General features: G+C 26.0%; 2 protein-coding genes across 2 annotated transcripts; both read right to left on the bottom strand.

The window, feature by feature from the left end:
- Positions 1–29,370: 29,370 nt before the first annotated feature.
- On the bottom strand, positions 29,371–30,515 carry LOC112602827 (cylicin-2-like). The gene has a single exon (XM_025351148.1). The coding sequence runs from the start codon at positions 30,513–30,515 to the stop codon at positions 29,583–29,585; it is 933 nt and encodes a 310-aa protein (XP_025206933.1). The 3' UTR covers positions 29,371–29,582.
- A 12,467-nt stretch (positions 30,516–42,982) lies between these two features.
- On the bottom strand, positions 42,983–44,252 carry LOC112602889 (histidine-rich glycoprotein-like). The gene has a single exon (XM_025351235.1). It carries the CDS (start codon positions 44,058–44,060, stop codon positions 43,083–43,085), a length of 978 nt encoding a protein of 325 aa, XP_025207020.1. The 5' UTR covers positions 44,061–44,252; the 3' UTR covers positions 42,983–43,082.
- Between the last annotated feature and the right edge of the window lie 27,837 nt (positions 44,253–72,089).

The raw sequence follows: 72,089 nt of genomic DNA, 5'->3' as shown, positions 1-72,089 counted from the left end.
AATAGCTAACAAATATATCAACGATGTTGCTATTGTAACGTAATTATAGTTATCATTGGTTGATTGAGACAACTAGGCAGGTACTATTAAGGTAAATTATAACGTTATAATATTAATTTCATCTTAGTTATTGTTTAGTTGCCATGGCGCCTGTAGCAGTCAGCAAGAATACGGTCAAAACAAAAAAAAAATGGTTAAAAATAAATTCAGATTTTATAGGTTTTATTTATTTATTTGTTTTGGTTACTCAGGTAACATAATTATACATTATTTATTTTTTGCTTGGGATAACTTAGGTATATAGGCACTTTAATGCGAAATTATAACATTTTATGAAATTAAATTCATCTTTGTTATTGTTCGGCTGGCATAGTACCGTAACTGTTAGAAAAAAATTCCATCAGAAAGTAAATGTATCCAACTATAAATGTAAAAATGTTTGACAAAATTTATAGTATAAATGATTAGAAAAATCATGAAGTTTGAACCATAAACGATTTTTTTTATTAATTACTTTAAATTATCCATATTTTTATGAGTTATGTTACATTGTATAGAACGTTGCTTTAAATTTAAGTAGTTTATTCTAGGAAATAATATTTATTACATTCCCCAAATCTCGATTGTTCATTACATCAGTGTTTTTCAACCTTTTATTACTGTTGCATCTTTCAAGTGAATATTTAATTTTTAGCAACTTATAAATATATATATATATATATACCATAGAGATATACGTATAGACAAATATTAAAAATAAGTACTAATAATACGATAATAAAATTATGAAATAAAAGTACAAATATTGCAGTTTTTAATAGTTGAACCTCGTTTATTTGTTTTACCTATGAGTAAAAAATTTTCAAATATTAATAATTATTCTTAAGCTAACATTCTTAATGGATAAGTTGTTATTACAATTGATGATTTGGAATGATTTAATCTATACATGTTAAATACATTTTGCTTAACTAGTTCTCATATAGTTGTTGAATTTAGATATATAATATATATAAGATTGTTATGATATATTTATTTATTATTGAGGTTTATTATTTTTTTTATTTATTTAAATGGTTAGTTGATGACTTTCAGGCTTAGAAAAATTAGCTAGATAATTTGTTATATAGGTATACATTTTTCGAAAATAATTGTGTCGTTTGTAAATTAAATAATAGTTAAGATTTATCTTATTCAAGTATTAAGTTTATAAATCATATTATGATATGAATTTATTTTAAATGTCGTATGGCTTCTTTAATTGGACAGACTCGATAAATATATTGGAAGGATAAATTAAAATTATTTAATACGTAGTAATAATTTCATAATAAACGGTTACTAATGAACATTAAAAGTTTTTATACATAACGTAATTTATTATATTAGTAATTATTTAAAATTAATGTTATTTGTTTAATACGTCACTTTCGATTTGTCTTTTGAAATTGAAGTTTATGAAATTTTTTATTTAGTCAAAAAAAAATTTAAAAAAAAAAGAAAAAGTTATTGTTTTAAATCCAATAAACGATTCTTAATTAATATTATATTGTATATTAATATCAGAATACTAGTTTAATTTTCAAACTAATTGGTAAAATTGAACATTATTTTTGAAAAAATATTAAATTTTAAGTTCATGCTGATAGTATTTTATATATTATGATTATCCGCATTTGCATTTTTTTTATAACAAGGACACTTATATATAGTAATAAGAGTCAAAAGCTCGGAACTAACGAGACAAGATAATATTTAATAAGCACATTTTAAAGTGGAACACTAACCTTTCCATTTAATTTTAAAATTAATTTAATGTATGAGCACCTCTATTTATAATTTATCAATGTGATGGTTTTTTGTTTGTTATTGTGATATGACTAAGGCCCGGATTTTTATGCAAATGCATATTCTTCTACATTTGACTTAAATTAATTCTGATTAAATATTTTGAAGTTTTGTATACGTTCTGCTAATAATTTTTTTTGCATATTTTTGCATATTTGCATCAAAATGCATAATCATTCCATATTCCTGTATAATTACATAAAATGTGCATATTTTATAAATACTAAATGAAATATTATTTTACTTAAAGTTCGATATATTCGTACCTGTCAATATTTCTGACAAATAAAATTCGATCGAATAAAACAAAATATTTTACTATTGGGAATTCCGCTGACACATGTATTACATTGAATAATAATAAGAGCGTTATATTATAGATATAAGTAAATACCTATATAATATATATAATTTGATTTCTGGGACATAATAATATGGTAAGCATTTTTATTTTTTATACTACGTAGTTAGGTACTGTCTATTGTTCGTCGGTGTAGTGTGTTCACGGCTTTTTTTTTTAATTTAAAAATTTAAAAAAATACCAAAAGCATTATAAATAAAGCACATTATTACGTATCCTCAAATATCCATGTAATTTTAGAACGGACGGAGATGTAATATTTTGTATTATTTTGTATTTGTTTTTTTTTTTTAGAAGTACAAGGATATAGGTACTATGTGACAATTGTAGAAGTTTACAATTTGATAATTTATTTAAAAGTACGTTACATCATGTTGGTACTCATTCAATAATAAAATTAATATAAATTGTTATGCTATAAATACATTTCAATATTAATTTTTTTTTAAATGTTTGGTTTTTTAGCACATAATATAAAATTTTTTTGAATTTTTTTAGTCTATTTTTGAATTTTTGAGTGCATAAATACATGCATATTTAACAATAATTTTTACATAAAAATCCGGGCTCTAGTTATGATAAAAAACATATTTTATGTATCGGTAGTCTTAAACAATGTTTAATTTATTAAAATAAACTAATATTTGAAAAAATACAATTAAAAATAACTTTGTAGCAGAGTTTGATGACACAAGTTTAATTGTGCTTTAAAATATAATGATTATAAAATGTAAATAGGGAATCTACAGAATTTAATTAAATCATTATTATAAAGCTTATTCATCAAACAAATTTAAACGTTTTTTAATTAATATTATGCAAGTATCATCTATAAGGTTATGAAAAAAATAAAATCTTTAGTATATAAGTGTATTATCTGAATATCCTGCGGAAATCATAAAAATTAATAACTATATGTTCATATAATACTGAACTTAGTCATGGCGTGAAATTGAGAGGTTAAATTATAAATAAATAATAGATAATTGAAAATAAGGAGTTGGGATGTAAAAATAAATTTTGTATAGTACTTAAAATAATTAAATGTAAATGTGAAGAAAATATATTAAAGATAAAATCATTAACCGAAGGAAATGATAATGAGTTAGGCGATGCATAAAATTTGGCTCGCATAGTGTCGTTGAAATTTTTACTCTTCTCCAGTATTATTATTTAACGCACACATACACACCTCGTTGTTCGTTGGCCACAGGTTTTTTTAAAAATTCAATTGATGATTTAACTGGCCTTGAGCCAGGATTCTATGTAACGTTAAAATGTGGATCTTAAGTTTTCTGGAAATCGTCATCTGGATTTCAAAACCAAGAGATAGTACATAGCATTTTTGGTGTGTAGGTTAAAATGTAAGGGGAGAACAGAAAAATAGCATAAATGTAACATGCTACTATACTTGTATTATGTATTCGGGTAATGCTGGTATAATAGAAGTAGTCAAATAAAGTGGATATGTTACATAGGTACACCATTTACAATGGTAAAAACGATTGGCTAAGGGTTTGTGTGTTTTGATAAAGTATAAAAGAATTATTATTACCTCAAGGTTTTAGGATGAAAACATAGTTTGAATTTTAAGTTGTTATTTAAGGCGTCCCATTATACACGGTTCATATGTCGTTAAACGGTACACGTTGACAAAAGAGTATTCTAGATATTCCGTTATTATTATACATACCTACTATATTAGTCGTCCTTCCAACGTAAATAGATCCTTGGTGTTTATTTATATGATATGATATTTTTTTCAGTTTATTTGTGAACAATTGAAATTTGATACACATTTTAGAAAACATGCGTATATCTGAAATAAAAATTGATAATAACCTGTTGCAGACCTTCCTCTTTGAAAGAATTAGCACATGGGCATTAGATTGTTTTCAAAAATTCGTTCAATGGATTCATTCCCACGGTACACTCAATTCAAATCGTTAAGTGATTCATATATGTACAGTAATATTATTGATAACATATTAAAAAAAACCTTGTACGCCGTTATAAAATTAAGATCCAAAAAAAGGTAACACATTTTTACCTTATTGCTAAGCGATTAGTGAATAATAAAACACTCGTAAAAAGTTTACTTTATTAATCGCTTTTATTTACAGAATTAAACCAAATTACATTTCGATATTACACGTTATTGCCGTAGCAGATGCTTTTTAGATTATTTCTTTTTTCGTAAATAATAATAGCATACAGGGTTATTATTCAAGAATGTTTGTTGCTCATCTATTTTGAATTTAAAATGTAGTTATTTAAAATCTGATTTTTAGAATTTTAAAATAAACATAAAAACCATTTTTTAATGGTTTTGTGTACTATAGGTACTAAAAGAAGTGTCCTATGTAGTTATTATAACTTTTTGTTTTTAAAACGATCCTATTTTCTCGATAATTTTTTTGAAAACATTGATATATTAAAATTTAAATTTGAACGGGTATTTTTTCAGTCATTTAATTTTGGCTCATATGATTTAGATGATATAGTGAATTGAAAATCTTAGTAATTATTAATTTATTAATATTTAGAATTTGTAAAAAATAGACTAAACATAATTGTAGTACAACATAACATCTAATTTTTATTTTTGTAAAACTATTTTAAAAAATATTAGTCTTGTTACATACATTTTAATTACTGAAAAAATACTCATTCAAATTGTAAACTATGAACATTAAAATTTTAAAAACATCATCTACGAAATAGTTTATAGAAAAAATCGTTGGAATCAACACTGTTTACTCTTTAAGCGATTTAAAATATCTAAATAATTATATACTATTTATATGAAACTCGTCATCGTGAAATTTTTATTTTTAGTACACAAAGTTAAATAATTCAAAAATTACTAATTTGAATTTCGATTTTGATACGTTAAAGTTATCAAAAGTATTATTTAATAAAATATAATTTACAGTAACAAATAGGGTTCTAATTTGAAAAACAGAAGTTTGTATCGTCATAGGCCACTCCTAAAGATAACCAAAATCGAAAAATGTAAAAATATTGTACTTAAGTGTATTTAAAATCTTAAAAAATCGGAATTTAAATCAATTCATTATTAAAAGAAATATTTGAAGTGAGCTGCTTAGTGACCACTTTGTATTATATGTAGTTAATTAACATAATTTTTCTGAATATCGTTAAAGGTGTTAGAACTATCGTACAGTATTTATTGTCAAATATTTTACGTAAAGATTATTTTAAAATATGTACCTAGTTAACTAGCAACTATTTAATTTTAAGCTTTAAAAACTACTTGCATTATAGTTTATACTAAATGTTTACATATTTTATCTAGTTAAAGTTTTGAACTGATCAATATTTATTTAAACTTTGTATTAAACACCATTAATCAGTTATGATTTTCATTGCTTATGGATTTTCTTATATACAAACTATATTTTAATGCATATTTATTATGTTAAATACATACATAATCATATGAAATTATGTTTATTTAATTATACATTTTTGTAGTGACTCTTTACCAAGTATTCATGAAATTTAAATGAAAATAATTGAGATTTATGGACATGAATCTAAGTACTTGAAAAAGCTTGTAAATGATCGCTATAGTAGTAAGTAACCTTTCCAATTAAATCTAGTCCAACAAAAGTTTAAAATATAGTGTTAACCGTAGCCTACAGTTCTATACGAAATAGTTACCTGTTTGCAAACATAATGAGTAGTAATCCAAATCTAAATATCTACAAGTTTGCAAAATAAATACTTAAATATATTTTAGTTTTAAAGCATTTTACAGTCATTAACATTATATATTACTCATCACAGTTAAATACCCAATAACATATCCTTAAAATGTAGACAGTTAACTATTAGTGACTTGGAGACTTAAAAAATGTAGGTATAAATCTAACTTGTAAGGTAAAAGACACAATTAACGTAAAGTTGAAATTTAATTTGTCTACTTATAAGTAAGCCGAGATCTAACTATATTTAAGCTTCAACTAAAGAACCTCTTAATTATTATAATAAAGATTTGTAAATGTATATTATTTTATTGATTGGTAGTTTTGAATATTCTTATTATAATGTAGGTTATATGTATACAAGAATACATCTAAGAAAATATTTATTTTTTTCACCATTAACTTAATTATATTGAACGATGTTTACAAATAAGTAGATACCTTATATATTAAATATTAATTTTAGCATGATATATATTTATAAAAAGAAACTGAACTAAAATATTAAAATGTATTATACTTACTTATTAAGAATTTGTTTCAATCAATTTACTTGAAAGATGAAACGTTTATTTAAAATGATTGATTTTGTACATTGTGAAATAAATTACCTACTAAGTAACAAACAGATTTGTATTATATGAAATAGGTATGTATCAAAATAAAAACTAATTTTATCAGTTTATAGAATTTGAAATTAAATGTTTGGATATTAATAAGAATTAATAGTAAAAAAAAAAATAAAAATAAAAATAAAAATAAATGTATTGAAATATATTACATATGAAACATACATGCAATAGTTTCGAAATATTCTAAACAATTTCACGTTAAAAGTACCTTTACGCAATTCAACATAATGAATTAATTCAGATGTACAAATATAATATATGAGATTCAAACAACTTTTTTGTTCAATGCATTTTAACTTTCTCTACTAATATAATATATACATTTTATAGTACGCACAGGACGGCGTGTATACACATCACAGTAAATTTTAATTTTATCCCTCCGGTCTACACAAAACGTTCCGCCGGAACGACAGCCGTATTCACGCATCTTCAAGTTGCCCGCCTCAGTGCAAAGTCGTCGACTTCAACGGAAACGTTTCTTAGCAAACGAATTATATGCGACGGAGGTGGATAATACCCTGCACCGCGTCCAGGACATCCGAACAAACTAGAGTTTTATGTTCATGTGAGTGAATAACATCGACTAATTTAAACATTTACTACTCTCTTTACAGCCAAAAGCTGAAATGGCAATGTGTCTTTTAGTAATTCTCCAGAAATTCATGAATGTATAACTCCTCTGAAATAAGTCATAAATGAATAAATAAATAAAAAAACTGTTTTGCGTCTGCGCTGTGCGAAATATTTGAATTCAAAGTTATTTTTTTCAAAACTGTTAAAAACCATAATCATCAAGTTTAAAACTGTGTTTATATAAAAATAAAGAAAAATATTAATGTTAAGTTTAATTTAACTATACTGATGTACAATTTTATATACATATCATATTCAACCAAACATTAGAAATATTTAACGTTATAATAAGTACCAAAAATAAAATTTTCTAACTGTTGTCTTAAATATACAGTATTACAATATTAATAGTTTATTTATTCTAGAATATAATTTTACTTACAATAAATTCGGGACACAATTTTCAATTATTCCTGTTGCACAACTCTTTAAACAAAATACGCTATGCGACGTTAAAAGCTTTAAACAAACTAACATTGTTAACATTGTGTCGAATGGCGAGGTCTGATGATATATTTTTAATTTCGCTCATACAATAATAGGATGTCAAAATATTTTTGAAACAAAGTTAACTATAACTAGCATAATAATGTGAAACATAAACGTTACGTTTTACTTTGACGGTTTACGTAAAAGTTGTACTTCAAAATAATATAGTATACCATGTATAGATATGGTATACGCGCCATGTTATTAGCATAATTATTTGCATTTTTAAAATCTATTATAATATGAGCTTAGAAAATATAAATAAAAATAAAACGATTCTATAGCCATTGTACATATTAGTTTATTTATTTAATCGAATAATAAAATATTATATTATAAGTACTGTACTTTATTATTTGTATAAAACAAGTATGATTCAATGCCCAATGATAGTATTAGAAATAATATTGACTGTTCAAGTAAACCACTGTCATTGGTTTATTTTTCCGGTAAATTATAAATAGACAACTATTGATTATTTTTTATTAAAATTCATTAATGTATGATAAAAGTAAATTAAACGTAGTTTATCTATAACGACTCGATGCTTTATTTAACTGATTATTTAGTAATAGCTATTGTGTTCTATTACAAAATTGTTACAATTCATAAATAAAAAATTTTAATTTTGAAGAATAATTAAAAAAAGATAATAAGTTCGGTTTTATTCTTAAAAATAAATTGTGAAATATTTTATAGCATATAGGTCTCTCCATTAAATTAGTCACACTATTTTAATATTATATTTAATTTAAAAAGAATATCCCCCTATAATAAGCGTTTATGAATTTAGTTAATTTTACAAGCACATACGTATTAGTGAACTTATAAAATTCAAATATTATGTTAGTCTTTGCAGTTTGCAGTGTACTTGATTTATAAATTTCTCTGTTTGTTTAACGTATTAAACACGGTTATTAGCATTCATGTAAAATATATCAATTAAAGGATTTCTTGTCTTCACTAGATTAAAATTTATTATATATATATTTATTTATTGGTTATTTAAAAGTTTTAAGTGTTGGCAAATATATTTTAACAATATAATATGAACGTCATTAAGTTTGATTTTTGTTGAATATTTTATTTTTATAAAATTTATTTATTATATATTTCCCTCTATTCTTTTGTATAAATATCAGTCTTAACAAATAAGGTTTTCTACGTTCTTATTAATAAAAATCTGTTTATTTTATAATAGCCTTGAATGTTCAAACAGACGTACCAAGCGAAATGGAAGAAAAGCTGCTGCGATAGAAAAAAAAAATAAAAATATTAATAAACCGTACAAAGATTTATAGATATTAAAATTTTTACGGTACTAAGAGCAAAATATATTTAATATAATATAAAGTGAAAAGCGTTTTAGGTCTTGAGAAATTGTTTCATTGTGTTCGTTAATCAAATTTTTGAAGACGTGTTGACTTCCTTTATCTAATACCTATTTTTGAATAATACAGTTAAAATATAAAAGTTTAATATTTGAATATGCATTGTGTAAAGTTGTAATTAGTATGATATTAATAAGTATGTTGAAGTGGGAACGGTCAAATATCCATCTGATGTTAACAAATGTTATGGAAAGAAATTAAAAATTCCAATACATGTTTTGGTACTTTAAGTACATGCTGATATTTATTAAATTTTCATCTCTAAAAACATAAAAAAAATATTGTATACAAAATGTGTTTTAAAAACAATTTTGGAGGAAGTAACTACTGTGGTAAAACCTAGGTTTAAATTCATTGAAGTAATTAATATTGGCTATGTGACTAATTATTGAAGAATGCTACTAATAAATTATTTATAAACTTAAATTTTAACCAAATATTAAAAAAATGTAATAATGATTGTTGTTAAAATAATTAAAACTAAAAAGGAGTTTGTTTATCCAGTAGTTAACTGTCTCCGATTAGTCATTTTATTATACAACGAAACATTAACAGTAATTCAAAACACCTCAGTTTATCAAAAATCGACAATACTACAGTTATCGACTGAAAAAAAAAAACAAAAAATATAAATTGCGATTGATGTTTGAATAAAAAACAAGTTTTTTCATCTTAATTTTTTTGTTTTTATTATTTTTTAAATTTAACTTGTTATAAATTCGTATGGTGTTTTTCGTATCTCTGTTATTCATTAATAACATTAAGTAGTGTTTACCTACACTCTACGGTATATATATATTTATATACATAGTTTATAGTGTTTGTACTAATCAATTTATAAAAAGTGCGATCAAGAATTATTTAAAAAAAAAAAAACATTTAATGTTTATCTAATACCAGTAATAAAATATGGTTTTTAATTTATTAAATAGTTTTTTTAGGAAGAAAATTTGAAAAAACATTTCAAAGAGAAAAGATAAAATTTATTATATTGATACATCAAATAACTTTATTAATTTATTAAAATCAATAAAATTCACTTTCATTGACCTATATATTCTTCAGTTATTCTTCACTTTTATTGTGCATATCAAATTATTTACTGTAAATTGTAATAATAAATATCGTAACAGAATAAAGTAAACAGGGTATATTATGTAAAAAAAACAGTTAAACAAATTATTGAAAAAAAAAAAATATAATATAAAAAATGAACGAAATGTTTATATTATCAATGAGTATACCTAATTTTTACCCGTGTTTTTAAATAACATATTAGTATATAATTTCTAATTAATACCTAGTAGCTAAAAAAATAATCTATTTATTAATAAAACGCTCACCACTCGATATTTCGGTAAATTGTATAGCATCGTGAGAAAATCGTTTTATCTAGTTTAGGTGTACCTCTACCGAATGTGAATCAACATCAAAGGGTTAATTTCCGGGCTAAAAATTACCCTATTACTCATTGCAAAAGTTCTCTACCTCTTCGTGAAAATCTAATCAAAATAAATTCAGCTGAAGATTATCTCACAAAAACGGACAGATACTTCAATTTTAGATTTCACGAGTTCACACTCGTTGATCTGTAGTTATTGGTATGTTGCGTCCCTTATGTCGATTCATATATCAACGTAGAAAACGAAATACTAGTGTTTTTAAGTTAAATGAATAACGTCTTTATTTTAATACAATTAATTCGTACAAGAATATAATTTTATAAGCATAAGATGGATGAGCGGTGTTACGACCTGCCTCTGAGAGTCTCGAATATCCCTAACCGTCTGCTCAGCTCTTGTCGTGGTCTCCCTTATAAATGGTTAACTGACAAGAGTGGTGACTTCCGATAACCTAAAAGAGCTCTCTAAGTTATACTTATTATTCAGTTCGGCTCCTTTCCTGCGATTTCATCTATTCCGAGAAATCTAGGACGTGTGATCAAGTCTTAATTGTTTTATTAAATAATACGATGTTCACACTATCGTCTATTCATCTATTCCGAGAAGTCCAGGACGTGTGATCAAGTCTTAATTGTTTTATTAAATAACACGATGTTCACCCTATCCGTCCGGTATTACATTGTTTGAATATATTAACTTAATCGGTATAAGCGTCACTTCTCCGTATAATATGTGTTGAAATAATATAATATAACACGGTACGTAACAGGTACATGGTTTGAAATTTGAATTGATTAGGTATTTTGTGATCAAGACCATAGATTTGTTGTTATTTAAACATTAAACGTAATAATAATAACAATAGTAACGGGGTTTTAAAATGGTGCTTGTTTTAAATATAGTTAGACGAGTAGCTGACCAATTGGTGTCTGTGTAGCCTTTTTTCGGTGCTATTAAATTTAATCGCGAACGGTATGCGATTAAACTTAATATTTATATTTTAATAATTTTAATGCTGACAACGAATTTATTTTTAATTCGCTTATAACGAGATCGTAAGGAAATAATTTGTTTATCGGTGTTTTCACCGCAGAATTTAACTACAAAGTTTTTGTTAATATTTAAAATAAGTATTATTATCATTGTATTCATATTATTATATTATTGTAAAGAGAGGCAGCGAGTGATTGTTTCCACACCATCACCACCCACCACCACATTCGTCGACTGGTCGGTAACATGCACGCACATCATTATTGTCTTTGTGAATTACAAATACGATATGTACATTTTATCCGCAATATCGCCGTCGCTTGTTTGCGTGCGAGCCATAATATCATATCACATAACTATGTAAGATTATTAAATTGTGCGTATGTGTCGTACATTGTACAGGGAACACTCATTGAGTGGGTCTGTTCCATTTCGACCGTTGTCGGATTAGTATCGCCATGGAATATTTAGTTGTTTTTTTTTTTTTTAATTGTTTGTTGCCTCGCTGCGTTTATTATATTATAAGGGCGCAAATCGTCCTTACTTTTTTGTTTTTTATACGGTTATTACATTGTGTGCACCGATCTCCATTGTTTTTTTTCTCATTCATTAACCGTGTGCGCGAATCGCCGTGGCATTCTTCATGTTATATAAATATTTCATGTTTTACGTACAAAAATCGTCGCCGTTTTATCACACGTTTATCGCCAAGTTCATATTATACATATTGTTATTAACTACGTTGCAAGTCGTCGTTCTTTTTTTTTTTACTGTTCATAACTGTGCGATAATCGACAACATTTCAAATATATATATACTAAAAAATGTCTAAATATTATGGTAGTGAATCACTGTTATAATTTCTAATTTATTGTTGTGTGTAATTTTTCTGTAGTATGTAGGTTTCCGAACTCCGAAGTAGCTGGCCAGCAGTGCATCGACAACATTTTGAGTTGTTTTTTGTACATTATTATTTCTTATGATTTTTACACTCTAAATAATTATTTGTTTTTACCTTGTTGGGTCAAGAAGGCCGTATATTGTATTTTTACTACTTCTAATTCATAACTTGTGTTATTTATTTTATTGCAAAACATTGAATTATATTTATTGGTTTAATCATGAGAATCATTTCTTAATAAAATTATTGTTATCATTATTGTATAGGTATAGTAGGTACATTGGTCGTGTAAGGTGGGTAGTTCATTATAATTTTTATATTGTTAAGCCAAAATGGGCTATATTATTATTTTTATATATTTTTGTTACTGTGATTTTTTTTATGTTGCGTATTATTTAAAATTGTTTTATTATACACAGCCTTTAAATTTATAAAGAACTCGTGTTACCATTTTTCATAGTTTTTAGACACACACACACACACACACACACACACATGTACGTACATAAGTTCATACACTTCATATCACCAGATAGCTTGACAGTAATTGTGAATGACCTCAACCACTGCTGTCCAAGCTATAAGCTATACCTACACATTACCCGCATACCTATATATATATACCTCACATACCCCATATTGCGGGTCGCTCGTAACTCGGCGCGACAAAATATTATTATTGTTATTATTACTATATGCTTCCGGTTTGTACTATTGATATTAATATTTAATAGTATATTATTGGACTAATAATATACGAAAGAAAAATTATAGGATACAGAGTTAGAAAAAATAAAATAAAATTACTATGAAAAGAAATGATACTAAAATACGTCCGGACGGAAGAAAAAAACGAAAAAACTAATTATTGTCACGGCAATAACATGAAAACAAAAAAAACATTAAATTTTTAGAAGTATATTTATACATATATGACATAACTACATAAGTAATATACTTGGTTATCAATTCGTTCTTTTAAAATTATAGTTAATTGTTTAAGATCTATTTAAAAACTGAGAATTTAGCACACTCGTAGCACGAGGCGCATTTTCAACTTGTTATTTATTTGTATAGATAATAATTGATTGTGTATTTATGCATAAAGTACCTACTATTTTACAAAATTATAAATTAAACTAGTTCAAAGTATTTGTATATTATAAATTTCTATTTAACAAAAAAAAAAAAAAAAAAAATTGAGTTCAATATATTATTAAATAAAATAACGTTACCAAATAGTTTTAATTAAAACTATATTTATGGTTATTATTTTTTAATTAATTAACTATTACAACATACTTACCTACCAAATGTTTTACAAATTTATACATTTAAATTAAATTTTAAAATATTTACTTAAGCTATCTAATTTTATTTACACGTTGTTGAAGAATACAAAAATGTAAAATATGCACTTATATGAATATTTTATTTACATGTTAGGAAAATTTTCAGTATGCAGTCGACGTTGTTTTTCTCTAATTGAGCAAACTTGGTTTCTGAGTATAATAACGTGATGGTATTATGATGCTATATACTGACTGTATTGCAGTAAACCATACACGGACCGAGAGATCGTTGTTTGAAAACTTTATATATATTTTAACTAATGTGTGGATGATTAATTAACAGAATAGTAAAAGCACATAATATGCGTTCATAGTAATAATGATGAATATTATAATTCAAACATCAGTTGCATACCTATACGGCATTTCCTCTAAACTGAAATAACCGGCAAAACAACGACCGGCGATGGTTATATGTTTGCTTGCGTATCACGCAGCGTGGCGCAGCACGTCAAAATAGTGGCAAATGAAAACAATAAAATAACGAAAACACATGCGAAAAGTCTATAGATTAATTAAAGCTATAAATATATAGTACGAATCAGTCATAAAATAAATGTGTATAAACCTCAGGTTAGTCGATGTAAAGCACTCATTCTCTAATTTACATTATAATTATTATATAAGAAAATAAATAAACGATAATTAACATTACAATAAATAAATATGACCCACGGCGTATGCAGCTATAAATAATATTTTAATTTTTACTTATTTTCGAACAGTTATTTACATATTTTGTACACTGAAAAAATTATTTTTCTATACATCGAATAGTGTATTATTTTAAAGTCTTTATATTAATACAGATTAAGTGGAGTTTAAGAAACGTTGATACAGAAATAGTATTTCACTATATACTTCTGTTCATTATATTTATTAAAAACAACTTGTTTAAAAAATAAAAAATAAATTTACTCCATGTTATAAAATTAAATTTTTGTTTTGGGTTGCCTTTTAAACGTGAAATAAATAACCGAATATTTCAATATTCACATCAAAAAATAGTTAATAATTTTCTTATTTTTTGTAAAACTGTATAGTTTTAAATTATAATAGGACGTAGATATTTAAATAACATAATTGTTTAATTATAAATTATAACATAGTTTTTTTATCATAATGTTTGACCGAGAAATGAGTGTTTCACGTTAAAAAAAAGCCATCTCGTTATACTATTACTATACCCGTACAAAATATTAAACTTTCAAAACTTTTTGAACAAATGAAATTTTTTTTCATTGAGCGGGTCATATTTATATGATTATGTTTTTCAATATGTTATAATTGTTTCCATAGATATACTGTGTGATTAGTCAAATAATGATTACTCGATATTCTTAAGTATATAATAAAATATTATGTGATATCCTACATATATTATCTAAGCATTGTAATATTACTTAGCAATATACTTATAGTTATAACTAAAAATTGGATTTTCATGCATTAAAAAAAGTCAAAATATGCAAAAAAAAAAAAAATGCATAACATGCAACATTTTTATTAAATTTTATATTTGATTTTAATTTTGCAGTGATAATATTTTATTATTTTTATTTAAATTTTCATTAACAAAAAGTATAAGATGTATAATATAAAGCAAATATGTAATAAAAAAAATGTAATTTAATTAAAAATAATTTAATTTAATTTTGTTAAATCTTAATTTAATATTTAATCATTAGGTAATATATTATAAAAAATATTTCATTGAAATTAAATAGTAGACACATTGGTGATATAAATAGAAAAAAATACGGTTTAATGTAGTATGTTAATTGGAAAAACAATAAGTTATCAACGGTTATTTTTTGAGACATAAAATATTTGATAATATATATAAACGTACCTATAATTTTTTTTTTTTTTGCTTAACACCTTTTTGGACCGTTTGGTGTTTATTTGACGGTTTTTTTTTGTTAAAATATGCAAAAATATGTAGAATATGCACTAACATCAGAATATGTGAAAATATGCAGTGTAAAATTTTGATACTTAATCAATCAATTAATGATTTGTGGACACTTATTGACTGCGTGTATATAATGTTGAAAATAGAAACATACATTTTACGCGAAATTTGGTCTTTACTTATAACGATAATATTTATTTATTGATTTACTTATTCATCTAGTGAAATGCGGTCAACATAATCTGCAGATTACATGTATAGTGTTTTATCTCAGAAGTGATATTCAAAAAACTATAACGGGATTATAGGAATAATAACCGGAAAATTGAGAGTGGACGTCCTTTTATAAATTATTATATAGGTGTACGTGTATCCCGTCACCAGGATAGAACCGTAGGATTAGTTCAGTGGAAATGATAATAAAAACCACTGACGACAAAGAATAATGAATTATGAACTTTTTTCGGATGCGCGTTTGTACGTTATTCTACCCGCAGTGTACGCGGTGTATTTGATGACCAACGCTGAAGCATATCCGGATGACGATTTGTCATAGTATTAGGCAAATGTGTAATATATTTATTAATTTATTATCATTCCTTTAATTTATTTTATATTCATATGAATATAGCAGCGTAAGTGCATAATAAATATAGATAATAATATGTAGTACCCGCGGTTGTTTGTCGTCCGAGTTAAATAATAAAAATGTGCACTTACATGAATACGTGTGTACATATTATTATAATTTTTAATATCAACCACAAATCACGCTTTTATGCCGACGTCGAAGTCATAGTAATTATTGTTATGTTTTCGTGGAGTATTGTGCCCGGGAACGTGTGCATTTTAAATCAATATGAGAAGGTATTTTCGTAAATAATATATGGATAACAGTAGTTATTTGGTATATAGAAAACCTTTTAAAAAATAATTACAATTTTGAATATTTTGTAGCTTGAGTGAGCAGAATAAGGTATTTTTTTTTCATTTAATGTATAAATAAAATATATACTTTAAACTATTTATATTATAATTACTTTTATGTAAATGAAATAATAATAACATTTTTTATTTTATGTTTGATCAAATACTGTTTACAAAAGTTTTATAATTTTTCCTTTTTTCTTCTAAATATAAATTCAAAAATTAATTGCATTTCAAATTATTATAAAATTAATTTCGCGGTGCACAAAAACACATCGTAATAGAGATCCTTAAATGTAATCCTTAATCTGAAACATCCTTTAAAATCATTTTCAGAAACAAAATTAACAAATTCAATTAATAAATCATTTACTGTTTAAATCTGTATGCTACGTAATAGATCCTATGATCGTTTTTGTTTATAAATTGGTTTTTTCAAAATATATTCATGTTTCAAAAGTAATTTCATGTAGTATTCCTCCAGAAATTGTGTTTTTAGTCTACTATAATCATTATTTATAACTTTGAAGTTTTTGAATCAAATAATCAATCTCGTTTTAAACAATATAGTTTAACTAGTTGAAGTGAACATTTTTACCTGCTTTCGAACACAAAATCATTCTGAAATGAGTTATCGAATACTTAAAATTACAATACCATTGATTTCTAATGGATGTGAACTATTTATTAAAGGATTAAATATTACTATTATAATATTATTTATAGTATAATAGTGTGCATAGATAGGGAATTAACTGAAAAAAATGTAGACGGACATTAATACGACGTACGTAAAATGTAGTATAATATAATAAAGTATTACATAAAGATGTTATACGTACAGTAGTTACACAAACACAAATATGATATTATATACCATAATTATTATATATATGTATATTGTATAACATAATGTACATGGTAGATACATTCTGTTCATTAATAGTTCTTATATGCTAGATGATATAAATAAGCTTTAAATGGGTAGGATTAACCAACTGAAACTAAGCTTAGATCATTGGCCATCAAGTACCTATAAATATAAATTTAACGTTTACATTTTAAATTCTCGATTTAACTCTAAGATGTACGCATATTAAAGTTATATCTCAAAACAGTCAAAACCAAGCAAAAAATATTTATAACATTTATAAATTTATAATAGCAGAATGTGTGATAATGAATAATATGCCATTTAATTAAAAGTTGTATATAACATAAAAATGAAATGAAACTTATAGTTTTTTTTTTTTTTTATGACGAGATACCATTGAATCAATTATTATTATGAATATATATATTTTTTTTTAAATAAAATTCAACAATAAATATGACGTATTATATCCATATTATACATTATGTATGTGTATTAAAGACATTTTTTGTATTAGTATTTAACTTCTAAAAAGGCTTTGATATAATTAATTTGGAGAGTAAAAATGTTCTATAACACTTTAGATAAATGAAAATAATATTACATTGTATATGGGTGGTTTTTCGCTTGTTGTTCATTCATATTTTTTTACATTTGATTGTTTGCTGATTGTTCAAATTATAAGTTATATTGTGCTCGTAATAATAACAATAATTGGATAGTGGTGTTTTATACTTGTGTATTAATTGTTTGTTTTTTTTGTGAGATTGTTAAAACTTTTGCGAGTTCTGCTGACACTTATGCTAATTTCAAACATCTTATTTTGTATATAAATATGAATAATAACCGTCATAATTATGAGTGAATTAAAATTGATACGGGAAGAAATTTATAGGTACACTGGAAAAACGGATCTACAATCCTATCTTGGAATATATACAAAAAGATTCACTAAGCATGCTTATTCAGCTACCACTATTTATTTCATGAATAATTAATTTATTAAAATTTTGGAGTTTTTTGTAAATTTACGTTTTATATACAAGTATTTTTATTTTATTTTTTTATACCATTTAAAGAGTGTCCTGTAGCAATTCTCAAACTTATTTTTTTCAAATGAGAACTTATATTTATTTTTGTGAATTATTTAGAAGATGATTTTTTTTAAACATTTTGATGTATCTAAATTAAAATTTAAACCAATTCTTTTTAAGTTATTAATATATATTTATATGAAATAAGATAATCCTTCAACATTTTTTTTCCAAAAACATAACATAGATATAATGTTTGATCAAGTATTTATTATACTTAAGAGCTTTTTCTAAATAAAGATATTGATAGATTATAATTCATTACTAAAGATAAGCCTCTATATTTTCAATCTCTTTATCGTGGATTTATATTATTCTTAGTATATGTAGCTTAATAATTCAAAAGCTCTTATAAGATTTTCTATTTAGATATTTCAACACTTAATTGACATTGGTAAGAAAAAAAGGAAGTTTTAATTTGAAATGAAAGAAAAAACAAGTATTCAGTACTTTAAATTCCTACTATTGCAGAGTAAAAATATAAACTGATATATAAATACTTATTCAGTAAATAGCATTTACTAAATATTATTTACTAATAATTAAAATAAATAATATTGACTTTAAATTAGTCGTACATTATTAACAGTAATTTAATGGCCAAAATATATTATTTTAATTAATACGCTAGTCAACTTGAAAGAAACTCGTTTGACTATATTTAACACTTATTATACATGACAAGTGTCGTGGATAATAAAAATTGAATTAAATCAAAAACATAACCAAATCAAATTCTTACAAAATTTAGAATTAGAAGGAAAAAATTACCAGTTGTTTAAAAATTGATATAATTATTTTTATTTTAAATTAGTTTTTTATTATTTGAAGTATAAATTATATAACTTGAGTACTTAATATTTTATAGAAAAATAATTGTTGGTTGAACAAATTTATACACGTAGGCTATTATTATTGTGTTTCATTGCGGAAAAATAAAAATTGAATAAAGTAACGTTGTTTTAAAATTTTTAACTACGTTAAATCGTTTTATTCATAATTTCGTAATAACACAATTACCAATAATGTTTAGGAAATGGTTTTATAAAAAATAACTGTAATATCATCCATAAGAATTTTACTGTAATTTATATTGATGTAGATTAGAATAATATTATTAATTTTAACCAAAATTCTCCGGCAGAGTAAGTAACTATTCAAAATGTTGGTAATGAAACATTGAAACATTTTGAAAAAGTTAAAAAAATAATCATACTTAATCAAGTGAACAATGGCAGTATGGCATACACATGAATCGTGTGTCGCGATCACAATTACCTAACGGTCTTAATGTATCCGTTCATACGCAGTAGCACAAAAAGACCCAAAAACTCGTGGATAGCATGTGTAAGCAGAAAACGAAACATTTGAACGTTGGTGACAGATCGGACTAAGTGCTTTACTGGAACATAAATACTGAAATGATTTAAAGATTACAGACTTGTTTATAACAAATTCAGTGTATTTGCTTAATTAAACGAAACGCAGGAACGTTAAGTGCGACCATACATTACATTATTTGTATAACCTATTTTTCACTATTATTTTTGAAGTTTTCTAAAAAAATCATATTTTCACAACCAGAAGTCCAGTATTGAATTGTGAATTTGTTTCTATATTTAACAATTTTTAACATAATATTTTAATGTTATTTCCTATAGATATTAATAATTTTTTTTAAATCATGATAATCAAATTTTTAATTTGTACTTTTCTATTTCTGTGATTTTTAATATACTACCTTTGATAACATGGTTACTTAAGTGATAGTATATTACTGTATAATAATACTATCACTATAATCAAACATGAAATCAATTTTTGTATATGTTACTATATCTGATATGTCAAATGATAAAGTTTATCGTATTTGGTTGTATTAATGTATGAAGTTTTCAGGACCAGTAAAATATAACTAAAAAATTTTATTTGTATATTGATCTAATAACCCGGTTCTCAAGATTGGTTCGTGTAGTAGGAGTAACTGTCGAATAACTTTTTAACTGGTTAGTTATATAAATTTCGAAAGAAAGAAGTGTGTTGAAATACTATGCAATGCCATGTCACAGACTAAAACCGATGAAAACAACAACTCATTAACAGATAAACAATTTACGGTTGTATCAAATCATTGAATGTGTGATACCTTCCATAAAATAAATACAATTAGTCATTATGATGTCTTAAAACATGAAAATAATTATATAAATGAAATAAATCAGTCGGTTTATTAAAGAAAAATATTGTACCTAGTTTGAAAGTATTTGGAATTATCAATAAATACTTTTTGAAAGTTCTTAAATTTTATCGGGTTTTTATATTAATACAAAATTGCGTTCGGGACACTAAAAAAATGCGCGGCTGACTCACAAACGATGGTTGGAATATGTGTTCAAACAGGACAACAACGACAAATGGTGATTAAACTACAAGCGACTCAAACGGAGAAGTCACATAGAAGCGTTGAACGGATGTGACAGGTGCATACAAAAATAATTGAGACATGTGATGACAATGGGCCAGAAAAGACAGGGAAAAACAGGCCGTGTAATAAAATTAGCTCTAAAGTGCTTCCCTCATGGGTGGAATAGAGGTGGTAGAAAAGTTGTCTATCCTATGCGCTCTTATGCATATCGGTTTATTTGAAAGCATGATTAATAATAAAAGAAAGTAGCTTACAGAGCAGTGCGGTATTTATATGTTATTATGTTGTTTTATAATAATATATAATCTTGGTATTGTAGATTGAATCATAATTGGGTCGTGGAGCGAATTCAAACCACGCGCCGAGGACATATTAATCTAACCACGGTTCACAAAATTAAAAAAAAAAATAATAACGTTTAAAATTGTCCATAACATTTAGGTACTAAATTCAGGTTATTACATTTTTTTATTTAGTGTACACATGCATAAAATATACGAGTAATCCAGTCCCCTAGCTAATAATTAATACCGCCTGCACCGTGGTTTTTACGACACTGTAATATACGGATACAGAGATCCTGGTTTGAATTTTAACTTATGTACGGATGATTTAAACATAATGGCGAAAACACACAATACGCGTCTACAGTAGGTAATAGTAATGACAATAATAATAATAATATGATTACAAATAATATTTTATTTTGTACTTTCATAACCATTACGAGATACCGGAAAATTTAAGTCACGACAGTGGTGTAGCTAAATTGCCTATACAGAACGCCACGTTACTGCCATTATATTATCAGAATGACGTTTAAGAATGATTTAAAATAAAACATAACCAAAAATAGAAAAACTGCGTTAAAAGCTTTTATTGAACAATATATTTCATTAAATAGGTTGTCGTTTAGTTAATCAACACGTTAATTATAAAACCAATGCACATTTAGCACATTATAGCATGCCATATTATGCATATATATGCACGTCGTATGTGCCAGCGTATATAAAATAATGGTTAATTAATTTATAGTACTATACTTATGTAAAAAAAAAAAAATATATATAATTACATTTTTAAACTGCGTACAATAGATGTACAGCGAACGGCATACTAACTGTATAGGAAATATTTGAATCCAAACCATTTCCTCCGTCTCAGTAATGTCTCAGTTACGAGAAAATACGTATAATATTAAAATTGCCGAACTAAGGCCGACAGTCGGTTCACGTCTCCCCAGTGTTTTCGACAAACGTAAATACAAATCTATTCGCTGAACTTCGTATTTGTACGAGTAAGTAGATAATATTATACGCATAAGGATTAGTATTGGAATTTGGAATAGAGCTTACAAGTTTCGTTATGGTGTACAATGTACCTTGTACATGATATTGCACTTTAATTTGATCTATCGTATATATAATAACGAAGATCACCTATTAGAGTTCTATATTTTACTAAAACTAAATCAATTGTATTGAGCTCATTCGAATCGTTTTCTTGAATAGTTTTTAAACAATTATTGTTTATCTATACATTTAATATACCTAATTCTTAATATAACCTATATATTATATTAATATAATCATGATCTTACACAAATGATATCTTATCTAATCCTTCTAAATCTAGTTTCTGGATACGAATCAGTTAATAATAAGAATTCCATTTTTAAATTAACACGACACCATCGATGTTCCTTATCTATTAAATTGTGAACTGTTTATTTTAAAATCCTTGCTTAGAATATTCCATTTCTTATATATCGTAATACACAGTATACATTATTTTCAAAACTACTATTCAATTCCGAGAGCTATGACGTTATCGTTATGTAATAGAAAATAATAACATTTTTATTATTGACCATTTTATTGATTTAAACAAATTATTATTATTACCTATTATTAATATTATATAATAAAATACGAAGTTTGATGTCGTGTATGTTTAAAATGTCTTTAACAATATGATTGACAGTAAAATCATCGTAAACACGTGATATTTATGTCCGTAAGTAACATTGTGCATAAGAAATATTTATTTTACATGTGTGTAGACTTATTAAGAGCTACCAAGAGCGTAATAGATATAAATAAAATAGTTTGTTACCTGGGGATTTAAAATAAACTCCTCCGTCGGTGCAATTACAAGACTCCGAATTCCGATTCGCCGGCTACTAATGCACGGATAATTTATGCAAATTGTTTGCAATAGACAATTTATTGGTATGGTCCTGGTATGATAGATACGTGATATCACGTACGAAACTAAAATCTGTATGTAGGTACTCTGATAAAACCTATATATATATATATAAATTAAACAACACACATGCACATTCATGGATATTGACGTATATTATGCGTACGTGTGTGTAATGTGTATGAGTGCCTGCGTGTAAATTGTTCACGGAAAATCGACAGTGCTCTGAATAAAAATGTACCAATTTAAAATTTTTGAAAATTGTTTTGATCGCATAAACTCGTGTATTTGGATAAAGATCCCAATATAGGGGACGGTTAAAAAAAAAAAAAAAAAATAACCAAGTTATACTTTACGGTACACGCTATCATTTTTCGTTACAATGCAAGAATATGAAAAATAGTATACTCGTATTTCACAAAACAAAGTTTTGGTCGATATAAACATTTTTATGACATATTATTTGAGGTTTTTTTTTACTTGCTATAAATAAATTTTGTAAATGTTACGTATAAAATGAATAAAACTATGGACGTATTTTATTAATTGTTATTACTGTATAATACCTACATATATTCCGATTTTCTAATGTAACTCATACGGGTGAAAGAAGACTGAAAAATTATTAATAATTTAATATTAGTTTATTTTAAACAACGCTAATAAAATATGAGCCAATTTATAAATTATTTATCGGTAAACATAAATTTGTTAGTCTATTAGAATATTATACTAAATTGCAAGACCTTACGTCAAAACCTATGTCTATAATTTATCGGTTGTGAAAATAGACAGAACGATTTTCGAATAATATATATATATATTTAGTAAAAGATGAAATTAATTTATATCTTGTCAGAAACATATTTTATCTTACTTATATGTAAAGAATTTTTTTTATTTTCTGTGGTTGGATGATGATGTGATCATTTTATTTTTTATCATTAATTATACTAGATATAAAATATTTTAAAGAAAAACACATAAGAAAATCTTTTAATATTGATTTCTCTTCTTAAAAAAATAAAAAAAAAATGAAAAAATGTTGATCTATGATTATTTATAGTTTAGATTTTAGATAATGAAATCTTGATAGCATGCTTATTGAAATACTTTCTTTTCAAAAATAATTAATTGTGATAGGTGTGACATGAGTGATATGGCCTACTTCTAAATTTCCTTAAAAATATTATGTAAAAATGTTTGTATTTTCAATTTTATTTCAGTATTTAAATTCATCGTTACTAAATGGTACAAAAATAAACTGTTTTAATTTCTATTTAGATTTTATTTAAACATTAAATGTATTTAACATTAGTTTAGAATAGACTAACAAGTATAAATATTAATTTTAATTTGAAACTTTATTGTTATGTTTATCAATTATATATTTTTACTGAATACTGTCTAAATGTTATATGGTGTAATAAATTTTAATTGTATTTTACTATTATAATTGTGGTGAAGACTAAACATTGTTTTTTTGGATTTTTATCTAAAACATTTTGTTAAATTTATTTTACCAACTGTGTATACATGTAATTTTTAATCACAGAACTTTCACCCTTCCTATATGTACTAAAAAAAAAAAAAACAAAAAAATTAATGAAACTTTCATAAAATGACCGTTTTTTGAATATGCATAAAATATGTCTATTCAAATTTCATAGCTGTCATTCTGAATACGGTTATCTGCATTGAGATTCCTTCGTATACAAAATTATAACTATATATACACTCAATACACGCAATAAAATTTATTTTGAAGAGAACGGTCAAAATGTTTTCGTTTAAAATATCGTTTAAATCCTTTGCAGAGATATTTTTTAATTTTTGTTTTATATTTTTAGTTTCTATTTATGAAGTGTTGGCATATCTCGAATTCCCATCATGACCGTTGGAATTTTGGCTGTTCTGATAACCAATACCGGAGTACTGTTGTTCTTATACATATATACGTATGCATAAACATATAAAATATTCAACGCATACTTTAACATAAAGTCTATAAATATATATTTTTTGTCTTAGACATCTGTAATTAAAACTATGACAGATGTTACAATGAATTAATCAAATGATTTATTATTTTTGTTTGATATCTTGAAATGTATTGTCATGTACAATTTATTATATAGTACGCATAGAATTCAAAGTCCATTAAAATTATGATAGAACAAATTTCTGACTAATAAATATTAAAAATTGGAAATCCATTTATTTCAATTTACATTTGAAATTAATTATTACTTATGAAATATAACACAACAATATTATTATAGTATGTCAGAAAAATATATTTTTTTGAATTTCCGCCACGAAAGTAAAATTTTATTCTATGAAAAGAGCTGAATTAAGTAATAAGAAATCGCATTGTAGTTGTATCAATGCCTTATTGTTCAATGTACTCGGAAAAAAAAATGTTGGCGTGAATCTTAAAGTTTTAAATCATTTTTGACTAAATAAATTCACTGAAATATTTTTGAAATAATTTTTCTTTTTTCATTTGTTTTTTTCTCGTACTTACTTTATTAGTTAACTTTAATTAGAATTTATACAATGCGTAGTATATTAAACGATATTAATTGAATTTTAGTGCCTAAATGAAATAGTACCTTAAGAGCAACAAAGTATAGTTAGTTTGGAGAAATGTATAAACGCGTTTTCGTGTTTTGTATAACTCAAACTTTTACGGCCTGTCTGCACATTAAGTGTGGGTAATAACTAATATCATATTCTAAAATAATATGAAACTTAAAAAACGGTCGCTAAATCACTTTGTACATACTATTTATTATTTTTATATGCCATATATAACGGTAGAATAGAATGTAATATTATTAATTTTTATGACTCTTTAATGCAACATTGATACAAGTGAATTATATTATAGAATTTTTATCATATTGTTCATATTAATACCATAAGGGTCTGGCTATTATTTAATTATTTCAACCACATTACTCATACAAATCGATGTTCATTGTGAAATTTCAATACAGAATTATGAGAATGCTTCTAAATATACCTATAAACTACTAATGGAGTATTTATTAAATATTTTATAAATACACAGAATATAATTATGTATTTTCAATCATTAATGTGAGGAAAAAAGTATCAAACAACAGTTACTAATTTAAACTCTATAAATATTTGATTGAAAATTACAGCGTATTGTTTATTTTGTATATTTTTGTTCACAGTTTAAAAATTATACAACTCCACACGAGTGTATACTGTATAGCATGATTAATTTGAACGCTAACCGAAGAATAGTTCACCCGACTATGACGATATAGTAATACTATGAAAATATTGTTGTGTGTATTCAAATTTACACACTAATATACTGTACGTATTATATATATTTACATATTCGTTTTCAATGAATTTTTATATATATCGCATTCATTTTAAATATAAAGACCCTTACAGATAAACATTTTTTTTTTTACAATAAACGTATAACCGATATGATGTGGATTACATGAGATAAAATTTAAGCTTAATACTACAATTATAAGTATTTGATAATATACAAGTATAAAAAGTAAAAGGTTTTATTAAGGTACTAGCTTATGTTACCCATTTTTTTTTTTTTTTTTTTTACTAGGATCACGATTTAATACATTGGTATACTAATGTGGTTTTTATAAATATAAATTTCAACGTAATGATAAAATAATGCAAATAAGACAAGTATACTATCTTTTGAGTTGGAAAAAATAAAAATAATTATAATACCTATACGTTCATCAGCCAAGTCATGTGACAAGTGTATAAGTACATTTCGCTATGAATTTTATGTTGTGATAAATGTAATTGACGATTGATTTTAATTAAATCGGTTAAATCGGTATTTGTATGCATTTACCGACTGTCAAATATAATATAGTATAATATGCTATATAATATTCAATGTTTGAATTCACATCAAACTGTAATCTTGTCGACCATTTAAAGGCACTTAGTATATTATGTATACCTATTTTAATCAAGTATTGGAATATTATGCCAAACATTATTGTAAACACATAAACATATACATTCAGACAATTATAACAATAACGTTCACCATTGCACTGAAAACGATGTTTTAGTACATCAAACTATATCTATTTTATTTGGTTACACAATCCAGTATTGTTTTAAATAACACGCCGTTGCATAACAGTAAAAAATAAATAAAAATATTCGCAGAGGAAACCTATAAACGTTTTACGGTCTTATGGATCTACTATTTAAATATGTATGTATATATCTATATTGTATATATATATATATTAACCTAACCTAACCTAACATAAGAACCCATATATGTTTAATGTATTATATACAATTAACGCACATATTATTTATAGTATATCATTTAATTATTATTATTATGATTATAATATATGTGTTTTATTTTTATAATTATGTTGATTTATATGTACAAAGTACATACTTGTAAAGCGAATTGTGACATTTATACTTTCAAAATCAATTTTTATACATATATTTAATGTGTATTATACCTTACTTGTTGAGTAATTTATTATGCACATACTACTACAGATATTAATACAAGTGTTTCATAAAATGTATAGTATTATATTTCTAATAATATTATAGACAGCGATTCCAACGAATTGATTAAATATTATACCTTGCATCATAAACATTTTTTATTTTATAAAATGTTTATATCCTTTTTTGTTGACCTTAAGATATTTTTATTTATTTATTTATTTATTTATTTTTTTTTTTTTTTGATATTGCGATATTCAAAAATGGTATAAAATCCAATAATACCATTGCTAGTGTTAAAAGTACGGATTTGTGTACTGCAAACACGCATATACCTTTTAATTCATATATGCTACACCTTGTTATTACTATTATCATTACTTTTGTATATTTTTCATGAAACTGAGAGGACAGTAATAATATAATAAAAAGCTATCGTCGACTGTTTAATACGAAAATAAAACCATTGCAAACATTGCGCAATGTTTAAATGTAAATTATGCGTTTTAATTGTGCGCGCATGCACACAATGACTCGCGTCTGACCTAAAGAGACGCGATCTGTCACGGTATTTCGATTCACCGATTAACCGTCGATTTTAGGCTCGTAATAACATAAACGATATTCACACCCATTAGTAGTATGCTATATAATATAATGGTAAATTGTATATTATATTGCCGTGGAACAGCGGTGGTGCGAATAGTTTGTGACACGCGGTGGAGGGGAAAACAGAAAGGAAAGAAAAACCGTCGTCGATCGATGTGTCGACATTTCTAGTCGATACCCTAATAAACCATTATCTAATGTTGCGTGCACAATAATAATAGTTTCTCCGTCGCTGTGTTTACAATGCACGGCTCTTGGCCGCCCTGACACGATTAATGGTGATAAAATGTTAAAATATTACCGCCGGCAGTTGCGCACCGCCGATGATGCGTTACCTATACCTATAGATAAACATTCGTCCAATCTAGTGATTTTAGACACAAATAAGAGGATTAGGATCTATCGAAATATTGTTTTTGTATAAATCGTTCGGGTTGGCGAAATTAGTTTTTAAATTTTTCCAATATTATCCTATATTTCTTATAATATTCTTTAACCAATTGGAAAATAACACTAGCCTCGTCCTGCAGTACAATAATATTTCGGTAATAACAAAACCGAGTAAAATAATACGTTTCTATAAACGTAGTATTTCATTTCTATTATAATATATTACAGTAAATTTACTTGAAAATAAAACGCAGAAGAAATATTGCGGCTATTAAAGGTAGTTACAAGTGCCAGATAGGCAACGACAAATGGTTATTAATATAAACACTTGCGTTTTATAAAAACATATTGCATGAGGGAATTATGTTTGTCTAGTAATACCTCTAGCCGTCATCACCGGGCAATAAAAATAACTTTTAAAAAGTTTTTCAATTATGTTTATCGTGTCGTCCCGCTGGAATCTCAATAGGTCCCGCGTAGACTGAATAAGTTCCTGTGTAATAATACATTGACGGTAATAATATTATGCCGATCAGAACGATAACGAGAAGGATAAGAAGAAAAGAACATACGTTTGAACCGAATTGTTTGATGATAGCGTTCCACGATTAATAAAATAATTGAAAGAAACAAATTGCAAGTATATAAATATAATAATATTATGCATCGATATAAATATATTTAAAGATAAACGAATAGAAAAGGATTAAGTATAACACAAGTTAATTCAGTCACGGATAACGTCACATTATAAAATAAGTACTACTACATTAACATATTATTATTTATAATATACCTATTGCAGTAGCAATGTCATTATAAGACGATCGCAGGACGACAGCGACTGCTACGACGTCCATCACTCGTTTCGGCTCAAGTATGCCAAAATCATTGCTTCTTGTTAAATTTCCATTTCTTGTGCTCGTCGTGGGCACCCTTTTTCGCATATTTCTTCTTGTGCCCGTATTTCTCGTCGTGTCCCGCCGCCTTCTTGTGGCCCTTGTGCTCCTTGTAGTGCTTGCCGTGATGGTGTTTGCCCTTCTTGCCCTTGTGATCGTGATGGTGTCCGGCGTGCTTGTGACCCTTCTTGTACTTTTTGCCCTCTTTGTGTCCGTGCTTATGTTCGTAGCCACCGTGCTTCTTGTGGTGTCCCGAGTCGTGGTGCTCGTCGTAGAACTTCTTGTTCTTCTTGAACTCGTCTAATTTGTGAACCTCGTGCTTGCCCTTGGTGCTGTGCCCCTTCTTGTACGCGCCCTTGTCTTCGAACTTGTGGCCTTTCTCGCCCTTCTCGCCCTTGTGGTGGTCTTTGTAATAGCCGCCTTCGTCGTGATGCTTCTTCTTGTGGCCACCGTGCTCCGCATAGTGTTTCTTCTTGTCCTCCTTCTTATGGTGACCCTTCTTGCCGTGGTGATTGGAGTGTTTTGACTTGTACCCCTTGTCGGCCTTTTTGCCCTTCTTGTTGAAATGGTCCTCCTTGTGGCTAGAGCCGCCTCCTTTTTTGAACTTTTTTGACTTTTTCTTTTTCTTCTTCTTCTTCTTGGACGCGGCCGTGTCCAGGTCCGCGGCACCGGCCGACGACAACGACGATGCCGCCGCTACCATCGCATCCAGACCGACCGTGGTGGCTGTGGACAGCACTGACTTCGGCGCCGACGGCACGGTCGGTGCCACCATCGACACCCCAGACGATGGGTGCGGCGGCTGCGTGGCCGCCTCGCGCAGTCCCCCTGGATCGTCGACGACCACGGCAGTGGCATGCCCCCGTGAATGATAGCACCAGACGCTTAACAACACCAAACACCTGAACGCTACGCCGTGCATGGCTGTACAGTGTGTGGTACTCGTTTTGACTTATGTTTTATACACCGTCACACTCCCACTAGCGGAACAGCCGCAATGACTGCACCGCCACGCCGCGGTTCAGCCTCCAGAGCCGGTCGAATTGCAAACGTCTCTGCGTGGCTGCTCATCCACGTCGGTGGCGACGACAGCACCCACACCGTGTGTTGCAGCTGCAATCGCGTCACCTCCCGCCAACCTCGACTGCTGCACCAGGTCGCGGTGTCCGGTATAAGTCCGCTCCCGCACGTGACACGCGATATGCAGTTATGTGGTACACCCAGCATCCATATTCACCGGATGGAACGATCACGCGGGACTTGGCTTTCACGCGCAGCGTCTGTTTTGGCGTCACGAGGACTGCGCAGATACGCCTAGAGCCCGATCGACCCATTGCACGGACCCACACTGTCGTCCGCGTCGTCTGTGGTCAGGTCCGAGCGTTCGCCGACCACCGTCGTGTGTTTTGATGTGTGGAATTTCACAACACCACTGTTATAAAATATAAAATTCATATTTGTGTAATATATTATTGGTAGCTGGTGTATTCATATATACGTACTCATTTTATGGTTATTGGTTAGCGTTTGCGATTGTCGCACGCTTTGTGACCTGATGACTGTGTGAAAACAACTAATAATTTACCATTAGACCGAAGATAAGGTTATAACATTAATGTTCATTCGCGATTTTCCTGTCCTCGATTTATATTTGAAAATTGAATGAAATGCATCATCATAAATCAAAGTAATTACACTGTTTTAAAAAAATACTATAAACGAACTCAGAATCTCTATATATTATAAAGGTCCTATATATTGTGTATATTGTGTAACGTATAGATTTATTATTGTTAATTATTGTCTAACACTGTATTCCGAATTTGAAAATAATAATCGGCAAAGGTGTACAGAAAAATAATGATATATATATAATAGATTTGAAAAAAAAAAGGAACTAAGCGGTGCTGTTTGTGCTGACAAGTTTACCAAATAATAATAACAATAATATTAGATTATGTGCATGCTCATTTGATTTTATTGAACAAGATTAAAAGCAATAAATATTGAAATTTGTACTAGAAAATCAAATTTTTCTATACCTATGTAAAATCGTATTAATATATAAAAATATATTAAATATGTTAATATACATAAAAGAATATTATTGTATAAATATATTTTAGTATTTTAGCACAGGATTTACAAACTATGGAAATATATTTTATTTTTTTACAAATTATTGCAATACACTACTGTAAGTATAATTATTAATATTTTTATGGTGATTATAAGTTAGGTTAGGCTTTATTTGTGTTTAAATTGTTTTAAAAAGTTAATTAACGTATGATACAATGGAATCAGTTTGCTCAGATTTTGACTTGAGAATAAATGTAATTTATAACACAAAAAAATATATAATTTGTTGTTTCACTTACTTTCTTTTATACCATCATTATTTCATTATGATTTGTTAATTGTATTAATGTACCTAATTTTAATGATTTTTTATTGATTATCGTTTAAATCTCAAGCGCCAATTTATTAAATAAGGTTTATATACTTATATAATTTATACAATATCATAGAACTTATCAGTCACAATACTTGATAAAAAATCCAAATTATCATAATCCTATAATTCTGGATATTAAAACTGAAAAATAATATTGTTTTAGTCAAAATTTGGAATTGTATTATAATTCTTTTTGACTTAAACCCGCTATTTTTGTTTGTTTTGTACAATTGTTTAGACGATAAGAAAATATTTATTATGTTTGATTTTTTTAAAGTATGTACGTTTTTAACTTTTAATATCGACAATTCTACTAAGAAATACCCTCAATATTGAAGTTAAGAGCATATTCTTCTGTACTCATTAAATGTAAGAGCAAAAAATTATCGTACATCATTGTTAAACCAATAAATTCATTGGTCTACTCAGAAGTAGAAATAAAATATCTTTCTGTAACCTATCAAAAAATACGCCATAAGCGCATATCACTATATAGTATACACATAAGAGTTTTTCGATAAATAAAAACATCATACTCTATTTGAGGAAACCTAACTTACTCTAGTAGTCTTAGTTTTATACATATGTGTGCAATAGATATTTCTATAAATTGGATGTAACATAAAAAATTAGTTTAAATAAAAAAAAGCACTTTCAAAGGGATAAGTGAAAAAATATCAATGTCAATTCATAAAATATTTATAAAGTTGGTCAGGTAAGGTAAGCACTTATCATTAGATATTAGAAGTAATAGCAGTAGCAGCAACAGTCTTAGTAATAAAAATAGTTGTAGTACTAGTAGTAGACGTTATAGGCAGTTTAAATATTATTAAAGGAATTGTAATAGTAATAGACAGACTAATAGTCAATATTTAAATTGATGTTCTATTAGTTGCAGAGTTAAAGAGAATTATTTGCAATTATCTGTCGTTTTTTCTTAGAATTTGATTTTGACCTAAATAAAATGAAGATGTACGGATTCGCTTTCCAGAAAAATAACGCGCGTTTGATATAATAGTATTTTTTTATGATATATTAATTATTTTATTCTCATAAAAACCATACATTTACCACTCACCAGATCGAATGAACTAGTATTTGTGATTAAAATATGTTATATCGTTATATGGTGTTAAACGTAGGTATCTAATTAATAATTAATAAAAATTATTAATTAATAATGAAATAGCATTTTAAATAGGTATATTTGAAGTTGGTTACCTATTTATAGATCGCAATCCACATATGGTTAAAACAATTGAATTTACTAATTTACAACATAGTATTGAACTAAATATTTATATATTTTGATTCAATTATCTTTTAGTTATTATAAAACTTTAAATGGCTTAAATCATTGAATTTCACAGAGCTCACGATTTTTTTTTTTTTTTTTTTTTTTATTGTAATCATTTGTTATTTTTGAATTTAATGAACAATAATCTCATAATAATTACACTGCAATGAATTAAACAAACGAATAATATCGCCAAATAAATATATATACATATATAATTTTAGTGCTCACAATTTTTTTTTAACTGTTCTTAATTTTATTTTAGTTTAACTATTGCAAGGTGATGGTGAGGTGTATTATATAATATACTAAATATATATATATATATATATACATACACCACAAAGCAAGTATGAGCAGACCTATTCTTATAAGTTAGTTAAAGGTTAAGCTTGACACGTGTTTTTTTATTATATTGAATAGGTATATTTAAAGAGTATAAACAATATTATAAATAATGCATTAAATTTTTCGGTAGCGTTACTAGTAAGAAAATAAACAATGCCTAATAATAATATTATATCATTCTGCAATGAGTCCAGTGATACGAAAAAAAATAATAATCGATGTGAGTACCACAAGACGTTGATCGCTGCTACGATCGAGTTTTTATATTTGATTTTTAATACTGTTTTTTCTAGCTTATACATAAATATTTATATTATTATTTATTATTATTGTTATTAATTCGGCGATATTGGTTGTCATCATACTCAATACATTCGTTGTTATGTTTTAAATTTTAATGATAGAACTACAGAAGTATATTTCGTTACAAAGCGTCTTGTTTAGGAAAAAATCTATTTTTTTTTTTATATTCAATATAATATCTTTGTTATTTTTTATTTTTGTAGTGGCTTATGATGATTTTCTTAACATTCTAAAAACACTTTTAGTGTAAAATAATTACAGTTAATTTTTTTTTTTTTATAATGTAATATAAACGATGATCTTCAAAATATCTCGAAGTAATTTTATATACACTGAATCTTATTATTTCCTTATCATTTTGCATTAAATATGTCATTATATTCGTATATACCATATACCTATATATTTTAAATATAGATATTATATATGACACTGTCTGAGATTAAACTCTAAACGTTTTGGTAGTTACGGATTATTTCGACTCCCTATATTTGCATTTGATTTTCAGAACATAATATGGAATGTTAATGATTTCTAAAAAATAAATAAGACTAACAACTATAATGCATTTATAAATTGAATATTGAAGTTTGTTATTACATCACTTACAATATCGAAGTTTAAATATTTTGTATGGAGTGTGGTTTTATTTTATTCTGTATTTAACTATTTAACTTTTAAGAATTAATTGTTATATTAAATAATTATATTTTATCGTTATAATAAATATTCAAATTTATCACGAAATAATGGAGTAATCGACATTGTAATCAGCTAATGCATTCTTGGGATCTTAATATCATATAATACCAATATCATTAACATTATTTAAGTAATCAATATCAACCCTTAGTATCTTTATAATACTCTCGTATTTTGCAATAAAAACCTCCTACATTATTCAATGAAAAACAAATTAAATAAATCAAACAGGACTGACTAAACGTATAAATTTTTAATAACTTCATATATGTATTTTATGAGAACCAAATTTATGTAAGAACAAATTAATTAAATCTAACTGAATTACATATTTAAGCAAATGTTTGAACGTTTTACACGATTTAAAAATTACATTATCTTTAAAAAATATAAAAAACGTTCCTATACAGAACAGTATAATAAAGGATAGTATTATAAAGATCTTTCGTTTGTAATTTAAAAAAAGCTTTTATACATTTAGACTTTTTAAATTAAAAAAAACTGACATAAATATTCAAACATTTCTTAGAAATTATATTTTTTCATAAATATATTTTTTAAATATTTATTTTCTTTAAATTTTATTTTTGTACCAGATGTTATAATAAATAAATAGTCAATGATATTATTACTGGTAAACCTTTCCGTGAAAATAATTTTTCAACAATTATAATGTGGTTTTTCACACAGTCTTACTCTTTTAAGTTCTAAGCGTAAATTGTATGATTATGATTGTCATCAATTTTTGATAAGTAAAAATGTTTCAACTTAGGTATATTTTCCTGTTTAAAGGAAGTCTTAATAGTACTTGAGAAGGAAAGTAAGTAAAAAGTTAAAATTTCCAACACTTTTTTAAGTAATAATTGTAATTTTAACGTAAAACCAGTTTTTGATGACATTGATTTTATTTATTTAGTTATAATTATTCCAGAACAAATAACTGTAAATATTTAAAATTTTTAACAAACATTTATACAAAAATATCCTATATAAATGTTTAGTTTTAAAAATATTTTGATTTTTTTGGTATTTTTATAGACATTTAATATTGTCGAATTTTTTAGTATTTTTTATAAATATTGATAAAAAAAATTGTTTGTTTAAAAAATTGATGATATAATAAAATCGTTACTATAGCTATTTATAATCATCTAAGTCTGGTTTTTTTCTAAGCATTTGAAATTTAAATTTTTATAAAATTATTAAAATTTACAAATAATTGTGTAGTAAAATACAAATATTATATTTTTAAGACACCATTGATATGTGTTTTAATAGGATTAATGATCATATTGTGCATTTTTTGTGTGTAAAGAACGGATTGTATGCATTTTAAATTGTAAAATATTATTCATGCAAACATGCACTAAAAAAAGTCAAAATATGCAAAAAAAAAATGTATACCATGCAAAATAAAATTTCAATTTTTATTAAATTTTATATTTGATTTTAATTTTGCGGAGATAATAATTTATTATTTTTATTTAAATTTTCATAAACAAGAATAAAAAGGTGTATAATATAACAAATATATAATATAAAATGTAATTTGTTAAATCTTAATTTAATATTTAATCATTAGGCAATATATTATAAAAAATATTTCATTAAAATTAATATATTGGTGATATAAATAGGAATAAATACGGTTTATAAGTAATGTAATATGTTTATTGGAAAAACAATAAGTTATCAAAGGTAGGTTATTCTTTGAAACGTAAAATATTTGATAATATATAAACGTGTCTATAATTTGTTTTTTTTTATTGTTCACACCTTTTTGTATCTCATTTAGTGTATAGGTGTTTGTATGGTTTTTTGTTAAAATATGCAAAAATATACAGTATAAGATTTTTATACTTAATTAATCGATCAATGATTTGTGGACACTCATTGACTGCATGTATATGATGTTGAAAATAGCAACATGCATTTTATGCAAAATCCGGTCTTTACTTATATGTATATTATTTATAAATTGTGAAATTTATATTAACAATATAAATAATATACAAGTATACTATAAAATAATACATATAGTACACTTGTACATTGAAAAAAATTCATACAATATCATGGTTAGTAGAAAAAAGTATTCAAAACCATAACAATTTTTTTGGTATTTGTTTAAGCAAATTAGTAGTTTTGTTTTTTTTTTTTTGGTTCTTATTTATTTATTTAAACACTTAAATACTTTCAATTTAAAAACTATCAAAAAAAGTTGATTAAAGAAAAAATAGTATTATTTTATTATTTTATGGCCTTTGTAATAATAAGTCATAACAACCTAGTTATTAGCGCTAAAAAAAACTGTTGATCCAAACTTGTTTAAAATAATGTACAAACCATTTGGATACATTTTTGGAAGATAAATAATAAAACGTGACAATCATAATCACGGTTACTGCACAACATGCGTTCGTAAAGAACGACATAAAAATTAAAAACTGCAGCCGGAATTTCGTCACTGCAATACGCTATTATACAATATTATTATAGTATTATAGTACATTACATATCTACGTGTAAGACAAAAAACCAAACAAACCGTTTTCAATAAGACTAATTTTTAACAAGTAAAAAAGTTTATTTTTTTTTTCAATTTAATTAGTTACTTTAATTGGGTTTCTTTTAATTTATAACTACTAATTTAACTTAATTGTTTTTTAATTAATGTGAAATCATGAATTAAATTTTTATGCTAAGAAGTTAAGTAAATTTGCTTACTTTATTACATTTTGATCAATTTTGTTTTATATCAAAAAATATTTCTAGTAATGAATATTTTGGGGTTAATATGTTTTTATTGAATAACAGTTTTAATAGGTGTATTGTATTAATACTTAATTATTTAAGTAGGTAAAAAAAAATTGATAAAGTAGCCTAGCATTAAAACAAAAATAAATATTATTTTACTTAATATAAAATTTTAATAAATTGTGTTTAAACTTTTGACTTAACTAAATTAATCAAAAATTAAAATAACTTATACATTTTTCTAATTAATACGTATTAAATCTAGTTAAAAAAAAAAAAAAAAAAAATACAATAAGTAACTTACTAAACTTTTTAATGCTATCTAAAATAATTGATTGGAAAGTGAAAACAGACGTGGAAATGGTCGTGATAATTATTCTGTATAATATGATTGTCTAATGAGTAATATTGTGGTATTTTACAGCATACACTATACAGTGAGTATACCATAAATAGTATAGTAGGCCTGGATTAACTCGGACTAATTGGTATTAGAACTTTGCTGGATTTCACAGTTGAATGGTACTTTGTCGCAAATTTTCAAAGAATTGTTGAATCAACCCAATCCTTTTCGTACAACGTTTATTTAGAACATATTATATTTACGTAAAAAACGTGTGTGATGTATATTGTATAGAATTAGAAAACCCTAGTAAATTATTTTTTAAATAACCGCACTAATAATCGGCTTAGGTATAGGTGCAATAGGTATATATAATTATATGTGTTATAAATTTATAATATAGTCTTATAAATTCTATTCTGTGGCTATTTCTCACATATATATTATATGATAACTCATAAAAAATATCTATAATAAAATTGAGTAACTAGGTTAGGTTTAAAATTTTAAATTACTAAAAAAACTTACATAATTTTTCAACATTGAACATTTTAAGTTAAAGTTTTGATGATTTTGGATATAAAAATAACAATAATGATTTTTAATTATTATGGTATACTAAAAAAAATATTAACTGTTAAAATTTAAAACTTTAGAAATTTCGTACTCTATAATTTTTAATTTAGAATAAAATAATTTTAAATTACATTTATGTTATTAACTAATAAATATTAACAACATTCAATATGGTAAGTTATATTAGTGCATAAATACTGACACTTAATCTTCGCTCTCCTGAATTGTTTTTCGTGACTGAATGATTAGGTATACTTAAAATCAATTACACGGCAGAGCAACAACCATGTTATATATATATATATATATATATATCATAAAAAAACATACACACACACACACACCTATATATATTAATCATCTAATAATTTAACATTAGAGTTTCAGTGTAGATACCTACAGTGTACAGTGTAACACCAAAATAAATCATTTAATAATATATATGTATTGTTCATACAAAATAATAGATAAATAACTGATTATTATATTATATATATATATTAATAGTTATATAAATAAAAGAAGATCTATCTATTTAAACTGATATTATCATTTCAAATGGTTCCCAATTTGTCAAAATAATTTCTTTTAACTAGTTTAAACGGCAAACGCACTTGCTCAAAATATGTTATTGTCTCAGCGGTAACAATAACCTAATTTTTGAGCTAGAATTTTTTTTTTTGCATCATCTCATCATTCAATATTGACCTAAAATAAATAATAAAATGACAATAATAATAATGATAAATAAGAATCCCGTGGAACACCGCTAAACTGGATTAAAACTTGACAGATTTGATAAATTGTAGATTATTACAAAAGTAATCATGCTCGACCGTTGTCTGGTAGAATTTTATAGTATCGCGTGTCATTTTTCGAAAAAAAAAGTTTTTAAATATTGATCCATTTAGTCAGTGCTGTGAATGCTGTAACGACTGAGTCCAGAGCGCGGAGTCGATAGTTTAAAATTTAAATCTTTAAGCAGGCAAATGGACGCGTATAATATGGTTGGTTTATAAATAGAAAAGTAGGTTTTATTTTTGTTCAGGTCGTTATTTAAACTTACACAAACTTACAATTGAAATATAGCTATCTTTTTTTAAAATATTCATCTCTGAGTGTTTAAGGAAATCTAATCGTATCATATAAAGCATATTATACATTTATACATTACACGTAGGTTTGAACTTATCTATACATACCTACAATGTTATATATTTCACCGAAGTCAGAAAAATTACGTCGATAGTCATAACGGTTTTTCAAATGTTCTCGTTGAGTAGTTTTCGATCCTTTGCTTACATAAATACAAAATATAATATAATGCCATCACGTAGAAAATACATATATTTTCCAATTTATTATCACCTGTATAAATCTCGATGGGTGCCACCGCCGTTTTCAAATCTAAATTTACGTTATTCGATTTATTCAGACGACCTTGAATTGTTGCTGTGTACGATCAGAAACCGTCTGCTTTTATTGTGACCTGATAACAGTGTACCTATTTCAAAAATGGTATGTTCAATTACCCCTCCAATGCACTCGACAATCGATCGAGTGCAATGGAATGATAATATAAACCAATGACATTTGAATTGTGCGATGGAAGTATATCGAAATCGTAATCGTACCAGTTTCTTTACTAAACTATCGAATTAGATAATATATTTCCATTACGTTCACTCATATTAATATATTCAGTATATCGATATAGGAATTGCGTACTAAACAATTTGCTAGACACATTTTGTTACAGTTCTAAATTGAAAATTCTCATTTATTATAAAACTTCAACATTTTATAAACATACAATCGTATATGCATTTAATTTAATTCTATTATAAAATTAAAATTACACGTAGGTCATCAGTAAAAAATGTAAAAAAATATTTACTCTGCCAATAATTATTATGGATATTCTAAGATATCTTGTATATATGACGTTAGCGTTATTTAAATAATACACAAATATTGAATGTACACGATCGTGACCAACGATATTAAAATAAACTTACAATAGCCGTCTTAGAACGCGGATGGCTATCGTTTCGAGTTATTAATTTTTTTTTTGCAACCTACCCTGTCCTCTGATGGCAACAGATTTACATTCAATGACGAATTGGGGTCAACAAGATATAATATTTGTGATTGTATACGTATATAGCAGTTTGTGGCATCTATAAATATATTCACTACATTAAAATGTACCGTAAACAATATGAAAAAAATTAGTTTTTATTTTCTCAGAATGAATTAAGCAAAACAAAAAAAAACCAATAATTGCAGTTGCATACCGACAGTCACTATTCCGCTGTGCAATTTTAAGTTTCATTGTTGGTCCTATGACATATTTTACGAGAAATTTGTCATCTTCTCCATATGTGTGAGATTGTTGCTTTGATGTTATGGCAATATTTCAGTATAATAATAATTGCTAACAACTGTGATGATTTTACGCTCAAAAACCGTCAAACTTAAATTTCCTTGGATCTTACTTTATATACCTAATATATGTATGTTGTTCCGAAAATATTACTTATAATCATCGCATATTAATTTCCATCAACCGTTGTGATTTGTAAATAATATGTTTTTGTTTACCCTCGCGTATATATTTTATTCAAAACATTGTAGTTAAGTTCCAAAATAATATCCATATGATTACGATTTGAATCAATGTAGGGTACTATTCCCCGGCGTGTCAAAGGGATAATCGAAAAGCGGTCGCCTTTAAGACTTTTACGAGTGGCAGATGTGTAGATGTAATAGCCGATTGCTATTTATGTCAAAGCATGTCTAACAAGTCGCACATAAGGTTGATGTAAATATTTATAATAGTTAGGGAAGTATCGTAGTAATAATTATAATATAAACATGTATGCGTAAAACAACATAACATAATAATATGTTTGTTCAACTATATTATTATAAGTTTATAACACACGCATCATACAGATTTAACAATTCGTCAGATCATTTGTGTGGAGATTATAATTATTAATCGGTCGTTTGAAACCGTGTACAATAACCTCCGCGCTTGTACAATAATATGTAATATGTATATATAAGAAGTAGTGTTGTGTATTTCGCGATTTCAGCTCAGATAGGTGAACCTAACACAATCTTGTTGTTGGCTTTTGATTTTTTTTTTTTATACTTAAATAATTCAATGTATTATATTATTAAACTCATCACATGCCTTTATATTCGATCGTTAATATTATCATTAATCGATATGCTTAATTCTTTGATTTCCATAATATCACCTCTAGTATTTCAGAACGTAAATAATTTTCAAAAGAGTAAAGAAAAGAAATATATTACATTAGGATTTAAACAAATCTCTAGGGTTATACCTACAAATAAAAAATATTAAAATACCTATACTTATAAAAAAATATATTTCCTTTTTATTATGACTTTAGGAGCATAAATTTATTGTTATTATTATCCGTATTCATTTTTTGAATGAGCGATTTTTTCTTAGTAAGACTAAATCGGCGTATTCAGAGCCGTATTAAGTATTGTATACGACAACCAACAGTAGATTATATTGAATTAATCGGCGGAAGCTAATTGGTCGTTAATCATTATACAAATTTAATTGAATATTATGATGGTATATTTTTTGATTTACCGTCAAAAGTATATTAGGTATAAAAGTGACGTATTTGTTTTTGTGTACGTAAAATAACGATATTATTGAATATCAAGTATTGTTCCCGTTTCCACGATGATCTAAAATTTGATGCGAGTGCTCAGCGAAGTTTTTTTTTCAGTGAATAATATGGTTTGTTTAAAGAGTTTCGGATTTCGATCTAAAAGTATTAGTTTATATACTTTAAAATGATGTATAAAAGTTTTATATATCATATTTCTTTTTCAAAAATTAGGTTTTGATCGAATTTTTTCAATAGTTTCTCTAGCGCGTGGATAACTTTTGACCGCCGAAGAAAACAATAATTGAAAAGATCACAAATTTTTAGAACTCATCGCCGTATCATAATCGTTTTATTCCGGATGCCATGATTTATCTTTTTTATCAGATTTTTAGTATCTGCCATCTGATATCACAAACATAATACTATTCTGCGTCGTCAAGGTCGAACGAATTAAGACGAATTCCCAACACCGTCACTGTATAAATCATCCACAGTTAATTTTATTTTCTCGTCACGGACTCACATCTATTTGTATGAATCGATAGTCCATTACTCCATTAGTAAATACGACGTATGAACGACCTCATGTATTAGATGCGAAGTCGGTGTCACAGTCACGGCAGGAGCTCTGTTTTGCAGTTATGTGTATTATATATATATATATATTTTTTTTTTTATTCGAATTTTTGATTAAATTGCGTAATGTGTCTAATCGATATAAATCAATCGTTGAAACTTCGTGAGTATCAAATATAGTTAGGTTTTAGTGGGAGGGAGTGAAAATTAAACGATATGTTGAAATAATGATAAAAATTACCATATTTAGTTATTATTTTTTCTTTTTTTTTGTTATTATATTATTACCATAACATACATAAAATATATTAAATATAATATATAACATACTCACACGACAATACACAAAACAATAAATAATAAACAAACATGATTTAATATCAATAATAATAATAATAATAATAATAAGGGTAAAACAAATTAATGATTCAGTACTCGAATATAACTTGGGCCTGGTTTCCGATGGTTTATCCTTGCTTCTTCTTTTTGCTGTATCCGTATTTTTTAAAGTGTTTGTGTCCTCCTTTCTTGCCGTAGTCTTCGTGATGTGAATGATGTTCATCGTGGCCCTTCTTACCTTTGTGTCCCTTGTGCTCTTTGTCGTAGTGGCCCTTCTCTTTATGTCCCTTTTTGCCATATTTGTCCGCATGGTGTCCGGACTTGTGGTGTGCGCCCTTTTTATGTTTGCCCTCCTTGTGCTCGTGTTTCTTGTGGTGCGCACCGTGTTTTTTGTGATGTCCACCCTTGTGGAAGTCGTCGTAGAACTTATGCTCCTTGTGGTACTCGTCCTTGTGGAACTTGTTGTGGTACCCTTTCGTCTTATGGCCCTTCTTGTGACCTTTCTTTTCACCAAACTTTGCACCCTTATGACCCTTCTCACCCTTGTGGTGGTGACCGTACTTCTCGGCTTCATCGTGTTTCTTTTTTTTGTGCCCACCTTCCTTCTTATAGTGACCTTCGTGTTCTTCCTTACCGTGCTTGCCTTTGTCACCTTTGTCGAAGTGGTGTTTGGTCTTGTAGCCTTTGTCACCCTTGTGACCTTTCTTCGAATGGTGTTCAGACTTTTTCTTTGACCCACCGCCTTTAGACGATTTAGATGACTTTTTCTTTTTCTTTTTTTTGTGGGTCGCGGCTACTGCCTGATCTTGTACCGGCGCTAAAGCGGACGGCGACGAGAACAACGGGGGTGGTGTCACCGCAGACGACCGATGTTGGGAAGCGGCCACCGCCTTTGGGTCGTCACTTCCCGCCGCTGCCGACGTGGCAGCAACGTCGGTGGCGGTGACCGATATCGACGGGGTGATCATCTCGGCTTCGCCCACCGATTTGGCGGGTATTTCGCGCGAATAACCGGCCCGCGCGAAAACCGCGATACACAGCGCAAAATACACTAATAGCTTGGTGGGCCCCATGACGGCTGTACGCGATCTCCTACGCCGCGCCATCAGTCGGCGGGTTTTCGGCGGAGACAGCGCCTGAAACTACGAAGACTCCAACTATTACGATATTATGGCGTACACGCGCCACATATATGGTTTGTTATAATACGAACTGTCTAAAACGATAACAATATTATTATTGCGTATACGAATGATCGTTATCGAGTCTGCAGACGGCCTGCGGTTGCGCACGCGATCGACGACCGATCACTACTGACAGTCGAATCGTGTGTCCCGTTCATATTTATAACGCTTGCGACACCGGCTCGGATGCTCCGTGCCAGTTACGCTTTCACGCTTGTCGAGTACCGCTGTGTAGCGTACAGCAGGTACACGCGCAGCATCGGGTGACTCGGTGTTGCCGCCACCGCCGGAGCCAATCAGCCATTTCTGCGGCGCAGCCCCGCTCTTCCCGGCCCAGACCACAATGCGAAACATTATATTATGTGTAATAAGAGAGTACCTATTTAATATTATAGCTATTCTGTAGGATAGACTAGGCGACCTACCACGAGTTGCTGTGGAAATTGTATTTTCTTCTTAAAATGAAATAATAATATCGAATTTAATTTGATATATTATTATTATGCCGTCGTTCAAATTGTAAATTGTTTTCGGAAATCTATTCAAGTATAATAAAATACTAAAAGTTTCGCATTGTATGGGCGCATCGATTTTTTGATTTTAGACTACGCCAATTTATATTTTGTATGAAACTCGAATACCATTCACTCGTTGCTATTTCTCAATAACGGCAAAACGTATGAACATAACATTTTGAATAGTGGTTCATCTAATGCTCTAGTATGGTTCACGGGGGAATTTTCTTTTGCAAACGGAAATCTAATATTTTTTCTTATATTTCATCGTCTTTTATAACAAAAAGTAAAGTAGTTATAGGGTTACCACAAAGTTTTGGAAAATTTACTGTTTTGAAATTAAAAAACGACGTTATTTTTATTATTATTTTTCCTTTTATTTATCACGTGTATCATAACTGAGAATTAGAAATTCGTGTTTAATATATAAGCTTTACTAACATATATAAATAAAATGTAATTAAACATGTCCATATACACTTGGTTGTTTGACGGTTTGTTTATTTGTCCGAGAAAAGCTTCGAAATGGAATAACTATTTTATACTGTGTTTTCACAGTTTTTGTACTATACCTGATAAATACGAATTTTATAATTATTTGATATAATTTTACGATTGTATTTTAAATTTGACTTTAACAACCCTAATAAATGCATTAAAAATGTGTGCAGTTTACATTTAACGGACTTTAAGAAGGGGTAAATCTATAAGCATTTAATTTTTCACGGGAAACGCTTTGCAGGATCATATCTATTATTAATACATAAAAGTGCAATCAAGATGGGAAATTGGCTGAGGGTGAATTGCGGACCGACTTGTCATTTACGGCGTTGATAACCGGTGAATTGCGGCCTAGTAATATTTTAGGTATAGGTTAGTTGTGGCCCGACAATATCTTAGCTACACAGGTGAGTTGCGACCCGAGTAATTATTATTACCTAAGTTACATAACTATACATAACTATAAATGAAAGATTCGCTTTGTATATGGAAAGTTATATTTTTATATAATATATGTATCAGTGATTCCCAACCTTTGACCACTTTTGAGAACTTTCAATACGTCACGGACCACCTCAATGAGAATCAATGTTTTTCACATATTTTAAAATTTAGATTATAAATAAATAAAAACAATGAAATTCCTTACAACAGTCTTTAATGTTTATAATTGATAATGTTTTACTAAAGCTTAAGATAATTAACAATTTAACGCAAATTACTACTGTAAAAAAATGTACATTATAATATTATATTTATTTAAGGTTGTATTATTATCATTATATTATAATATTAATAAAATTTAAAATTAAAATTAATATATTAGTGGTATACATTTATACATAAACTAAACTTAAAATTTTTTTATCTTTTGTTAGAGTTGATAAAACAGAACTACAGAACTTACAGAAAATAACTACGACAACACACGCATGTCGGCACAGTGACTTGGTAGCATACTAGCATATTATTATATTATATTATATTAATTATAATATTTGTCACGATATTTATGTTGAGATCTTACAATTATACACCCACCCGGACTTAGCTACTAATCCATTTATTTCAGACATAAAGCAATTGCTTCAAATAATCTTACATCCCACTGCCACGTATATATTACACATATATGTAATATATACATTATTGTATGGCCGCAGTTCGTACGTACCTCTCATAAACCCGAGCGGCAATTTATATGTACCCTTTATAAACTCGAGCCGTAATTCACCAACACCAGGGTAATTCAGCCACGGTCTGTGTAACAAATGACAATCGTATAAACAAAAAATATATTCGATTTTTGTGAGCCAAAACGTAATGTGTTACTCACTCTCTTGTAATCTATAGAGTGTAAGAATAGAAAAACGAATCTATAACACCGCCGGCCACCCTAGTCTCAAGGAATATGTGTCAAAAATTAGGTGCCAATTAGTTCGGTAGTTTCCAAGTCTATGAGTCCCATACAAATGTACATTCGCTTTTACAGTTATTATTTATTATAGATAGAAAATATTAAATAGCGGTACACGCTTTATTGTCGTAAATATTACGTAACTCACATCAGAGTGTATGAATTAGCCGTATGATTTTGGAAGACTTTTTCTATTCACCAAGACTGGATGTATTTACTGACGACGAGCAGTGTCCCTGTGATATAGATTTACTTTGGAAATTAAACCGTTTCGTGGATCACCTCCCTTTTCAACTGCCAATACTAAGTACTGTTAACACGTAATTAATGGTAGCTATAATATGGTTATTGTAATGTTAACACGGTCGTTTGATGGCGATAACACCATACAACACTGACGAGTGTTGCGGTCACTGTAATTCATGGACGTTTATTTATAAAAGTCACCGTCTGAGAGCCATAATATGACATTTTTTTTTTTTTAATAAAGGTTTAACCAACATAATAATATATTAAATTTTATGTTTAAAATAGAGTACACATTATGGTTAATAAATTTATACTGAATGTTGTTTGCTTATACGTTGTTATTAATTCAATTATTACTCGAATGTGGTTCTGAAAAAAAAGGTTGCCATAATATGATAATTAATTTTTTAGTTAAGTATCGTATATAACTTGATTATGACCAGAATAACGTTGAAAATCTCATTGGGTTAAATTTAAGTTATAACTACCATTAGCACGGTTATTTTTTGTAACAACAATTTTATGTCAGATTTCAAATTTTAGTATGACAATATATTTCTTTTCATTGTATAAGGAGAAAAAAAAAACAGGAAAAACGATCTACTATTTAATATAAGTGCATACCTCATTATTCAATATATTACTGTAATATAATACCTATATGTTAATTTTTAATAACAATAATATAATAATAATTTTTCAAAAGTCCATGTATTTTTAAAATTATATTATGTCTAATTATTTGGTGAAAATGTCATGTACCTAATATTATTCGTATTTGAATATTATACTATTAAAACGAAATTGATTCTTTTGATAACTAGTGTTGTATAAATATTTTATTTTATTTATTTTTTGCTTTTGAAAATGTTTGGTAATTTTTAATTTTAACTACCAATCTACAAATTATATTTGATTATTCAATAAAAATAACCTGAGATATTGATGATTTAAAAAATGTCTGGTTTAAAAAGGGCACATATGACACATAGTACTATCAATATTCTGCACAGAATTTTAAATGTAAAATTATGCAAACCCACATAATGTACAAACAGCAAATTACTTTAAATAGATTTAAAAATATGAGTATCTTCGATTGAATATATAATTAAAATTTGAAATCAAAAAATGTAATGGAAAACATAATGTTCATACTGATTGACAGAAAAGAAGAAAAATAATAAATATTCATTATTCTTTGTGATCTGAATTTGACACGAATTACTTTAAAGTCTAGATTGTCAGTTTAGAGAATATTACCTTATCATAAAAAAACTGTTGGTTGTTTTCTATGAAATCAATAATATAATAATGTATGATTAATATTTAATTATTTCGGAAATTTAAAACAAAGAGAAATAATAATATTTTGCAATACCTTCGAATATTGAAAAAAAAAAAATGTTCATAGTTGTAATTGAGATTCACATATCACTAGTTAGAAAAAAAACAATAATACTATTCTAAAATTTTAGAATTTTATTTTAGGAGTTACATTTTTAATGATTATTTTGAGCAAATATTTGAACGAAATTTTATTTTGAAATGTCACTGATAACATTCTAGTGATTAATGTTAAAAATATTCTTATCACAAACCCAGATTTACAACCATCAGCAACTTTAAAAAAATCATTTAGGTGTTTAAATTTTACCAGAAGTTATTTTCTTAAATAATTTCAAGATTGTATTTTTAACAATATTGTTAAAATAAGAAAGTTCCGTAAACTAATAAAAAATAAATAATGAATTTAATAATTCAATAATAATATTGTTAATATATTATGTTATTATTTTTTTATTTTTAAAGCTCAATATTATAAAAATGTTTTGATTTTTACTTTGGTATTTATAAGAACAAACAATATATTTTTAAATTAAATTTAACTCTGCTCTTGTCTATATTTTATTTAAACAAATACGAGATAAAGGTAGGTAATTATGCTACAAGCCATAAGAAATTTATGTAAACAATCTATTAAATATAACTAAACAATCTTTTAATAGAATATTCAGTTAAGTAGAATAGGTTTATTTAAACAAAAATATTATATTAATTTATATTATTCGTAAATTGTTACATTTTATTTTTGTCGATTAAAATGGAAATATTAATTAATTATTATAATTTATTGCAATTTGGTTTGCTTTTTCATGGAGATAATTTACTTTTACAATTTTTAGTTAAAAAAAAAATTTGATTTTGACAATATTTTATTTATTTTAAAGAAAAATTTGATCAGCTCAACGGGTTTGATATACATTAAGGGTATTTTAAATAAACTCGATTAAATTTTTCTTATACCTAGTGTTATGTACATAATATAAAAGGTTAAATATTATTCGATATATAATTATTTTAATATACATTTATTTGTATATAGATCACAAAATTATATTTATAGTGTTTTATTGATTTAATGATAGCATAATGGAATTATTAACTTTTTCAATGTTTAATAAGTATTTAACATATTTTTGGGAATATATTGGATACATATTAAATTCTTAGGATATCATAGTTAAAAATATTTATAATTGTATTATATTTGTATAAAATATTATATTTTTTAAATATATTTTAATTTTAATAATTTCATATTTATTTACTTATTTTTAACCTTCGTGTATAATATATTTAATATTTATTTTATCTATGTAAGTAGTGTCGTATTTTGTCGTTGAAACAAATGTTTTTAGAATTATACAAAATATGTATCTTCATAAATAATATAGTTAAGTATGTCGAAATATATTATTTCTTTATATGAAAATTGACCATTTGGTAAATAAATCAAGAGAAAGACATCATATAAGCATATCATAATAATTTAGAATACATAATTTTCATAAAACTAATGATAGGTATAAAGCAGCACTATAAATATTCAATTATTGATACTACAAAATAAAATTAGGTATAGTTTAATAAGTAATATGTGTCGTTTCTTGTGTCAAATGAAATAACGAAATAAATAATAAGGTACCTAGTATTTATTTTAATAATGATCAGCAGTCGAAAGTTTTAAATTATTTTAACACTAATATCAAATATTAATACTGTTTATTAAGTTATATACTGTTACACTTACAACTAAATAACTATAACATTTTAAATTATTACAAAATAGTACTTAAATTAAATTTAAATAATTGTACAATTAGTATGCAAATAGTATTGATATCATGATTGGTTAGTATATTAGTGTGTTTCTACATAATATAGTAAATATTTTAGGTTTCTATAATACTACTTTAATGTAGTATTTACTATTGTTTCTATGATATACTATGAGTACTTGATTCTCAAGAATTCGTTTTGTTTTTAACACTCTAGACCTAAAACATTAAGGAGAATTGTTTGTTTTTTGATGTGTTAGAGATCCAAAATATACATTCTTTATAGTTTGTATGAAAAGGAGGAGGAAATAGATCACGGTTCGAAAAAAAATAATTATACATATATTGTTTAAATATTATCTAAATAAAATGGGTAATTTATTTGAATTGAATCGAAATTAATAAGCGTCTCTGGAAATCTTATCCGTGATTTTGTTCTACCGAAATAACTAAACAGATCACGTCGAATGTTTTATCATGTTAACATTGACTACATTAAGAGTATAAGATAATTGTAAACGTTTAAAAAATAATTGTATGGAATTAAAAAGAGCCTTGGGATATAGTGTAAAATCTGCAAAATAAAATTGCTTCTAGAAGTAGCCAACGAAGCTACTAGAAAATGCGTTGGGAATAATTAATTAATATTTTTTATAATACACTCTTATGTTAAAAATGAGTGGATGTTAATGAAAAATATTATTTTTATGTCTTGCATCTTTCCTCTTAATTTGCATAAACTTTTGACTTGATGAACTCAAAGTGTACTGAATCATCTATAAAAATATAAATAATAAATAAGTTGAGGTATAAAAACGAGATATCCTCGAGCACGCAATAATTAATATGAAATAAATAAAGTTTTTGAATTATATAGATTCAATACATTTTAACTTAACGCCGTAGTGTATTAAAAATTGTATTTACAATAACGTAAACAATGTAAATAATAATTAATCAAATAAGGTTGGTTTTTTAAATTGGTTATTCTATAACCTGTAATTAATTAATTTTAATAAGACTTAATATCTACCGATCGCTTAAAAATATATAGCTGACAACTGTATTCATTTATAATTTACCTTGCCGCAAATAGCTTATCGGGGTAAATTAACTTAAATGTATTGTAGGTAATTTAATTTAGTGCATAGATATGTGATAATAATAATGTATTTTGATTTAGTAATATATATATATAAAACATTTGTGGTTTAAGTGGCCTATGTTAAACATTTATTTTTATTGTCCAGTCTGTAGGTACTCAGTAGCAGGCAGTGATGTATACGGTTTCGTCTGCATATATCTATCTACGTTGTTGTTTGAAATTGGAGTGTGTACGTCACAGTGCGCTGCGGATGTATATACAGATGAAATAGGGGTTCGCATAACAACAAAAACTAAATCAACAAAAAAACACGACCGAACAAAATATCGATGTCTCTAGTCCTCGACATACTGATGTACATCCGAGACAGGGACTAACCAGTAACTAACCGTTATAATTTCCACGGCCGCGTTTTATACATCTACGAGTGTACGCAGTGATTAGTGCAGTGATGTGTGGTTTTGTGTGGATTACATATATTTTTTTTTATTTTATCGTTAGCTTGACCAAGAATATTACTGCATCTAAAAAACATACATTATTGGAAATGATGAGTGTTCGACGAATAGGTAACAAAATGCGTGATGCATACCTCTCTAAATACTTACTACATTACATCATTATTAGATTTTAATCACATAGGAACAATGGAAAACGAACTAAGTACCAGCTATTTATTGATTTTCTGTATTTAAAGGAATAAATTGTTAAAAACTCGATGAAAAAACGTAATTTCGTAATATTTTTTTTTTTAGCTGGTCTTAAATCGTTTTTAATTATTACGAATGTAATTAAATTTTTTTGCTAAAATAAACACAGAACGTTTGGGTATAGTTCACGCCATTTCCATTCAAAAACAAAGCCTTTGAAGATTACTACCGAGTTGTATAATAACATAAATAAAAATATACAATTTATACTGTTGATTCATATAATACCTAAATAATTTATATTTATCTATTCTGAGAGCGTTTCACAGGAGACCTATTTCTATGTTTCCATGACTTTTAAATGTGCGCAGGTGTTTATTTATACCTTACATTCAGAACGATTTTTTAATGGCAGGCTTTTATATAAAACACCATAATAAAAAATTATTTTATTGAAAAAAAAATTGAAAAAATAAATCCATATTTAAAGTATAATAATTATTGACATTAAATATTATCAGCAGAATCAAACTATTTCAACAAATATTAGATTCACTGAAAATAAGTATTAGTTTTCTTCGAATAAAATATTTTACAGCCTTTAATGATTATTGTTTATGTACCTACTACCTATATACATGTTCAGAATCATACCTTTCATGTTTTTATTAGTCGGCTAGTACAACTTTTAGTGTTTTTATCTTTGATATTATGTAATATGATATAATATGCTAAACAGGGTTTATCTATTTGTTATATTAATGAGTGTGGTTATTCTTAATTTTTTTTTCGGTTGATTTCGTGTTAGGTTTTTATTTTATGGTGATAAAAGGTTAATAATTATTTAAATTTAATTCGGATCTTACAGTTATAAGTTTGTTGGATTTTGTCAGACTCAAATCACTCTTGTAGCTGATCTTTCAAATCATCAATTTCACATCATTTGATTTATCTTTGATTTAACGTTGATCGTTATGAACCTCCGTTACCTAGCTTGCTGAATTATTATACAATTTTAAATATTTTCAAGAATTTATCAAATAATGTCATTAATAATCTATCAATCAAATGTAATTAATTAAAAAAAAAAACTGATATTTTTATTTATACCAATAATAAAATGAAAATATCTAATACGCATGGCGATGGAACGAATTTTTAGGTTTGAATTGTAATCAAAATACGTATTTTAGGTGCAATCAATATGAAAAATAAAAATGAATTTATAATATATTGATTTTTTTTTTTTCTAACCATTTTATTGTACAAAAAATTAAAATAAATTATTTTAGTGCATTAAATGAATAAAAACGAATGCGATCACAAGTGCTGCAATATAATACAAAATAATAAAAATGGAAATATCTTAGCTAATAATTTAAATTTTTACCTTTCAGCTAGATATACTATTTTTTTGGCCAAATAAATATTTTTAAAGGATTTTTTTTTAAATAATTTATCATAATAAACAAGTTTTTAGTTTCGCTGTTAATTGTATGTTTCAGAAACTATAGTAAATAGACTTAACATTTTTTTTTTCGATTTTATCTCAGCAATTATTTTGTATTTATTTGTAAACAAAATAAACCACGACAGATAAACAATTATATATAATCGAAACTTACCAGTTTTCATTCATTTTTTTTAATAAGGTATTGAATATAAACATTTGATAGTTGAATTAACTTTCTACAATTTGAACTCGAAATATTTCGCAATATTTATGCGCATTTCACTGTCTTAAATCAAATCCCATCGCAACATGCACTGCTGCACTGTACACTGTACAGTATATAAAATGTATATAGCCTTCGTCCCGAAAACGATTACATGCTTTAATGGTCACATATTGCCAGGCATTTCTATATTGGGCGAAAAACAAAATAGAACCGGCGTTTCCGTTCAGGATTTACGAACTGTGTCTTAGTAGTGAAAAACATTATACTTATATATAAAAATACATAATATGTATTATTTAATGCACCGTCATAACGTGTTTGAGGTTTCGAATGACCTTGAGGTGTATTGACCGTGCATAAATGATATACCTACTCAATTGTTATCTTCTTAACGGTTTATTATGTTTTCGTTATGTTAATACTTTTAAACGATTATATCACTGTAGGGTTGAATTTAAATATTAAATTCAAATGCGATATACGACATGGAATAAAAAAAAAAATCGTTGAACAACGGATAATGTATAATTTAGTGATACATCATTTTTTTTAGAGTATAGAGATTATTGTACGGTAGCTAAAACGTTAAAACCGTGTTCAAAAAAGACAGCCATATAATTAATATACCGAATATATTTTAAAAGTATACTATAATACCATTTAAAAAAATATTGAATATAATTACATATAAAATTTTGAGTTTGACATCATTTGACGTGAGCAATTAATATGAATATCAAGTCATTAAAAATATCATTTAATAGGTTTTTAGGTCTTTGTTGGTTTTTGATAATATCTTTCTCCGTTTTTTTCGAATTCTGCCTTGAATCAACATTTATCTGATAAAATCATCTGTTGAAATGTATTTTTTGTGATTTTTTTATTTTTGTTATTCAATGAAAAGTTTAATTAGGTACTACATAAGTCAGTGGTTCCCAACCTGGACGGCGCGCCCCCCTTGGGAGGCGTATACACATCGCTGGGGAGACGCAAGTAATCATCACAAAGTAAAATTTTTATTTATCAAATTTTATTATATTTAAAATTCCACTATAATACTATATTATTTACAATTATTTATATTTTATAATTATTATCATCAATAAAAAAGTAGTCTTTCTGAATATTATATAGTTTATTTGTAAAATGTAAAGTAAACAAAAAATTATAGTTTTTTCAATTTATAGGTAGGGGGGGGCGTGAGATTTTTGAAAATCTACAAAGGGGGCGTAGAATAAATAAGGTTGGGAACCACTGACGTAAGTAAATAAAAACAATAAATATCACTCTCTGTATAATATTGAACAGTGTTTAGATTTCTCTATGCATATCGTTTATACTAAAACGTATTAATTATTTATATTACTTTTATGTTATGTTTTTAGAACTTCTTAAAAATATTAAGTAAAAATACTAAGATTTTTTTATGTAATTGAATACTTGTAGTAAATAATAATAAAATTTGTTTTCAATTTAATTACTATCTTGTACAGCTTATTTATTAAACTTTCTTTAATATCTCCAAAATATAGTGGGTGGAACTGAAATGACTCCATATTGTTGAAAAAAGATTGACCAGTGTGCAGTAAAAATTTCGTAGTTGACGATAATTTGATGTACAATTTTATAATCATTGTTGGATAGAGCTAAATTACGGCACTTTTACACCATACAACTTTTAGAGAATGAATCTAATAAATTGTTGAAGTTTATAGGTACAATTATTTTTAAATTTTCATACAGAGGATTGGAGTTATGCGTATTTTAATTGTAAGTATATTTGACAATATTAATTTGTAATTAATTTAACTGAAAATGTTTAAAGGCGTGTTTATGAAACCTAATATAATTATTTTTTACGTAAGTTGCAATTACTAGCTAATAAGGGAACTTTGATTTCTTATTACTTCCTCTTTGAAAACATCGTTTATTGATTTTTAGTTTAATATAATAATATTACAATAATAATATACATATAATAATGAGTACTATGTACAATATGAAGGCTTCTTACTCCTCCTCTTATTTTAGCGTTCGGAATTTTGGCTTACAATGAATTTCTAACTTTAATTATTTAAATAATTCTTCACGGATCTGTTATTTCCTGCCTTCACATTTCTCTTGACTTCTTCTTCTCGTTAAAATATGAAAAGCATCAGAACAAAAATAAACAGTTGTTTTAATAATTGATATTGTTAGTTCATCAAATTTATTTTTAAATATTATTCTGCTTTAAATTATGAAATTAAAAATGTTAAATTAAAAGTTGAAATCAACTTCACCAACAAATACAATGACATAATAAAATGGTAAGATTTTATGGATATTGTTTATGCATTCTAAATTTTCGGTATTCATATGCAAAAATGAATGCTTTTTAAAATAATGAATATATTATGTTAAAAAAAATCATCTTTAACATTATTGTTATATTGTATAATATGTTTAAGTACATATGATATATTATATAATATATATATTGTATGATTGCGAGGTATTATTTATGTGATTGAATTTGTTTTTATAGGTTTAATAATATATAAAATACATTTATAAATTATAGTAGGTACTTCAGGTTTCCACGGTTTACTTAGATACCTATTTGGTGCACTCGTTTTCTTGGCGTCATTTGTCTTTCAAACAATTAAATTTACTTCTCAGGAGTTTAATTGATTTATCTACTATCCTCTTATATAAACAATGTTATAAAATTTCAAATTCAGTAATAAGATTAAGAATAATGTGAAGCTCAGCTTTTTAGTGTATTCCGTTCAGTCTTGTAATGTGTACCTGTGAATCCATTTCTCTAGTTGTATTAGTTCTATTATGTGGCTGAAAAACAAAAATAGTCGCTGAAACGGTGTTCATACATCATTTTCAGGGGAGGGTTAAATTGAATTAGATTTTGAAACCAATTTATAGAATACAGAAGTTCTTAAAAAGGAAAAAAGGGTATGTAATTATGTTAATGTTAACTCTAAAAAATATCTGTTAAGGGATAAATGAAAAACATTATAATTTTTTATTATTTTATAATTTATATTATACACTTGGGTAAATAATTAGGATATATTATTATTATATAATAACACTTAACAAAGATTGTTGAAGATCATTATATTAGAACCATAACGTGAAAATAAAAATTCCAAATTTATTTTTTTAAGACCAAATTAATTTATAACATTAAAATTAGTTTGTGCTTATTCACTTTTTTCTGCGAGAACACTTATCAGTTATCATGAAAGTTCACTAAGCTCTTCATAATTTAATTGTTTACCTTAGCTATGTCTTAACTCTGCGTTAAGTATACTGACTACTAAATTAACTTTCCATTGAGTAAGAAGTGAGTGACAATATAGTATAGGTATATTAATGTACAATGTTTGACTTCAGAAATTTTTATTTTTCTAATAATTTTATGAAGTATTGTGTCATGTCATAAATGTCAGTTTTTTTTTTTAAATTTTGATTGACAATTATTATTATACTAAATAAAATCACTCGTTTTTAATGATGTATCTTAGAATTATTTTCAAAATCTTGAACTGTTATTGTTATTTTTCTTTTATACTGTTAAATTTTGGTTATAAAATCTTAAAACTGAGGTCTAAAACAGTTAAGAATATGAAAAATGTAATAATCTAGTATAGATTCACAATTAAACAAGCTTTATTAACAAAAATTAAGAAAAATAATATTATATATTTTTGTTTTTAAAACATAAATAAAAGAAAAACGGGTATGAAACAATCTCAATAATCAAGAATTATAAAATTAATTTTACATTTAATTTTTTTTTGCATATTTAACTATTTTTCTGGGTGGTATGTCTATTTTTTTGTTCTTCTGATTGAGCATACTTGGGTTGTGGGATCGTTTCCGCGGACAATACGATGAAAATCAAGATCGCTTCTTTACAAATATAAGGAAAAGCGATCACGTACTTTTCGTCTTTGAAAAGCATGCGTTTATTTAACAGTTGTAAAATGACATATAGGGCATATATTGGTTGTATGATAATCTTATAAATATACATTGTACGCATTACATGTGTTTCCAAGGGAAAAATATTTTTATTATTCGTATTTTATTAATTTATGTACACTTACATGATAAAAAATGTAATATAAAAAAGTTTATTTATATATTTGTCCTATTTGGTTCTAACGTGAATTGTGAAGTGTACTGTTTGAACAAACGAAGTCCCTATATACCACCATGTCAATGCTTCTTATTGTTCACCTTTTCAATTCAAAAGTTTCTGGTGTACAAACATACTTATAGAAATATATTCAACAGTGGTATTAAGTTTATTTTCACGGCATAAACACTTCACTATTGTCAAACGCATATATTTGTACAAACAATTCGGGAGTATCTTATAAAACCATCAGATGTACCTACAGCGAAAATATTTGTATTCAGACAAAAGACAACTTTCAAAAAAGTGGACAAGGACGTAAAACATTTACAATATTTTTATTTAAAAGGGAAGTCAATTTATAACTTTTTTTATCATTCATTTGTCGTAATGAGAAAAAAAAAGATATGCCTATAGTAAGTTTCTATATTAACTGGCATTCGTTTGTCCTTCTTATTTTTCGTTGAAGTCAACGCTCGCTTTACGAAAGAACAACTTTGCCAAAACAATTACTTAAAAATTACTTTTCATGATCAAAATTCTTGACGTGAAGTTTTACAAAGTAATCTTTAAACTTCTGGTTTACTTTTTTATGTCACCATGTGTTGTATGTAAGTTAACTTCACAAATACCTATGTATATATATATATATATATATATATTTCAAGGTACCTCAATGCCCTTATGGAAAATAATATCTCGTTATATTCAGAAATAGATAGAAAGTAATCAGATGTATACCTAATACTATAATGTGTTTAACCTGTCATATCATATTTATTTAAACAACATCTTGGTTGGGTCCGAGTTTGGTAAATATTTTTAAAATCGGTCATGAGAAGCTTAATTTTTAAATTATGTATATATTTAATAAATATAAAAATTAATACTAATACTATAATTATTTTTGATTCAACTATTTGTTACCTATCGTTAGATATAAAAAAAAAAAAAAAAAAAAAAAACATAAAATAAGTTGCTGTAGAATAATATCACAGCATAATTTATACACTTATATGTAAAATATACGTTTTTACTTATCAATAAAATATTTAATTTACAAATGTACAATGTTTAGTGAATATAATTTTAAGTCTATTTTTTGTACGTATTAGTCACGTCGGTGACTTAAAATAACAAATGTCAAGTTCTACGATCATTGTATGACGATATTATCCGAGAATTCTAAAAACCACAATTGACCTTTAATTATACAATGAGAATAATAAAACGAGTATTTTATTTTATTTATTATTTATTTGTATTGTAATAAATTATGTTAAGAAATTAAAAATGATTAATTCAAATAAAATTAAATGTCAAAATTATTGATTTTCATCAAATACAAACTTTGGATTATTATTGTTATTGTATTTTATTTTATAAAACCTTGGAGTAATAGGATTATACAATTAATACATTAAATAATAACCACAGGTATATATTCGATCGTATTCATTAGATTTTGTCTTATAATTATAGAAAATATATTTTTTATAAATCAATTAAACGTTTTTATTGAAATACGTTTAAACCTATTAATTATTATTACATATATTACAGATGAAAAAAAAACATTTCATCAAAGCATGGATTTTTGTGACTGTAAAAAAAAAAAATAAAAACTTAACATTATGGATTTTTCGATCGTGACTTTATAACAAAATTTAAAACTCGTTTTAAGTGTTTTTCTTCAGTGTTGGCGTAAATAATATAAAATCGAGGCATATGCGTATGAACATACACGACAATTGAATAAGCTTTCAAATCGTCGCAGGTATTAAAATTTATCGTGTTGGTTGTATTTTACTCTGTAATAGCCAGTAATTTTATGGCTAATCACATACGTAAATAATAATTATATACGTAATAATAAAAAATAATTATAACGTTGTAAATGGGCCAATAGTTGGAATGAAAATGAGTTTCCAAATAAAAAATGTTTCACACCAGCCGTGATTCCATTAATGCCGGAGATTTGATTTAAAAAATAAAAATAAAGTTTTTAGCGTAGTTATAACATGTATAAAAACATATGATATTTTATTATAATATGTTTCCATTTTAAAATACTTAAATAACCATTAAAGTACCAAATTGTTTATGTTTATTGTATAATTGTAACAAAAACAATAACCTATTAAATATTAAATTGATTGATAATTAAAGACACTCATCAGTGAAGTGAACTTGGCAATTTGGTATTCTTATAGTTTATAATTATTAAGCTTGGGCAGGATAATATCGTGAGAAATGTATGGTATATATAAATATAAATAGTATTTCGTTCACGTAATATTAGATGGTGCTCGTCGAAATTGTTTGCTATTGGTGTAACTATGTTTCTAACAATATTTAATACCATAAATCATAGATAATTAAATGTAATTTTACCAAATAGAATAATAAATTAAAGAAGCCATGCACTAGACATTATTTTATTTTAAAATAAGTGTACACATTTAAATGATTTTTTGTTTATAATACAGTACTAAAGTCAGTGTTAGGAAATATCTAGATAAATTATCTACATAGAATTTATTTATCTTTTATCTTATCTAGATATTTCTCAACTCATTTATATTTATCTTCATCTAGATAAAATTCTATTGTTTTATTTTTATTTTTCTGTATACTGTATACCTACTATATCTATTAGATGGAAAACAAATGTTTGGTAAAGTGTTTTACTATACTAAGTATAATAAATTTAAAAATAAAATATTCATTATATATTTAGAGCTTTTAGAGTTATCTGTTTACATCATAAATAATGAAAAGGCCTAAAATATAAAATATTAAATTATTATGTAATGTACTAAATCCTAATGTTATGTAATAACTAGTAAAAGCAATTAATAATAGCAAAAGCAATAACATCAATCCCCGGTACGGCAGTACCTGCCGCCAACTACTGTATGACAACGGTTTTAATTAGCTGATTCCAGTTTTATACAATTGTTTATAAAACATTAATAAATTATAATTATTAGTATTTACTATTATATTGAACCGACAAAAATAAACCATTATTCTTGGATTTATAAATATAGTATATTTAATTTTATACAATATATTATAAACATTATAAGCCAACACAATGATAACAAGCCAACAACTAACAATTTTATTTTTATGATACCATAATATATTATAAATGATTTATATAATAATATGATTTCCTTTATTTTTAATTTACTGTTCTCAAAAATTATGCACATTTATAAGCAATATTTTTTAAGTTCCAAAAAAAAGCCCTATTGTTAAAGAGATTTTTTTAAATATAACACTACAATACTGTCTTAGCACTAATTGAAAGACTATTTAGTAAGGGAATTCAGGTGTTAACACCTAGGCGTTACAGGTTAGGTAATAAAACTTTTAACATGATTTCATGTTGTAGATCAAATATGGTTTGAACTATTATTTTTTTTCAAATGTATTTTTTTTTTTTGTTATTTTAGCCGAGAGATTGACTTATTATCTTTTAATGAAGTTTATTCAAAAATTAACTTTTTTTATTTTTTCAAATTTAAGCTTTTTTGTATTGTTAAATCAGAGAATGACTTTTCAATATGTTCTTATGAATAAACTATTTTATTTTATGTTTATATTTTAAAATGTTTTAAATGATATATTTTTTACTTAATACCTGTACCTATATCACTGAATATTTGCAAAATTAATGAAATTATCTGATATTTATCTAGATAAAAATGTATTAATTTTAATCTTTATCTAGATAAATTATTAATTATCTATTCCCAACACTACAGTGTAATATATTATAATATATTAGGTATATTATTATTGTTGTTTATTTTTATTAAAAAATAATTATCATATTTTTATTATTTTCAAATACTTAATATACATAATAATTAATTTAAAAAAATAATAATTATAATTATAACAATTATTATTTTAAAGTACAATTTATAGAGGTACCAATGTGATTTATTGTAACAAGTTATAATAAATTAAAAACTAATAAACATTGTCATACTATGCTATTATTCAGCTATAAAAATCTGATGCACGTGTCGTATTCTATTATATGTTTATAGATCACTCACTTACCACTATCATAAGTTATGACAATAGTCTATATGATATAAAATAATTACACATTTATTCATGTATTTAATATTACTAGTATACAATTAAAACAATTTTATTCTACTCAAAAATTCGTAGATAATATTTTGTATTAATACTAATATCTATGTATTTATAATTATATATGAAATGTATAGATGTGAACCGTGGTATTCAACTCTACAAATACTATGTATTCAAAAACTCTAACAATTTTTCAATTTTAGCGTTTGAGTGGCAAAACAAACATGGTTGTGATGTGATACAATCATGGATTCATGGATAAATCAACTTAGTTGATATTTTTACGTACAGTTTTACAAACTAAATTATATTAGTACATTTTATAATATATCGAAATACATTTAGCTTATATATATATATGTTTATATTACATAGTAAAATCAACATCACTGTTACGATAAATATAGAAGTAAACCGAAAATTCTACTATACTAAACATATCAAACAGAAATTCATATGTTGTCTTAGGTGCACAATACGAATAGTAAACATAGGTACAGTTGTTTATATTAAAAACTAAAACCACATCCACGAAGACAACAACAAATTTAGTTATGTACTTAGGTTAGGTTATATCGAAATATAAAAAGGATATGTAAAATAATTAAAAACAACGTAAGATGCATTAATTTATAAAATTGTATTTATCTAAACCTGTATGCTCATATTGTTCATACAGAATTTAATTCAGTATTTATGTAACTATAAATGACTGCCTTCTGGCTACTTATTATGCATATACATAATATAATATACAAACTTTTAATATTGTTATGATCTCTATCGATGTGTCTTTTTATGTACGTATTTTATATTTATTTTACTTAAAGTTTTAGATGGTTAATTTATCAATCGATGTTTATATTTTATAAAATTAATTATTAAGTTTAATTTTAAATTATTGAAATAGTTATATGAACTTTAATGTTAATCAGGCGATGATGGGGGAGTGTTTATAGTGGATGGGCGAGAGTTTTCACAAGGGAAAATATACGATGATATAACTTTTAAAATATTGCATAAACAATTAGAAAATATAAATCCTATACAATTAATATTGTTTCCTTATATTGTTTACACATCGTAAGATGCATTCATCCAAAAGTTATATTTAGTATTTATTAACTGATAGAATCGTATTGATATATTATAATGGTATATTGACATGTTTAATATATGATATTATATAAATTGATGCAATTTAGATAGAGGGAAATGCACAGGGGAACAAAATGTTAAGGTCTATAAAGTTTTAATGATACGACTAAATATTGTCAGTAAAATTTTGTTTCGAAAACTAATAATGCTATTGAATTATGTTAATATTTACTCTGCAGTAAACTTGCATACCATACAATACACGCGTATATTTCTAATATTAGTCTTTTTATATTTTATTATCCAACGCGTTGTTTTAAATATAAGCTAGGGATTATTGTTTAGTATTGATGCGTATAAAATCACTCTGTACTAATAATTCATTTTAATTATTATTTTGTAACAATATAGTAGTAGTTATAATTTGATTTTTTTGGAATTTATAATGTTATATCAGCTGTGGTTTTCAAACTCGTTCACGTGGAACTATTTTCGAAAATTAATTAAAAGTTTAATTAAATTAAAGTAGAACGGAAAGAAATTAATAGTAAAATTATAATTAATTATAACTTCTCACTGTGAAAAGAAATCCGATATATGTAACCCAATAGGTATATTATATTTATTTAATATTACGCATATGATTTGAATTAGGTGTTTTTATTATGATTTCGTTAAAATTAAATGAATGAAATGAGTATTTATGTTATACATTTTATTATTATGCAGGAAATCAAAATTTAAATAAATATATTTAAACATATTCAATACTACCCACTTTTTTCATTTAATAACAAATTTACACAAATTCTAGTATTTAAATTTTTTAAGTATACTTATGAATCAAGTTTTGAATAATTATGATTTTATACTATGTGATAAATATTAAGTATACTATTGCGATATCAACTAGTTTTCCTGTAAATTATTAAATAGATCACATTTTTGAAAATGTTTATTTATCTAAATTCAAATTCAAATCTATAGTTTTTATGTTATTTAACTTTGTGTAAGGATCAAGAGTATTAGATCCACGATAATTAGTTTAAAAACTATGATGAATATTTTTGTGAATTGGAAATTATAATGATAAATATTGATTTATTAAAATTTTATAATTTGTAAAACTTATCTGTTTATAAATTACATATATTTTAGCAAAATAATTTTTAAAGATTTTTATTCTTAGTACCTACGATAAATGTTTTAACTATTTAGAAACTACAATTTTGATTATAAAAGCATTTAAATATTAAAAAAAGCTTGCCATTGTCTCTGCTGACGGGAAAAATTAAATCATAAGTATTATAATTAAAACAATTTTGTATCAAAAAGGTTCTAATGATAACGTAATTATTTATACATCAGTTTCTAGGGGTCAACAAACTAGGTACAATAATGCGATATTAACGAAGGGAAATTGCTCATATAATCGGTTGTTAGGGGTTGACACAGGTACAGGTCAAATGGGCAAAATAAAAATAATATTGTACTCAGCCTAAAAAAAATATAATAAATGTAAAAATAAGACAGTTGCTTAAAAATTTACAGTAAAGAAAGTCAGCCTTCGTTCGAATAAAATGAAATACTCTACTGGATCTCCTTATAAATGGTACCTATACAAAATCAATTAGAATTTAAAAATATGGTTGTTAAATATGCTTAAAAACATAAAAAAAATCAGGATTTAAATATACCTAATTTCACTGTCAAAGGAAAAAAATAAAGGCAAGTATGCTCGGTGAACTGTTTTGTGAATATCATTTGATGTAAGTATGTAATGGATATATAAATAATTGGGGTTTCGCGAAGACCGCATTAAAAGTATTTTTTTCTGATCACCCCAAATCGGAATACATACGCCCACGCGAACCCTTGGGCCTTGTGCTGATGTATGCAAAGTGTGCGCGCGTTTGTATGCAGTATACAATATAATATTATTATTATAATTTGACGTCATGACAATAATATGTAATACTATAGTATAGTGTATGCTATGTGTTTACGCGAGAGCTCTTCAACAGCCGCAATATCATAATACCCGTCTACAATACTTTGAAGTTTGAAGTATTGTTCACTGAGACTAGGAACGGCTTTTTGTAGATTTCATTACATAAACGTTTAAAACTCATCGCCACTCTTGAAAACGGACATTACAAATCAATATCATAATATTATAACACTCGTGTCAACGGATTATCACTTTATACATAGGTACAACGCGTATGTCCATATGTATAATATTATAACGTACGTTGTAAAATATTATATGTTTTAAGGGTGCTACAGATGACACCGTTGTAGTGTAACATACAATACAATGCAGTTCTAGTGTAAGTGCATAGATTAATAGTCGTTTTATGCCTCCGTTGTTTGGTACCTATATATGTATTGCATATATTATGTACCTATCGGTGTTGTATAATAGTATTTTAGGTTTCCGCCGTTCCGAAAGTGTAGTGTAGTCTGAAATAATAATAATAATAATAATAATAATAATAATACGTTGTAATCGTCAAAAAATAAAAATATACGGTGCTCACATATTCCATAAATTATACGCATTTTCGACTTAAGCTTTATATATTGTAATATTATGTTGTAATGGTACACCACAATTCACAAGTTATACGTATAGCCCTGACAGCGAGCCATTATCGAGTTGGATAATGTGCGTAGACTGTATTTACTTTATTAGAAAATGGCGAGAAAAAAGTCAAATAACAAAAAAATAAAATCAAATTAAAAGGAAATGGCCGATTGGAATGTATTGAAAAAGAAACGTTTGATAATTGAACACTAATGTTACTTCTTCTACTACAACTCAGCTGGCGGAGTAGTGTTTGAGGACATGAAAGCATTAAGAAATGTAATTGATTTAAATCCTTCTTGTGTATAAAACTTGGTCATGAGTGTTTTAGATCAGTATACTATAATAAACTCCCGAGTGTCTTTATCGTATAAAGTATAAACTTCATTATCACCGTTCCGTTTACTTCTTCAAACTGCGCGTTGTCAATTATTTAGTGCTTATTATTGAATTTACTATATACTCGTATTATACGCAAGCCAAACGATGCTTAATTTAATTTTGAAAATTTCGCTGTTTGGTTCGTTTATTTACAACAACAACTACCTATATAACCCAAAATACGGTTCATGTTTAGTGTTTATTGATGTGTGATTAATTTTATCAGATCAAATACATATTTTATATTGTTATGTTATTTATGTAATTGTTTCTCAAATAACATTAATAATAATAGTTATGTTGTTTTAACAATAATATTTTACTACATCTTATCTTGATGTTTTAGAATTATAGGTTATTGACATATATATATAATATACCTACATTAAATTTGGTATATTATTTTGATTTGTTTTATGAAAATATATATATATTTAAGGAACATAATTTTTTTTCTGTCGTATTTCATCTACGATAAAATGATGAAATAAAACAGAAATACTAAAACAAAATTAAGTCTACATATGTATATTGTTATTATTTTAAATTTAACAAAACTATTTCGAACAAAGTTCTGTAGTATTTTCATTAAAATTATTTCAATTGTTTAAATTCCAGTCTATAAACATACATGAATGTCTCTAACTTTTGGACCACTTATACTTTTCTGTTAAGTATTCTCCAAAAACACACGCACACATCATTCTAAAACCAGTAGCTTTAGGAACAAAGAATACACAATAAAAGTATTTTATTTAAGAATTTTACTGAAATAATTTTCAATGAATGATATAATGATTTTACCAAACAAAAAATATGTGACGTTAATTTCACATAATTATTTTATGTATATAGTATAGGTGATCTTTTGTACATCAAAATAGTAAATATTTTTCAATTAATATCTATGTAGGTTTAGTTTAAGTATTTAATGATTTGAAATGTATTAAACTGTGAGCTAATTATTTATACTATAAGAAAACGTCGTATTAGCATATGTTATTTTCGTATTACTAACGCATTATAATTTATATTTTAAATTTTATATTAAACAGAATATATTTTTATTTTGTAGCAAGTTATCAATGTTTAGAAAGAAAAAAATTACTCAAATTACGTTTCTAAAATGTTTGCATATTTGAATGACCTATTATTGAATTTAAAGGTAAAGATATTATGTAAGGCCTCCTTATAAATTTTGAAAAATTTATTTTATAATTATGATTTTATTGTATTTTTTTTTTATATATACTTATGACCTGTTTCAAAATTAAAACATAAAATAAAAGTCCTTTAAAAATCCATGGATGATATACAATTTATATTTTAAGCGTTATTTTAAAATGTAGTCGTCACGTTATATGGATATGGATATACCATGAGTCTTCTTAAGTAAATAGTTAACATAAACTGTGTTGTTTTTACTATTGTGAAAATAAATAATTTTATAAAGTTTAGGTTCTAAAAATAATGTGTTATATTTAAATAAAGATTTAAAATAAAATATTAACAATAATATTATGTATTTAAAAAACAGAAAATAGAATTCAACTCATTATTTTCTAATTGGTAAGTTTTGGTGAAATGCTTCCACCCCATTCCATACGTTTTTTAACAATTTAAAAATAATCAAATAAATTATGAATTAATATATTAATTATTATAAAAAAAAATACATATTTTATTTTATTTTGTTTTAAATTTTTAACTTTCATATTTTTATATTTTTACCTAATCATCTCATTTTTATTCGTTATTTCATTAAAATAATATATTTAAATCATAATAATTAAAATTTTTTGTAACGATTTAGATTATGACGAAAACGGAGAATGAATTGATTTTATAATGATGTTTATTCTCTTTATGTTTGTCATCACAGTATAAATTATCAATATCTTTTCTGGTAGGAAAATAACCAAATGTGGTACATTAGGATATTAAGAATTAAACATCTCAACATCTCAAATGCTTATATAATAATTTGATAAAAACAATAAAAATAAATTTAAAAAAAAAAACAGGAATTTTCAGACAAAACCAATATATCTACATTAAAACGGATTTTCTTCTTATACTGTAATTTAAATACGAATATAATCGTTGATATTTGAAATGTTCATTAAATTATTTTATAAACATTTTTTATACATGATATAATTTTCAATTTAATAGGTACAAAGTTTTTCATTAGTTTTTTCTATATGAATAAAATTAAAAAAAAAAAAAAAAAATTGAACGTTAATTCTTAACAATTTTTTTATGATTGCTTGAACTAAAAACTATAACGAATTTTTATGTATAAAATTATACTTGAAAATAACTTCCTATTTTTAAAATATTACATTATTTTCTTTTGTCAATAGTTTATACGGTAATATACGACAATATATTCTGATAATATGTTTAATTTCCAAAGTAGATAATTAAACAGGCGTAAGAAAAATATACTCGAAATCGAGTATAAATAATTTTTAAGGGGAAAGCAATTTTTAATAACTACAAAAAAAATCACAATTAAGATGTATAACTATTATGTGTAAGTACTTAAATTAAATAATATAATATTTACTAAATTATGGCCTTAAGTAACGAAATTCAAAACTCGTGTATAATATAAAAATAAATTCCGTAAAGTGTTTGCGCTGAGTGAAATACAATATATCTATATATTATATATGTTAGGGTAGACTTCCTTACACGAATACAAAAACTGGATAAAACGTGTTTATCATGATAATCCAAAACGTAACTTACACCAATAGTGTATGATGTATACATGCCTCCGACGCGCATCGGCACAGCAGTTGTTCTGCACTGGCTTTTTAAAACCTTCTACTTATAGGTGAACTGTGCATACTCTTAATTCTCAAAAGATTATTTCATATGTTATTAAATATATTCCTGATTATAGCCTATATTATATCAATCAATAAATTTGCATTTTATAAATTATTTTAATATATATAATATATATAATTAACAATTTCGTATGTGAATAAACAAATTTAAAAATTTTATGAACAAAAAATAAGGGTTTTAAAGTATTTTTTCGTCATCAATATCATGATATTTAATGTAAAAAATAGTGATGATTTTTAGTGTTGTTTGTCAATGTAATCTTTTTTTTCGTACCGTTAAATTGCAATAAGGGATTTTATTTACATTAAAAAAAAACTATTTATAATGTATCGATATCATCTAAACTCTTGCCTCATAGATAAGTTATGTGGTACTATATGGATTAGCCGTTGTTATTAAATCTGATACTACGAGTATAATAACTTAATGGGTACGCATTGGTTCGAACAACACACTGTAGTATAACTATTATTATTGCAATATTAATAACAAAACTGAACTATGAATAATATAACCTGAGCTCAGCGTCCGGAATTACTTTTCTGGCGGATAGCTGAGTTTCAGACTAGTTCTGACTGTCTCCGGAATTGGTATCGTGGGAAATGATTTTAGGGCAGGTCATTCGATTATGGCGTGTTATCTTTTTTTTTAAATCGCAAACCCATTAGAACCGTTGCTTAAAGAAAATAAAAAGAAGACATTCCGTGTGTGTAACGCACAGTGTGTAGTCGTTATATCGTTATATGTGTATCGACCGTAAGTTTAGTCGTTTATTAGGATTTTCTTAGAAAATAATAGCGTTGCTTTTTTTTTTTTTTACTATCACAAAACATACTATCTGTAATGAAGATCTTGCAAACGATCACAACAATAGTGAGTTTGACCTCTGTTCAAAATAACTATACACTCTAATAAATATGAATTGATGAATATCTTGCAATTCAATCGAACTGTAGACACATATAACGTATAGCTTATTTTCTGTGACTGCGTAATGATTATAAATTTATTATATAATATATGCCTAGAAAATATTATGTGTTACCAAACACAATACAACGAATAACACAATACAACGAATAAAAATACAATGATGGTCGTCTTTAGTATTTACGGAGAATTCCATCGAATGTGTAGTAATTTTGAGTGCGCTTTGTTAATGAGTAGATCACTATAATATGTATTGTGTTATAAATTATAATAAATCATTTTAGTATATGGAAAACATATATTATATACTGAACGAAAGAAACAGATAGATTAGCATTTAATTATTCTAATTGTAATGATTATTGGCGATATAATGTAATTTTTTCCTATTATCATTTGATAGTAGTTTTTTAATGAAACAAGTTGAGCTATTTTTTGCTAAAAACATTGTACAATATACTTATAAGTTAATATAACCACATATTATGTAGAAAGGTTTGATGAAGTTCGTGAAATTTATGGTAGTATGTTTTAAAAAAAGTACTGTGTATGAAAAAAAATAATATATTATGCGTAATTATTAACAAACAATTTGTAGTCTCTCAATTTTTTGAATTTCAAAAAAAAAATAGTTTTTAAAAACTAAAAAATTAATTTTAGGTTTAAATATCAAATGTCATGGATATTTTGTAAGTGTGACAAGAAAAAATTAACGGAAACTTTTATTCAGCTTACAAATTTTTGACCGATAAAAAATATTCTGTCAATAATTATTTAATTAGTAAATTATTTTAAAGTTTTTAATAACGGTAACGTACCCACGTACATAAACTAAAATAAAAAAATGTACATAAAATTATAAAAATGAAAACTGAAAATATTTAAATTACATTTAATTATTTTAAATATTTTTCTAGAGAATTTTCCTATATCTGTTAATATTATTTAATAGAGAGTTAAATTGTTTAAAAATTATCTATCTATATATATATATATATATATATATATATATATATATAATACGCATAATAATTTGTGACAGCGTGGCGCACACCCATCACTGCGTATGAAATATAAAATTACAATAATGTTTTCGCACATTTTACAACAATATTGCACTGCTACTATTAATGTAATTGTGGTTGGACGCAAATGTCTGATAATATTTATATTATTATATTATTAATTGATCGGTAAACTCGAGTTTCTCTTCCGTCAATACGTGCCGATCGTTATTGTTATTCTGTAATCTCCAAAACCTTGTGCGCACTGTTCTGGTGCGTTGGGTATTGAGAGATTCCTGAAGGGAGTTCTGTGAACTGCAACAGTTTATTATTTATTATACCTACTATAAGATTATGATTATTAATTCATAATTTTTTTTTTGCATATTGTGAACGCTCCAAGGTGACAATAAGCAGCAGTAGAATCCATTCCGATTGACTGGTTGTCGATCGATGGTTTTCCATTACAACACATAAGTTTGAAAAATTATTGTGACATATACGATATACAGGTAGGTACCTAAAACGAGTTAACATTATATTATATCAATATGTAAAACTACAATGAGGCGTGATTAAAATGGGTTGATGAACTTATATATTTATTTTTTTGTGGTGTTTTAATTTTATTATTTGTCATTGACGCAGTATTATAATAATAATAACAATACTATCACTTATCAGAATGTTTATTGTTACTTACCACCATTTTATGCAATACAAATGCGCAATGTTTTACAATAACAGTATATTATACATATAGATGTAAATATGTAATGTCATTATAACAGGTCGGGTCGGCACAACTGCAGTGACAAAATAATATTATGGAAACGCATGCACCGCTCTAATAGTTTCATACTAAGGTACACAATAATAAATCTTTTAATTAGTGCGCAAAATAAAGACACAATATTTGTTTTTTTTTTTCAGCACAATATTGTAATGCAATATTTGTGACAGTAAACAGGATGGGATTTTGAAATGGAACATACTATATTTAATTTGCATATATTTATAGTGGTTGCTAGAAAATAGCATTGGGTTATCATTAAAATGTAAATGTTAGCAGAAAAATTTCAAAACCCGAGTGTATCTCTCGACGGAAATGAAGTTCACCCCGCGATACTGTCATCAAGTAACACTAAAAAACTTGCAGACACCACTATCAAAGTTTTTGCATTATTTATAAATACTTTATTTTTCTTACTTATTTATTTTTTATAAAGAAAAAAAACAATAATGATCAAAGTTTTTTGTTCTTTAAGTGCCGACTAGAGGTCATATTTATCTGCCTAAAAAAAATTTTTTTTGAAAAAAAAATCCTCGTTGGGAAAACGATACGTTTTGGCCATTAGAAGAATGTATAATAAAAAATAAAAATAAAAATAAAATAAACATCCAACGCAATATCCTAGAACAGAAATCATTATTTAAGCTGTTATCGCAATAACACATCTAAGATTGTACTAACGCGCAATAGGCAATAGCTAACTGCAATATCTGTGCACATAGCAGTTGTAGATGATAATATATATTATTTTACCGTTTTGATACTAAATCTATTACAATTCAATATTTT

Source organism: Melanaphis sacchari, unplaced genomic scaffold, assembly GCF_002803265.2.
Source record: "Melanaphis sacchari strain LSU unplaced genomic scaffold, SCAv2.0 Contig91_pilon_pilon, whole genome shotgun sequence".
Lineage (NCBI taxonomy): Eukaryota > Metazoa > Arthropoda > Insecta > Hemiptera > Aphididae > Melanaphis > Melanaphis sacchari.
The sequence above is the reverse complement of the archived record's forward strand: the minus strand, read 5'-3'. Positions and strand labels throughout refer to the sequence as shown.

Coding starts and splice junctions, on each gene's coding strand:
- LOC112602827 (XM_025351148.1), bottom strand. CDS start 30,515: ATGCACGGCGTAGCGTTCAGGTGTTTGGTGTTGTTAAGCGTCTGGTGC.
- LOC112602889 (XM_025351235.1), bottom strand. CDS start 44,060: ATGGCGCGGCGTAGGAGATCGCGTACAGCCGTCATGGGGCCCACCAAG.